At 44.0% G+C, this 71,471-nt stretch overlaps 4 protein-coding genes across 5 annotated transcripts; 1 reads left to right on the plus strand and 3 right to left on the minus strand.

The window, feature by feature from the left end:
- Window positions 1-9,795: 9,795 nt before the first annotated feature.
- zgc:112294 (transmembrane protein 17A) lies at window positions 9,796-13,717 on the minus strand. Its single transcript, XM_068566778.1, has 4 exons — window positions 13,591-13,717; window positions 12,242-12,348; window positions 10,452-10,565; window positions 9,796-10,135 (listed from the first exon to the last, which is right to left on the minus strand). The coding sequence occupies exons 1-4, from the start codon at window positions 13,715-13,717 to the stop codon at window positions 9,815-9,817; spliced, it is 669 nt and encodes a 222-aa protein (XP_068422879.1). The 3' UTR covers window positions 9,796-9,814.
- Window positions 13,718-14,668: 951 nt separating this feature from the next.
- On the minus strand, window positions 14,669-16,445 carry selenoe (selenoprotein e). Its single transcript, XM_068566729.1, has 4 exons — window positions 16,338-16,445; window positions 16,086-16,162; window positions 15,787-15,865; window positions 14,669-14,812 (listed from the first exon to the last, which is right to left on the minus strand). The coding sequence occupies exons 1-4, from the start codon at window positions 16,443-16,445 to the stop codon at window positions 14,669-14,671; spliced, it is 408 nt and encodes a 135-aa protein (XP_068422830.1).
- A 9,634-nt stretch (window positions 16,446-26,079) lies between these two features.
- Window positions 26,080-42,037, minus strand: scarf2 (scavenger receptor class F, member 2). Its single transcript, XM_068604961.1, has 11 exons — window positions 42,018-42,037; window positions 41,858-41,916; window positions 41,670-41,771; window positions 40,111-40,630; window positions 39,344-39,562; window positions 38,556-38,684; window positions 38,083-38,186; window positions 36,574-36,688; window positions 36,101-36,198; window positions 30,009-30,164; window positions 26,080-29,022 (listed from the first exon to the last, which is right to left on the minus strand). The coding sequence occupies exons 1-11, from the start codon at window positions 42,035-42,037 to the stop codon at window positions 27,785-27,787; spliced, it is 2,760 nt and encodes a 919-aa protein (XP_068461062.1). The 3' UTR covers window positions 26,080-27,784.
- A 4,218-nt stretch (window positions 42,038-46,255) lies between these two features.
- On the plus strand, window positions 46,256-59,677 carry prodhb (proline dehydrogenase (oxidase) 1b). Of its 2 annotated transcripts, none has more exons than XM_068566716.1 (14): window positions 46,256-46,755; window positions 47,678-47,886; window positions 50,317-50,351; window positions 50,433-50,582; window positions 51,679-51,743; window positions 51,839-51,955; window positions 52,080-52,153; window positions 52,405-52,486; window positions 53,104-53,196; window positions 54,353-54,499; window positions 56,085-56,260; window positions 57,147-57,245; window positions 57,364-57,452; window positions 58,448-59,677. In XM_068566716.1, the coding sequence occupies exons 1-14, from the start codon at window positions 46,363-46,365 to the stop codon at window positions 58,636-58,638; spliced, it is 1,920 nt and encodes a 639-aa protein (XP_068422817.1). In that variant the 5' UTR covers window positions 46,256-46,362; the 3' UTR covers window positions 58,639-59,677. The 2 variants fall into 2 exon arrangements, with proteins under 2 accessions (XP_068422817.1, XP_068422818.1); XM_068566717.1 differs by lacking the exon at window positions 58,448-59,677 and adding an exon at window positions 57,599-58,240 and having other exon boundaries at window positions 46,257-46,755.
- The last annotated feature ends 11,794 nt before the right edge of the window (window positions 59,678-71,471 follow it).

Genomic DNA, 71,471 nt, shown 5'->3' on the forward strand with positions numbered 1-71,471 from the left:
TTAAAATGTATGTTCATTGTAGGTCTGACCGACAAAAGGTCCACAAACAACTCTCTTCCTTTATTAAAATTACACGCCGCTTCACATGACTCTTTCGAGAAAAAGGATGCCTCATTTCTCTTAAAACACATTTTCTTGTTTCCGCTCTCCTCACACACCTTGCATATCTCTCCATGCATCCCTGGTGGGAGGGACGAAGACGCAAGTGAGGGAAATGGGGACGCAATAAAGAAAACTTGGGATGAACCCACTGCCTTTGCCGAGCGCCTGCCTGCAGCAGGACCTAGGATACATAAAGGCGATGAAAGAAAGATGATTCATATGCTCAGTCCTCGCAACAGAAGGTTACTGTATAGATCCATCCATTGTCAGGCGGCAGTGTCCTTGAGAGAGATGGTTAATCCCCACCTGCTCGCTCAATGACACACCCTTTGATCATCAGACAGATACTATAAATGGCTAAACCAGCTCACACCTGCTCATGTATGACGTTTCCGTCATCCGTTTGTTGAGAGGTTGAGTTATGCTCACCCAGGGTCAGACTCGCAAATTTTGAGCCCTTGACATGTTTACAAATGAATGACTAAATGGCAAAAGAAGCGATAAATTGCTTTAAAGCCACAACATATTCAACGTCAGAGTGGTGACTGACTCGAGATGGCCTACTTCAGACAGTCTTACAGTACAACATCCTCGTGTAAAGTAATGCGAGGGAATCCACCACAGCGTGTTTGAGTTTACCAAACTGCTGGCTTCTGACACTATTTCATGACTAAGACAATAAATGTGACAAATGACCAGGTTTCCATGGTTGAAATACTTAGTCCCCGATTTAAGTATTTTACTTTTCAATCATAAGTTGAGCTGTGACCATGACAGCAGTTTTTTTTTCTTCATAAAATTCCCTTCTGCTGCTTGTAAAACAATGTTTTAATTAGGTATAAATTAAATGCAGAGTCACAGACTTTACTGTAAACCGCCTATTCTGTTATTTTAGGCCTACTGGCTGTGGTGCAGATACTGTTTCCCACTCGCTCAGTAAATGGTAATAACACTTTCATGTTGAATTCACCAAGGAGAGAGGGTTTGACAGGGAGATGAATGGTTTTCACGGGGTCGTTATATTTGAAGTATAATAGTTTACATCTTCTTTCGTGCTGCATGGTGGGCCAGACTTTGAAAGACCTTATCAAAATTGTATCCCGGTCTCAAGCTCAGGTAGTCCTATACTAACTCTCGGGCAGTGGCCCTCAGCGTATTAAAACCGAAGCAAAAGGCATCCTTTAGTGTCTGTATGAGATGCACTGGGATTTCAATTAACTTTTAATTTAATCCCATTCGTGACATGTTCAGAGCAGCGGATGTAATGGAGTGGGAAAGTCCGATAAAGGCAGGAGGGCGAGGTTAACTTTTTGCAGCGTTTTGGTGATCTAAACGCTAATGTTTCTACAATGTGTCACAACCACATGCAATCACGTGGAACGAGGCAGACGCAAGATGGACAAAACCTCCAGGACGACACGGCTGCTTCTCCCGGCTTTGAGGAAGACGCTCAATCCCAAATTGCACTCGAAGGCTTAGCCGTTGCTGTATGTAAATGATTAATTTAGATCTTAAAAGGTCAGGTGGCACGTTGCATGGCAGCCTCCGCTATCGGCGTGTGAATGTGTGTGTGAATGGGTGAACGATGACGGTAGTGCGCAGCGCTTTCAGTGGTCGACTGACAAGAAAGGTGAAATATAAATGCAATTACATTCACGATGCCTTTATACGCTATTACAAACGTTAACAACGTTCTCCTTCTGTGAGCTTGTAACGCAACATCCTGTTGCATGAGAGGCAAAAGGCTGCTTCTGCCCAAGGGGAACATTTTAGGAATGGGGATGAGATAAAGTTACAAAATTGACACCACTGTGAAGACAATTGTACTGTGATAACACACTTTCCTCTTTGTATTGCAAGTGTACTATTGTTATGTTCGTCTGACATGGTATGTATTGTCTCTTTTATTCCTCTCATTAAAGACTTTTGTCTGTTTTCTTCCTTAGTTGTTCCTCATCCAAACTGTCTACGGTTCGACGATGTCATATTCTGTTCAGATTATAAAGTCCTTTGAGGCCAATTTGTTAGTTCCTGGATATATCATCAAAATGGACTTGACCAAACTAATAAAACAAGCTTTCAAATGTAAACTTGAATGCCCTCTGGGAATACAGAATGTGCAACAAAGGAAATGTTCCTTCAAGCTCAAATCAGAGGGTTGTTTTTTTTTCCCAATGCATATGTTTCAGTTCACTGTTGAAGTATTGCAATCCTATATTGTATCATGCAAGTTACAGATGAATGCAGAAATCAAGATCATTATCATTTGTGCTTTCAGGTCAACTTCTACATAGCGTCTCCAGTTTGCCAAACAGAACACAACAAACATAGTCCTCATGTCGAGAGCAAATTCAGGCTCTATTCAAAACCCTCTTAAATTATAGAAAAGAACCACAACAATAAACTGAATACAAAATCCTTATTGTTGTTTGCTCTGAAGCCAGCTCATTCTCCCACGTCACCGAGCTCTGCAAATTGACTGCAGTAGCTCCTTGATGCAATATTAATCTGAACTGTATGGCGAGTGGCCATTAAAACCACCGGGAGAAGGGAATTGCCCTGCCACCCTCCACCCTCCACCCTCCACCCAGGTAATCAGACCCAAATTGAAAACATCCAGCCACCAAATTTCTATATCCCCTGCCTGCCAGTATGATGTCACATTTTCTACAGAGCCTGCTGGCTGTGAAATGTGAAGAACATATAAGTGCTTTATGAATGAGATTTAAATTGCACTGCTCAATATCATTTTGAGGCAGTAATTTGACAATATGTATGTTGTGCCCCTAAAAAAAAAAATCGAATGCTGTCAAATAATGGAGCCATACATATGTTCCCATCAACTATCATACTGCCATTCACTTTCAGATGCCAGGTCATTTTCTATTAGCCATACATGAAATGAGCAAGAAAAATATAACAATGTCCCAGAGGATCAAAGCTGGACACGCTCTGCAGAACGGAGGCTCACAGGATGTTCTTGGATGTATTTTCCCGGCTAATGGAAACTGTTGTGGAGGTGGGTCACTTGTAAATGTGTGACTGGTTTAATGAGTTGCGTTACTGGTGGAGCAACCGTAGTTAAAAAAAGTACCGGTTCACCCACAAACACAATTTTCACCTCCAGTTTGTTTGCACAATTAAAAACATCACACAACATTAATTATACCCAACAATTAAAGGAAATTAAATAGTAGGTGAAGTAGTATTGAGTATAGCAACTCCTGCCAACGTTTTGATCATAGGAGTGGCCATAGAGATAAAATAGTACTCCGTTTAAAACCACGTCATGTCAACTCGTGCACACAAAATGTAATTTGTGGCTTCATTAAATCGCTCCCACGTTTTGGTTGATTTGTAAGCAATGAGCGCCTGAACAGAAAACCAGCACAACAGACCAGCATTTCGCCACGTGTGAAGTTCAGTGCGTGAGCTTCAAGTAGTCTACTTACATCCACGCCCACCGTGAGCTCTCCCAGAAGTCAAAATAAGAGGCTAGATCTACAGAACGTAATGCCAACAACGGTGTGCTGTAGTAAATGAAAGAAAATCCTCAACACATTGAGGCCCGAGAGGCAAGACTATGCCGTCCCCGTCCGTTCAGGAGTGTGTAACTGTTTCTGGTTCATTATAAAACTGTGGTGGACTTACCTCGTCTGCGGGGACCGGGGTTAAAGAAACCGTTCGAGAAGCCAAAAAGAAATAAGGACCAAAGCAGATCCTTTTACTTTCCCATGTTTTGAGATATTTATCTGATATTTCCACCTTAATACAATAGAGGAGGTGAGTAGGATGTTAATTGTGTCACAGAAATGAAAGAAAGAGAAGCATTTTCTGCAAAGAGTTTCCTTTAAGCTCATCCGAAGCTACTGAAGGGCAAATCTTCCCAAAAAGCAGCTCATGAATTGTTTCATTAAAGAAGAATAAATAGCAGTTGGACACTATTGCTTTTAACAAACATTACTCAAAGCGAACTAAATTAGGATACTTTTGGGGGTTATTTTTCAGCTACAATGTGCCTCTGTTGTGTTTTTAATCGTTTCGATAATAATGGTGGTCTTTGACACGGAGAAATAAGTCATGCAGAACTTAGTAGGATTAATTCATTTCATAGCATTTGCTGACAAGAAACAAAACAGCCTCATGACTTGAAGTTCATTGAATTCAATTTGTTGGTCATTTTCAGCAGCACCATCCAAATCCAACATTACATTCCATGAGGCAGATGAAATTAAATAAAAAGGGTGCGCTTCTGCCAACACGAAAAAGATGAATAAAAGCCACGAGGCATGAACAAAACAACCAGTACACTAAAGAAAATCAAAATGAACATTTGTCAGATGAAAACCATACCAGTGATTAGTTTTCTGTTCATAGTCTTTACATAAAGAATGTGAATTCTTCAGGTGAAAAAACATGCTTTTTGTGAAACAGATTTGAATTCAGCCTCTCCCTTCATACAACTCCTGGACAACAGAAGTATGGGTTGATTTTGAACACACACTTTCCTCGCAGATGATTGTGGATTTGAGCATTTGGTGGCAGCACACTTCTTCTTTTAAATGAGAAAAGGTTGTCGCGAGTGAACCAGTCCTCTCAACAACAACAACAACAACCTGTCATCCCACGTAATGAATGAAGCTGAAATAGTTGGTGAAGGTTAAACCTCTTCACCATATGGGAGGAAGGGGACGGGAACATTTCCAGCCCTCCACTATGACGGATTACCGAAATGAGCGCTGAGGACGTCGCTATGATGCCTTTGATATTTCCTCCTGCTGGTGCGAAGCACGGCCCTGTCAGTCACGTTCTATGATTACCTCCGAGCTAGCTGCACCCGATCATAATTAAGGCGATGAAGACCAGCTGACAACACACTGCGTTACTGCATGTGAAGACGTGAAGAAGAAGAAGAAGAAGAAGAAAAACACTTGATCAGAAGTTGCACATTTTCAACAAAAAAAAAAGGATGCTAAGAAAGCGTCGAGGGAAACAATATGTTTTTGCGAGATAGAGAACATTATGTCCCCCGACTATAGGAGGCTATTATTCGGCACACTCCCACCCAAGAAAGGCAATTTGATGTGGTGAAGAAATGTGCGAGGCGCTTCAGATGTGACCACTGTGCCTTCAGAGGGAGTTTTATTCCGTTTTCCGCCTCCAGCTGAAAACGGATCCAATCTTCTTCCACTGCAACGTCCAATAGGAGTCCATACTTATTGAAACCAGACACAGGAGAAGCTGAAGGGGTCGCAGCATGGGAAAGCAACGCTAAAGTACTGACTGGTGTTACCATACTTACTAGTATCACCATGTGATAGAAGCTCGACGTCTGGAGCATTATTTCCCTTTTGATATGTTCAACGTATTTCTGTTGACCATGTAGAACATTAGTTTGAGGGGGGAAGAGAAAGTAGCAATTAAAACTAGAACATTTCATAAGAAATACTGCGGGAAGACGTTGAAATTCAAGCGCCATTATCCCCAATAAGACATGACATTAAGGTACATTTCAGATATCACGTCTCTCATTTTTGGCCTTTAAGCTTCATGCCCTTGGAAATGACCGGAGCGATGGCGTTCTGTGATGGACAGTCTGGCGCTTGAAGAGCTATTGTGTCATGGAGATTCAAAGGCGACGCAACACAATACTGCTGTCATCTGAAGGAAAAGACTGTGCTGGTCGCGTTGCTGTCACTTTACAGCCTCGTTGCATCACAGCCACACTGAATAAATCAGTAGATGATAATAAGATTAATTAGGATTCCTTGGTATACTTACTGCCAACTAATGAGAAGAAAACCACCGCTCTCATGCCTGCAGCTTCCTCACAATTGTCTCTTTTTTTGTCGGTGTCTGTCCGTTGAGCTGCCTGCTTGTGTTTGTTTTCTCTTTGGCTTTACTGAAGAGGATAAACACGTTGAAAGTGACTTCTCCCTGAGCTCTTCTCTCCTCTCAATGTCTGACAAGATGAGAAAGCTCAGGCTTTGTTTGCACTGAAAGACACTTCAAAACAAACGGTCACTCGACACTCTTGTTGTGTGCCACGCAAACACATCTCACAGATGGAAAAGTCGTCTTTCAAAACTCTTCTGAATTAAAGACGCCAGCATGTTCTAGAGAAACCGCTGCGACGGTTGCATCACAGCCAGCAGCTTGCTTGCATCATCCTTTGATGACGGTCATTATTAGAGTCCACACATGGGGAGCCCTGAGCAGGCGTCACAGGTACCGACTGACGACAAACAAACTGCTGATGAGGGACGAGGTGCAGCGGAAAAATAACAGGGCCTAAAGCTAAATAATTATATCACAACTCCTGAACAAGATCCCTGAATACCATTGACGATATCTGCAAACACAGGTTGAAATAGAAAATTCTTGCTGCCATAATTCTGCAATTTCCCACCTGCGGGATTAACTAACTAGGTTTATCTTATTTTATGAAATAGAAATAGAAATAGGGGCACAATTTATATGTGTGAATATATATGTTTGGTGTGTATCTGCAAGATATTTTTAAGGTCTGCGGAGAGTAATGTCCTCCCGCATGGGACAACAAGACCTGCCTGACATTAATAAACACGGAGTAAACTGCTCATTCTGCTCTTTCATTTTTATGGGCTAAAACACCAAACCAATCTGCCTCTTCGTCTTCATCATCATCACCCTAGAAAAGTTTAACAGGTATAATTCAAGCCATGTGGAGTATTATTAACTGGGGTTAAAGGGTAATGTGTTCATCAAGACCACTCGTGTGCTTGGTGCCGCTATGTATTACGTCATGGTGCACTTGATTTAACCACAGACAAGACAATGACATCGTCACCGCGGCGTGATCCTTCTGGTTGGACCGTTTTGAAGCATGGAGTTCTGTATTTCGTCAGTCGCCTTCTTGCCAATTATCATGAACTGAAAACACTCTGTGAAAGGGTTAATGTTCCCAGATAAAAACAGAGACGACTCCCAGACCGTTGAGTCTGTCAGTCACAGAGTATATATGCCCTGAAACATACCGCGCTCTATCTTCCATTTTACTCTAAATGGGACTGTGAAGATGACTTCAATCTAGAGATTGAAACCATAAACTCATATTCACGATGTTTACGTAATAAATCAAGAGAGAAGTAGAGTCATAGATTTCTTTACACTCAAACTTCTTTCTGCAACCAGAGGAGTCGCCCCCTGATGGTCATGAGAGAGAATGCAAGTTTCAAGGCACTTCCGCAGCGGCTCCATTTTTCATTGATGAAGGTTTGCCGCCTGGTTTCAACCCTGTTCAATGTTCACGTTTTAACTGCCAGGACAACAACAGATAGCTCTAAGAAAAGTAAATAGGTTTTTCCACGTTTCCTCTGAGCAGCAATTAGTGACCTCACGTTTAAGGTTATCTTTGAAGCAACCACTTCCAAAAGATGTGTCCAGCATATTACATTCTCCACTCTGAGTGTTTTTTCTTTTCTGTTCTCAATGAAGAGTGCAGCAGCCACTGCGTCTGCTTGTATCCTGAATGTAAAGTAGAGAGGATATCTCTGGCTTTCCCATAACCAGCTTGTTGAAACTAACATAATGTCTCACCATCAAAGAAACAATGGCGCACCAGATAGTAGCTGTCAGCTTGCTGTGAACACAAGTGTGACATTAGCAGTGTTTCAATCCAAAACAGGGGAAAGAGAGGTGCAGACAACAGGATAAGAAATTGATTTCCATCTGGACCTGGATTTCCAGATTATCAAATGATACATCATCATATTCATGTGTGGACAGGCATAACCTTTATTCTACTGCCAGAGGGTTTCCACGGATCAGCACATGTGTGGCATGATAATCTATTCTTGTTGGACTTTGCAGCACTGCCAAACGCTCCCCATCCCTCCTCTGGTCGCTGACTGCCACTGTGTGGTCATAAATATTTAACACAATTCTGCTGCAGTCAGGTTTGAAACGCTTTCACTTTTGGAGAAATCTGATTCCTGCGGCCCACTCATGGGACTGTAATGGTAACTATATATATATATATATATAAATATATATATATATATATATATATATATATATATATATATATATATATATATATATATATATATATATATATATATATAACTGTAGGGATGCCTAAAACATAAGTAGGCTTCGTTTAAAGTTAAAGTCTCATATTGTTTCTTTCAGAATCAAAAGAACCGGTTGCTCTACGTACCTGCTAAGCTTTTCTCAGGGGTAAAATAAACTACCTTGGAAAAAACAATTCTGTATACAGACACTTCAGCATCCATCATCCATCACCATTAGAAGAGAGAAACATGACATTTTTTTTTTTTATAAAAGCAGCTATAGGCAATGTGCTGCCTTGTATTTCTGAAGCCCTTTTGTTGTTTGATGATATATTTTGCTGTGTTTGGCTGACACGGCGACAGGTTTTGACATTTAGAGTGGTGCTAAAATGATGTTTTTCATCTTCAGTAAATGTTGCGTTCTAATTGTACAGGGCTTCATTCCAGGGATGTCACCAGCGATCAGAAGTCAAACAGAAGATATGGCACAATTGTGCCCTCAAGGGACCAGACTGCAATGCTGTCACAATACATAGAGTATATACATTGACACAACCAAGTTTTGCAGGAAGGCATTCTGGGAAACTTACAGCACATATTGCAGAATGCATTTTTCCATCCACATGATCTTTGAGGTACGATAAGCAGTAGGAGGCGCCAATTCTCTGGGATGGTGTATTTTTTGAGGCCAAGCCGCATTGGCTCCCCATTGTCAAAGTGCAGATGGTTCGTCCATTGAAATTTAGTTTTTTGCAGAATCCTGTTTTCTTACATTTTGTTCACCTATTTTTTTTTTAGCCTGAATACAATTGGCAGCAATACAAAGCTTACATCAGGCTACAAGCCAACGACTGTCGCATAAGTGTGAGTACACAACGAGGCTGTGAAGGTGTGATGATGTAATCTCATGAAACCTCTTGTCAGTACACTCCTTTTTATGACTAAAAATTCGGTATTCACAGATGTACCATATTTTTTATTGTAGAAAGTGTAAAACCTCTTGAGCAGGAGTTCACCACAGACCTTTATTCAGGTATCTCACCAAAAAAACATGCCACAAAAACAACTGTCTTCAAGACGAGGGAACCGGGTTTGAGGGCTCATTCCTGCGGCACTCTATGCCAGAAGACCAAGGCGCAACAAGATTATGTAAGTAAAAGGACACGTCATATTAGATATTACACTTTTTTTTTATTATTTGACTTTTTTTTAATGTTCAATTTAAAAATCAAAACATGTACTGTAAAAGTCGGCTTACAAGCCACTCCTACCTTCAGTGGGTGTCCCTGTTGTTGCAAGCTAACACTGCTGCTAGCTCCCCGCTGCTGCTAGCTCCCCGCTGCTGCTAGCTCCTGCCCGCTGTCCGAGTCGGCCATCGAGTCGGGGCTGGTACTGCTAAATTCGATGGTTGTTGAGGAGCTAGCAGGGAGCTAGTGGAGGGCTAGAGCGTAGAGCTAGCAGCAGCGCTAGCTGGTTGCAGCGGGGAGCGGGGACACCCACCGAAGGTAGTAGCGGCTTATAGCCTGATTTTTACAGTAGATGGAAACGCATCCAGGGAGTAAACAGACTGTACTGTAAAGACTTCAGACATCCCAAACGCCATACAAAAATGAAAATACCCAAAGGTGTGTGTGGTTGATTGAAAACAGCTTTTCACTCTAATGGTCCATATCATGGGTGAGTGACATGGGCAGCACAGTGCGGCGGTAGGGCAACCCGTAGACGGGGCTCATCCCCGCGTGGTGGAAGCTCTCCACCTTGCCTAACTGGCGCAGATGGAAGAGCAAGGTGAGCTTTCGGGTCATGGTCCGAAGCGCCAGGAACGAGGCCAGGATCTGAGCGAGCAGGAAGAGGAGGTAGAGAGAGTGGACGGCTCTCTCTAGAGGCAGGATGATGATTCCCTCGTCGGTCAGGAAGAAGAGCAGCACTGGCAGCTGGAACATGAATGACAGGAGCCAGAAGGCTGCCAGCTCTGGCACCTGATGACAGGGTGCGAGGGGAGGGAGGGAGAATTTTGGATTGAGACGATGCAAAGATACAGTAGAGCGGTCAGGCATCAAGTGCTTATATCCACATAGATATCCACATAGAAGCACACACACACACACACACATAGACGTGTGCTTACCTGCACGCACACATACAAACTCAATAGGACAGTTGTGGCCAAGGGCTGATTGTTTACACACGCAGGCAGAATTGATAAGCAGCCTCTTCCTCCGCTGCGCTATCCCGGAGACAAGTCCACAAAAGAGCTCTGAGTGGTGGTTCACGGAGGATGTTGGTTTGAATTACCTTTTCTTTGAGGTTGCCAATGTAGCCCAGATAGAGTCGGACCACTTCAATGACCGTGAGGAGGATCATCCCCGTTACGAGCAGAGCCTGGTAGTACCCGGGAAGATAATGGAACTGAAAATAAAGCATAGCGGGGATGTCAGGTATGAGTATGACATCTTTTCTACTTGTGCAATGTGCAGACAGACACAGCTAGAGATACGGCACCCTGGCTCGATCCGAGGAGGGTTAAAAGAGGACTTGTCACGCCTCATGTCATGTAATGACTTGTATCATTGGGGTAGAACTCACGAGCAGCCAAAAAAGGCTCACTCGCTAGCGCCAGATCATAAGACATGAGGGTCCTCAGCAAGGAGGTGTCATAGTAGTCTACTTTAAGGGGGAGAGTTTTTAGTTTTTAAAAAGTTAGTTAATTAAAAAACCACAAACAAATGCTTTCTGTTGGGAAACAATCGCTACCATCAATTTGAGTTTTACCAAGAAAGTTCTGTTGGGGAAGTGCTGCATGAATTGCTCTCCAGCGGAATAAACCGTCTTCTGGTTTTAATATGTTTGACACTAATGATGCAACAACGTGACTGTCTTATAAATAAAATACCGATCAATCCATGTGATCAGATGTTTACACTTCCTATATTGAGTCAGTGGCTGAGTCCCATTGTCCCCCTAAACCCTCAAACCTTGAACCCTCAGGGACTTATGACGTCACCTGGTAAACAATTGAGAGGCTGTGAAAGCTTGAAATGATGTGAATACACATGGGACGACACTTTGCTGCAACATATCATGTGACCATGACAACATGAAACAAATATTGTCTAAATGTGGGTATTTATTTTATATTTTTAACTTCCTGATTTGAACATCTTCCAGATTCTTTCCTCACAAGATGAGACATCATTTCAAATAATCTATTTACTAAATTTTGTCAAAACAATATATATATATATATAATGTCTGCTTAAATTTCTCAGATTTCATGTGCTTTTATCTTCCTTCATGTTGTTGTGTAAATGTTATTTATCACCCACATGTCTCTTTTTTTTACGTCTCCATTCTTCCATTGGGAACCGCGTGTTTAAAGTCACATTGCTATGAATTGTGGGTACTTCCCTTGGGCAAAGTCGGCATCTAATGCCGACTTACGGAAAGGGTTCGTGAAGGGCTCAAAATGTCTGCCAGAGAGCCCTCAAGCGCTCGACGATGTGACAAAAATAAACCCTCACGGAGTTAGCGGGAGCGCGCCTCAAAGTCTGAGTCCGTGAGGGTGGAGGCTGGGATCGGGCCTTTGTGAACCCAGAACTAATGGGAAACCATTGTTTTCTTCTTCTATCCTTTGGACCAAGAAAAGTGAACTGAGAGCAACTCAAATAAGCACTCCTGTTAGGTCCCTGCAGCTCTACGCTGTTCCCACTGGCTGAGCATGCTGTACTGCACCGACAACCTGCACCTCCTGTTGGAGTCCTGCTTTCCCCTCGCTGGCAAAGCACACAGTATGTTGTTTTGCTCTATTTATTTATTCGTCTTTTCTTATCATTGCATCATTAATCCTACCTCCTTGTCTTGTGTGTATTACCTCTGGCAACGTCTATCTCATTCCACAGAGTGATTTCTTTTATCTCATCTGTTCACAAACACATGCAAAAGGGTGTTGTCGTTTTTGGTGTTCTAAAAGATCTAAAAGAAGAAAAAAAATATTTGCATTTTGCCAGCGAGTTGAATGACCCAACACTTTTAAAAGGATTTATCGCTGGTGTGTTTTATGATTGCTTGCCAGCCACCCAACTAACCTTTACTTCCAACATGAAAACAGCAGAGAACCACCAGCAGGGAAAATAAAACATGTTGAAGTACAGGAGCATCTGGAGGGGAAGGTGAGAAACCAGCTCGTTCACCACTGCAAGACAAATACCAACAGATATTGAAAGACGGCATGTGAATGTACCTGTAATTCACTATTAATGTTTTATTGAACTCATCATAGCAGACAGTTGGGTAACACTTTATAATAACTGCATGCTATGAAGCATTACCGTCGGGTTACAAGCCGCTCCTACCTTCGGTGGGTGTCCCCGCTGTAGCAAGCTAGCGCTCCTGCTAGCTCCCCGCCGCTGCTAGCTCCCCGCTGCTGCTGCTACTTCCTGCGTCCTCGCTGCGTCGAGCCAGGGCCGGTCCCGCAACCTTCCGTGGTTGTCGGGAAGCTCGCAGGGAGCTAGAGGAGAGCTAGCGGAAAGCTAGCAGCTGCTAGTGGGGACACCTACTGAAGGTAGTAGCGGCTTGTAACTCGACTTTTACGGTAGTTAAGTATGATTAAACCCCTAATTCATCATTTATAAAGAATTGTTCCACACTTTATACATGATGGGTTCACCATTTGCAAATTATATTATATGAATTATAAAGTGTTACCGTGTTTCCATATATTTTTCTCTGTAATATTTGGTCATGTTTGAGGCAGCAGGTGCCTTGAGAAGTCTCTCTCTGGTGCTATGGCTCGGTAACACTTTATAATAACGCGATATATGAAGCATCATGAATTACTCGATTTACAAATGGTGAATCCATCATTTATAAAGTGTGGAACAATGCTGAAACAATGCTTTATAAATGACCAATTAAGTGTTTACTCATACCTAACTATTGTCTCAAAGCGTGCAGTTATTATAAAGTCTTACTGTCAGTTGCTTGGAATGCAAGTTTCCACAATTTAGACTCCAGGGTCTGCTTTGCCCTTACTGCAGACATCGCATACAGAGGATAAGTACACATAACCTACATAACCTAGTACAGCCAAAAAACAGCATTTTTCAGCTATTGATGAGGTCAAGAAATTACTTCACATTACTTTTTTAAAGTGACATAAGGTCAGTTATACATATTTAAAAAGACCAAAACATGCAACAGGAATCAGACATCAGATAATGAACATTCAATTAACATCAATAGAAACTGTATTAATTATGATCATTACAGAGGAAAACCTCCAGAAGTCAATGTTGGATGATACAATACACATGTTACATGTATGTTCTCACTTTTCTATATTATAATGTATTCTACATTGATACTTAACATTGCACAGCAGTGGACTACACTATACTAATGTTGTAAAACAGTGTGTGTGGAAGCAGTGACCAACCAGAGGTGTCCTCCTGCTCCCTGGTGAAGTCGCTGTCTGCTGTCCTGTTGTTGGTGAACACAGAGCCTCCCATGTAGGCCAGACCCATCTGCAGGCTCTCGGGGACAGGTGAGTAAAACACAGGCATTGTGGGTAGAGCCGGTGACCATGACCGAGCAGACGGGGTACGGAGGCGATAACGGTCCAAAACTGTGTTTTGTGTTCCAGTGTTTGCTGCCAATCCCCCTCGTCTTAAGTCATACAAGTACACAAATGCAAGCAGGATACATATGGACACGCAGAGATGCGTGCTGGCAGACTGCACTGCTAATCAGATTATAGCGAGGGAGGCGGGATGAGGATTAGGGGGAGACAGCAGCATGGCGGTTTGTTAGGCAGTAAGTGGCCGTTTATGATGGTGGACAATAGATTTGTTTATCTCAATAATTTTTCGTATTTATTTGAAGGAACAGTTCAAGAATCTAAACATATATATATATACACACACACACACAACAAAATTGCAATAGTTTTGGTGTTAGCTGCATCATTTTTGTCTTTCGTATATCTTGAGTAGACGAGACAAGATTTCTGCAAAAAGACATTGCTGTTTTTTTCAAATGTATTTTTGTTATCCTGTTGAGCATCACAAGCCAAGTGCCATTGAGTCCATTTGGCTGTACTGTCCTTTTAAGTTTAGCAGAAATAGAATAGGGACCACCATAATAAAAATACAAATACATATATTCATGAAAAAGGAAAACTCTCATCTTAACCAAACCAGATTTCTTCTCAAAATACTCATATTTCTGTTTTTTAATGTGTTAATATTCTGTGCTGTTTTCATAAATACCATTCCAGGTCGATCATTTTGAAACATAAAGCAAAAAAAAAATCAACTCATTGAGGTCTTTTACAGCCTTTTTGATTTTATTTTAAAGCACATAAATAGAGTGACACAGCATTGACTAACACTGCACGCTGCACTCAGCCAGCGAGTCCTCGGAGTGGTGCCTGGCCTTTTAGTTTTGGCCTTGGGGCCCCACTCGTCATTAATGTGACCGCGGGTGCAGCGGCAGAGTTCGGCCACCAGGTGTCATCACAGCTCGTCCCTGGGGGGGCGCAGGGGGAAATGCTGGAACTCCTCTGGCACCTCTTCCCCTTTCTGGGACCTCTTGTAGAAACCCAGTGAGTCCAACAAGCTGCTGATCTCCTCTGCCTTCATTTTCTTCAGGGGAACAGTCTGACGTGTCGGGAGGGAACGCACACACACACACACACACACACACACACACACACACACACACACATGCATTTGGACACATGGTTTCAGGCGTAAAGGCATGCAGTGTACAATTACATTATTGCAGAGCAGTATGTGTTTACAAACGTGCAATAACTTTGGATTCACTTTAGTTTATTCTGATACATTCAATTGGTTATATTATTTTTTATTCCGTTTTGCTCAGTCTCGGCTGAAATTTTTATAGGTCCAATTCTGCACATTTATTTTCCTTCATTTGTTTTCAATAATTTAGTGTCTGGAATAAATCTTCATATAAAGTCATATTACAGTCTCAAAGGGCTGCCCACATTATGAAACAATAAATAAAAACAAGAAACATTAGCCTCTTAATGTGACTAAAGAAATACTCTTATTGTTGCCTTTATGGGGGAAAATAATAGGTGAAAACTTCATGAAAGCAGTAAAGTATGAGAACAGTTGACTATAAAACCACAGCAGTGGCTTTTTGTGCATGCAAGAGAGGCCGACCCCAAATAAATTTATCAGTATTAATTTCCATGGAGAGTTTTATTGTCCTATGCTGGCCTAAATGCAGATTCATGGGCTTTCTGACTGACGAAGAGTACAGCTCAGTGGGAAACACTGAACAATTGTAATTTCGGGGGGCATAAGAGTGTTCAAATTCATATCAGCACGCTACTATTTCAGCACAAAATATTGCTCATCTGTCAGAAACTCCATTTGATATACTGCCGTACTTTTCCCGTTTCTCGCCGTCTGTATTTATATTTTATTTTCGCTCTTTCAAACACACGCGCTCGGGTCTGTGTGACTTGGTATCTGACGGAGGATCTGAGATCAGATACAGCAGCCTTATTACTGAATGTGTGTCGACATCCTGGAGCTCCCCGAGATAAGCCCCGTCACACGGCGGATGTGCGAGAAAAAAAATCCCCGAACCCACATCTCACCTTCACAACCTCGTCCTTTTCGTTATAGAATATCAGACGGGGATTCTTCTCCTCCGACGAGTCGTATTCCAGATTGTGGCTACACGAGAAGGAGCGGATCAAGGGAAACAACAGGCATACGGCAGTGTGGCGGAGAATAAAGCACATCCATCTGTTTTTTCGCTGTACTTTTAAGGCTCACTCAACATGATTGCTACTTAGACGCGTTTCGGAAAACGCTCACAGAGACTTTGGCAACATGCTAGAAACAGTGTTCTTCTCATGAAAGAGGTCTGAGGAGCAGATAAGCACAAGGATACTATAAAGCCCAGCGCTCCATGAGAAAAAGATGGAGCTCAGGCATTTTCTTTATGCCTCATCCGACCACACTGGGAGCCTGCAGGGATGACAGGAAGACGGTCTTTAGAGCAAATAGTGTCGCGCATGCTTTACTGCTTCGTGGGATCCAAAGTGCCAGCAGCAGGTTCCTTACTCATGTCCCCTCTTTGTCCTCCTGTGTATATGTTAAGGACATGATCAGACAAGCAGTTCAGACGTCTATCTGTACTCACCAGCAGTTTACCTCTGGCGATGGCGAGCTTCTCTTCGACCGCCGTGTCATTGTTGAGATCTGATGCGCTAACACTGAGGGCCAAAGTGAGCACCAAGAAGGCCCACATCTTTCTTTTCTTTTTCTCACAAGTCTCCTGAAGGGCTTTCGGCTAAGTTATTACCAACAGTATCCAACCCTTGAGTCCACGTGGTCAGTTTCTCAGGGTGGACACGTCCATGGCACATCCCTGTAGGGGGTCAGTGCCCTCCTGTGTTAGATGTGTCTCACTTTTCCTGGTAGGTTTTCGACCACACGGTCTTTCTAAACGGAGAAGTATGTCACCGCTTAGCCGTATCGTTATTTTGTCAGTCGTCATAGAGTCAATAGGCTGTTTTTGAGCTCACAGGGGCCATGCAGAGGCCCCTGGCTTTGTGGTGTATAGTTTCTTCCACATCAGATGTCATCGGGGTCCAGAGCAACATCTGTGTTCTTATCACTTTTTCCCATACAGTTAAAGTTGCAGGTGGTTGTTGGCCACTAAGAGCCAGCCACGCTCTCATAGCTGCTGCATCACTCCATGCAACATGGAAGATATGGTATTCACAAATGTACAACGCAACTTTTCTCCACTTTTTCCAACAGCAAAACACCAGAAACTACCACTCATATGAAAGTCTTTAGACACACATTTGAACATCGTGGGTTGTTTTGTAATCTATACTTTGAACTTTTCGTCTTCATTCTGAACATCGGGTATGATTCCTCGCCGAATGAGACCAAATTGACGCCCGCGGGTTCAACAGGAACCCCAGCGGGGCCTCTGGCACCGATCGGTTTCACCTCGCCGCTTTGTCGGTCCCCGCTGGGAGCAAACACCGACACCACTTCACTTGGAGACCCTCAGGCCGTTTTTTCTGGTCTCACTGGAGAGAAGGGAGGCACCGGAGAACCAGAACCAGGACCTGGTAGCAGACTGTTCGACCCTGCCGCAGTAAAACAAGACGTTTTATAAAAAGCACCGCGGCGCTGCTCAGAGACACGACCACCTTCGTCCACGGGGGCCGCCGACATCCACGCAAAATGGATGTACCTCGGGAACAAGGGGGAAAGAACGAGCCAGGCTCAGTTCGAACAGCCAGCAACACCTCTAAATCTCAGTTATTAACACGTCTTATTTTTTAATTCATGCATTTTACGAGTTACATCTCGTAACTCTTATTTTTGCCAAACCGTCCGGCACAGGGACTTCCTCGCGACGCCACCCACAGATATGTAGCAAATAAACAAATTCTCCCACAATATGAAAGCATTCCTTTAACTCTAAATGATATCTGCAGATGAAATCAATGATATCATCGCGTCCCGGAGAGTTTAGGTGTCTGCCAAAACAAATCTTGAAATTCCAATGCATTCAGTTTCCTAAAGTAGTTTTACAGGCCAGAACATCAACAACGGAAACAATGAAATAACGCGACAGACCTCCAGTGCATTGTGTTTCTCTCGCTGTGTCGCTTGAGAGGGAATGTATAATTCCATTGTGTACTCGTGTATGAAATCAGACCTCATGACAGCGCAGCACATTTGCGCTGCGTTAACACCCCGAAGGAGGAAAACATCTCTGCCCTCCAAGTTTACACAACTTCTGGGCTCTGGGAGAAGAAGAAAAAAACAGCAAGTGCATCAGGTCACCACAAGAGAGCAGCAACACCCACATGTACGCTTTGATGCAGTTTGGCGGGTAAAGTGTACTTGTGAATCCGTAGCCACAGACAATTATGTTTCCAACAAAAATAAACCGTTCCTGCCCGGAATGCCGAAGCCAAACCATCTCTCTGTCTCTATCTTTTCCAGACACAAAGCTCTGCAGCTCAGAGTCCTGCGCTCTGCATGTCCTATTTGAGATTATGTGTCAAATGGCAGTAAAACAGTCCCCCTTTTTTAACAGGGTTTCCTCCCCTTGGCAGCCATCGTTAAATCCGTGGGCCTCTATACTTCTCCTCCTTTATTTCTATTTATTTATTTTGCGTTTGCAACATGGCGTTTAAAAGGTCCACCACTGCTTCTCACAATGCACGATCGGGCCTGCAGGAACCGATACAGTTGATTGAGAGAAACAAAGGAAGAGCCGACGAGAGAGGGGAGAAAGCACAATGAGCAGTGGGGGGTGGGGCTGACTCCTCGCTCTATATGTGTGGATGCATACCATATGTGCTCACATTCAGCATGTTTCAGCTTACATCATGTGGTGCACGCCAAAAAGAGGATGTTGTTACGATAAGTTTGCTGACAAAGGGGAAAATGCAGTCGTTTATAATTAGCGGGTTACGGAACAGAGACGTCGAGACGACCGTTTGCAAAATCAGAACTGTTAGTGACTTTTCGTCCTCCAGTAGGACTTCTGCAAATCGCAACACTTGCGGCAGGCAAAGAGATCAAACGCTGAAACACCTCACTGTAATCCTGCCTCCCTCGGAGAGCTTGTTACAAAGACGCACACGCTTCCTGTTTCTCCAAAGCACCGGATGCTGCCGACCAAGCCGGCGGGACAGTAGTTTGTGTGTCTGCTCGTCTTACGATGTGCGCGACCGTTTGTGAGAAATACTCGGCTCCGGTGTCTGCTTCTCTGTGCTTTAGGGGGAGACCGTGTATTTATATGTTTAAGGATGACCAAGGGAGATGAATAAAGAGATAACTTTGAGTATGAACAGTTATCTGTGTGTGTGTGTGTGTGTGTGTGTGTGTGTGTTTTTCTGTCTGGAGCCTCGGGGCAACATGGGGGGGTAAGGGGGAGAGAGCCTGTTGCCTGTCTGCCTGCTGCGCTCCAGTCTGCGTATGAAGAAGAGAGGCAGTGTTGAAAGAAGTAAAGGCCATGTGGAGGGCTTCATTCAATGAAGATACCATAAGAGTGGGCTGCGCCGTATACTGTACAGGGTTCAAAACAATATTTACTCGACTTGGAAACTCAGTTTGTGCAGCACAACACATAAAATAGTGTTACACCTGGTTTAGAAGAAAAAAAAAGAAATGACGGCGCGGCCATTGTTTTATTCCCTTCGGAGAGCGTGAACACATGGAGAGACAAACTTGTTTCATTCAGTACATTTTGAACCTGCGGCATTTTGCTTGTCATGATTGTGAAGTAAATGTTGACTTAAAACAACCCAAAGGGGGATTGAGAGAAGCGTCTATGCGTGACACCAACCGTTAGCATATTTACAGCTAACGGAGTAAACGCGGACGTCACCGAGTTGGATTTAGATTGCGGTGGGGTTTGAACCCACGACCTAAAATAGGTGTCTCCAATGCTCTACACACAGGGCGGTCGCAAGGCGCCGCTGGCCTTGGCCGGGAATCTGTGTTGCACGGGAACGGACGACAAGGACGCTTTGCTGCCAGTGACCTTGTTTGCAGGGCCTTTGTTATGCTGTTGGTGAAGGACAGAAAAGGCTGAAGTTGCAGCCTGCAAACAGTTGGAATAATCTCCTCCTCAACCAGACACAACAATAATATTGAGATACTTTCAACACACTTCTGTACTGAAGTCTTAAGAGACTTCTTAGACTGCGATATTACTTTGCTTGCAGGAATTGTCTGGCATTTTGGAAAATATCAGCTTTTTGCCAAGAGTTTTTTGTTCAGCGACAACAAACATGTCACTAAAATAGCCATTTGTAGAATTTGAAGCTCTTGAATGACATGTCCAAATGTCATGGTAGCTTTTTACTGCTTAGCGCCTCATTAAAACCGCTCTTCATTAATGTAGCTCATGTGAACTGTGTTGTCTCTGTCAGCACCGGTGCCGTCGTTTGCACTGTTTGCTCTGCTCGCACTGTTAGCTGCTAGCCGCCGACTCAGCCGACGCCATGTTGAGTGGCGCGTAGAGACAATCCTTCAATCTCTTGCGCTCTGAATTCTTAATGAAACACCTGAAAGGATTTGATGTATAATCACTTCTGATGTTTGGGATGTGATATTCTAAAAGTAGTTGTGTAAGTCAGGATCAGTAAGTGTCCCGTCAGTTTAACAGTGTGGGTCCTGGTGCTTTGCTGATATATAGTCCCCCATACCAAAGTGTCCTGCAACTCATTGATCCTCACACCCTGACCCTGACCTGCCTCCCCAGAAGGGGGTCAATCCCCCAAAAAGTTTCCCTGTGTAGGTCAAATGAGTGTCACGTTGCCGAAGCGACGAAAACGCCCGACCCATGTCTTCTGTGGTCACATGCGAGAGCTACAACGGTGTTTACGATTTCTTGGCGAGAGCTCATTTTTTTGAAAGAATACAGCAGTGACAGCGTGCTGCTCTTTGCGCCATATGTAGGTCAAGTGGAAATCATTTCAAATGTTGGCATGTTTCAATAGGGAACGGGATAAGGCGGTAGTTGGGCCTCGCGGTGACATCATAGCGGACGTGAAGGTTTGGCGTAGAGGTGGGAAGGGGCCGACGGCGGTGGAGAGATTTGCACCGACGGGTGTCCAGTTGCTGGCCACATCAGTGGAGCCGGCGGGCCCGGCAGACAGCAACCGCTGTTCCCCTCCCTCTAATCTGTGTCTGGGTAATCAGAAACACATGGCTCCCTATAATGGCTCCAGTGTTGTCCTGTGAAGTAGAACAGGGCTGCAAGGGTCGGGTACACACCAGCACACCGCCTGGGTGACGGAAAATATACAGCGCACACTCTCCTTCACACGCCGGTGCACTGCAACTGCAGACACAAACATATACCCTGCCATCCATATGAAAGCAAAGGCATGCCTCTGTTAGGCTGTTCTCCAACAGGGTCCAACCACACGGGCCGTGGATAAGAAGGGTGTGAATAAGCTTGACCTGCCTTGGCTTCTGAGTCACGAAGCAAATGTGAGGCGGCTTGAAAAACAGAGGAAATGTTCTCGCAGGAGTAAAACTCTGCGTCGACATGTGTTTCTCAGACTGGTTTTGGCAAAAAGGATATTTGGAGTGTAAGTTTGCGTCTCGAACAACAAAGCTGTTGTAAGCTACAGTTCGTCGGTCGCAGACAGGCCTGATTGTCGGGACAGTTGGGGTTCAGTGCATAAAAACACAAGACATCTGCTTATTTTGCTCGGGTTTGGGCAGACACATTTGGTCTTGTGATCATTTTCCGTCTCAATATCTGGAATAAGGCAGCAACATTCTCCCTCTCTCTCTCTCCCTCTCTCTCTCCCCCTCTGCCCCCTATCCCCCCCCCCCCCCCTCTCTCTCTCTCTCTCTCCACTGCTCTTGGTTGGAGTGAGTGAGAAGCAATGAGGGGAAAAAAGAAAAAACGTTGGATCAGCCTGTGGAATTATGTGAAAGCTGAAACCTCAAGCCACATTATGAAGTCTGAAGTCCCACTTTACTGCACAGATAGCGGATGGATGGGTGTGTGAGGGAATAAAGGATGGGGGGAGGAAGGGAGAGAGGGAGGGAGGGAGGGAGGGAAGAAGGACTGAATGAGGAATTTAGGCAAGTAGGCTGATGAAAAAGCATGAGAAAGAGAGTTGAAAAGAAAGAAAGGAAAAGCGAGAAAAGAAAAGAAAGAAAAAGCGTCTGACTGATCTGCTTTCTATTAGGCATCCAAATCTTCCCCACTAATACACTCATTCCATAGAAATATGCTGACAACAGGGGAAAAAATATCCAGGCCAATTTGAAGCCCAAGACAACGTTTTGCACACCCCTTCAGGAAGAAAAGAGAAAAAAAGGGTGAGAGAGAGAGAGAGAGAGAGAGAGAGAGAGAGAGAGAGAGAGAGAGAGAGAGAGCGAGAGACTGTGGCTTAATTACATTTCTAGCTAGTTCTATTCATTTTATATTTCCACATTTATAGAACTTGTCAAGATGAAAACTGTGTGTTTTTTTGGGTGTTTGTGTGCGTCTGTGTGTGTGTTCCAGAAGCTCCACGTCCCAACACTGAGGCAGACCCATGCATCATTCTCTTAGAAAAGTAGTTTGACATGTCACAGATGCCGTTCACGGTGTCATACGTTGAGCTGGAGTGGAGTCAATCCCAAACTCAGTTTCAACTCTTTTGACCTTGTTTAACAACTTCTCCAGTTTGTCTGAGCATCTTTTTGGGAGGTCGGCTCAATTGTGCGGTCGCTCTTAATTTGAACATTAAGAGCGCTTTTTTTTTTTTTTTCGCGCTCGCTGGCCCTTGCGAAGGAGTTTGGGGTTCTATTAAAATGGCGGTCCTGAATCGCAAAGTGAGCAGATGTCACTGGGACTCTATAAACACACATTCGATGCTGGTGCTGCTTCTCCTCCCCATTCTGGTTATGCGCTGACCTCAGTTCTCGGTGGTTTTGGCTGAAGAAAAGCGCCAGCTCCATTTCCAGTAAATGTCATTTCATAGTTACTGCATTTCCACAGTGCTGAGAAACAACATTTAACGTGTGAGGAGGGCTGCAATTAGGCCGTGTTTCTCGCAGACAGCGTGTCGACAGGGATAAGAGACCAAAAAAAAATAAGAACAAATCTCCTCTGGTCGTTACTGCTGCAGAGAAGCAGACAGATATGACTGCATTTGGGAGGGAAGTGCGCTGTAGTAGACACATCTATGTCAGATAGTGAGTCGGCGGTTTGAACACTAGAAACAAAAAGCTACTCTTCAATTGTAAGCGTCAAAACGTCAGACCGTTACATCGGGATTTGTTTAAAGCGTTTCAGCAATAGGTTTTCAAAACCAACAGGGGGATTTGCACAGAAACAAATGGCTTTCTTTGACCACATTAAAACCATGGCATTGTTTCTTGAGCATATCTATCCATGCCGGCTAATAGACGTTACTTTCCACTGAATGCCTCTCACGAGAGTTCAACTCAAACGGAGTAAAGCTCAACTCATTATCCGGAACTTACGCGGGCGCAGAGAAGCTGCTCTGGACCGAGTCTGCGGTAGAATTAATATTTTCAGCCCCTTTCAAGTGCAACCCGACTCCGCTTTCTTTCTGCTTTGCATTGCAGAAAATATTTGTCTTTTCCCCCCTCACTCATAAATTTCTTTCGTCCTCTTCTTGCAGGGACTGAAATGGCTACCAGATGTGGCTCCAATCTGTTCCCATTGCCATGGAAACACAGGGACTGGAATAGGTTTTCTGAGTCCAGGGCTTTTGGCTGACTCACGGGGCCCGAGTTTAAAGCCTCGCCGCTTCTATAGACCTGGCACACCGAGAGCGGCCCTGCTCCAAGTCATGTTTAGACTGGCAGCCCACATGTCATTGAACCCCCTGATCCCACTCTCCTCACACTGACTTTTTGACCACGCTTTGCAATATCCTATATAGTCGCTCCATCGTGTTCCTTGGTGCTGCGGCGTCGAAGCCGATTCATGTTCCACGAGTCACACGCGGGCTTCTCCCATTCAAGTCCATTGAAAAAGCAGCAGGCGCAGAAATCCATCACAAGTCAGACACACGCTAAATCCACACAGTTCGTCTTTGGAAACGACACGCAACGCACAATTCCAAGCTGTGACTTCCCCACAACACGTGAAGGATGAAAAGAGCGCATGTGTTGCTTTGCTCGGCTAAGTGTCTTCTCCATCTGCGAGTTGAGGACGGGCAGATGGAGGCAGTTGTGTTAACATTCCTTGTCGTTTCGGCTATGAATCAGACTTCAAGCCACGGTCACATGAAAGATGGAATGATTCGGGAAGGTTGTTGTCTATGAAATTAAACGGAAGATTGATTAGGAGACATCAAGTACTTGAGTCAGACTCAACACATGATCCAAAATGGAACAACTTATTAAAGACCATGCTGGGAATATTGCTAAATGAAGAATGTTACAATTGTACTTGTATAAGCATTAGCAGGTATTGTATTCATCATGTTCCCCATCTTACTTGCGGGTGTTTGCATGCTAACGTTTGCAGATTAGCACAACATATACAATGCAGGTGATGCTGATGCGAATGTCATTATAGCTTTATAAAAACAATATTAATGAGTAAAAAACAATTTATTCTGGGGACTGAGTGTCCAATGCGTCCAATAGTTGTTCAGATATTTTAATAAGAAAAAGTAATGGTCATGTTGATGCTATAGAGGATAAATTACTCAACATCATCAGGCTTCATACTCTGGCGACCATGAATGTCCAACATTTCTTTGCAATCCATCCAATAGCGGTTCAGACACATCGATTGAGTTCATTGATATACCGTTTGATCTGCTGGAGAAAAGGCAGAACTTTTTAATGGCTTTCATCTTCTTAGAATGGCCTATAAAAAAGGTCATATCCGCATCCATTAGCAGCTAACATCCAGCCAAGGCTTAATCAGAATAGGCAAGTCACTGACCAGTCCAAAAGTGGATGATGAATCCAACTCAAGGACTACAGCTCGAAAAGAATTTCATACAACTCAACATTATCGTATGATCCTCACCACATGGTAGTGCACATCAAGTCAAATCACTGTGTCAAAAGGAGTAAAACCTAAAACAAAGCTGCTTCGCCTTCTGCTCCCAATTACCCATCACATGACCTATCCGTCCATCCTTATATCCATCCACTCACGCTCCTTCCCTGCCTTGTGGCCCAGTCCGGCTATACCCCTCTTCCCCCTGCCAAAAGAGGACACATATGCAGCGCGTGATTACCTCCTCAGCACAGAGTTTCCACTGTTTTCCCACCCCTCATGAAAGGAGCCTTTTGTCACCCCTGTGCCGAAGGAGCCAAATGAGCAGTTCCCCGGTTCCCTCGGGCTCTTTGAAGAGCCGCTGTGACCGAATGACTCCTCGTCCCTGAGACTCTGCAGCCCGGTAGCCAAGAGTCACAGGAAAGGGTCCAATATCAATCAGCGTCCGTATGAATCTGTTTGAAGAACACCATGAGGCTTTTATGTGTATTAACCAAAGACCTGCCTTTTCAGCATGTTGTTGTTCTAGTCGCTTGTACGGTGGAATATGACGTTTGGCAAAGATGCCAAGAAGAGGTCCTGCTAAATGAATACGAATGGGCTGATTGTAAAGCCAGTAAAATAATGACGGATTTTTTATTTTTTGGTTTGACTAGAGCTACATGTATTGCTTTTTTTAAAATTCCAAAATAAGTAAATGAGGAAACACAAATCCAATGACCATACACAAAATGGAAATCAAAGTTGCCAAAAACAAACCACGAAAAACAAAACAAAATATACCTTACAGTTGGTAATGTTTTTGCAGCTTTTCAGGCCCTTCTTTACAAAAATGCACTGTACGCCTAAAAAAACAGGCACGGGCCAGTCAGATAAAAATTGCCACTTCATAATTACACCACAATGTTATGATTTGAGTATATGCAATTGTTTCAACAGTGGTATCATAGTAGTATTGTACAATCCTTTCTGTATGAGTTTATCTTTGCTTTATGGGAGGCAATAATAACAACTGGAGGGAACAAGAAGGTTACAGATTTCCGGTGCAGCTATTAATGCCATATAACTACACTCTGCGTCATGCAGTTAAGTGTTACACAAACAATAACATCAACAGAGAACAATTAAAAAGCCAATGTAAACTTTACAAGATGGAAAGTACTCATACTGTCGGTTTGCTTCAGAGCTCAAAACAAGCAACATATAAAAAAAAAGCAAAAAACAACATGAAAGCCAGTTCATTGACACCAAGAAAAACAGAAGAACTAAAAAAGTCATATAAGCACAGCTTACAAAGATAATAAAAAAAGTACACAATGTATACAAGTTGAAAAAATAACCAAAATGAGTTGTACCTTGATAAAAACAAATACAACCAAGACAATTTTTCAAATTAGCTGTGTTAATGTAATATATTCTTCAGCCCAAAACATACCAATGGCATGTTAACATGCTACCTATCATTCATTGTCTGTAGCTCATGTTTTGAATGCTACTTTCCAAATAGCTATCCACCAATAACTGGAATAAAAAAGCTTTTTTTCCTCCAGTTTAAGTAACCCAACCTGCTACCCTTTTTGGTTTACTTATTTTAAGATCAACAACATTTAATAAAACATGGCTTCTTTTGCTTTAACTGATCCACAGTTAAGGCACATTTTAACACTCGAGGCACGGTACCATTTAGCCTTTCAGTCTCACCCTAAAAAAATGAAATTAAGCACCCTGTCATTTCAGCACGAGTCTACTAGTTTAAGATAAAAATGATCCTTAAGGGACAAAACATCCTTGGAAAGATGTCTTTTTCCACACAAAACCCGATGGCATAAACAAATACATACAGTATGAAACGGGAGTAGCTCAGTTGGCGATATTGACCTAGTTTCTGAACAAAACTAAAAGAACAGATAAAGACAGATGGCAATCTCCTTCTGTGGTCATATTTGTAGAGAATACTACAGAGAGCCATTACTTCAACAAAACTATCTATTGCATCTAATTTGCTGGGTTTTTCTGAAATACGGCGTAGAGAAATTGCAGATGTTGCTCTATTACAGATGAAGTGAGTGAGTTTAAAGTGATTTACAAGCATGACATAAAGGGAGGAGATAGAATAGCTCGGGATTTCATTTTTGGTTTTGTGGTTTAGCTGACTAAATAAAACGTACAGTAAGAGAACATTCTGGTGATTTGGTGTTAGCCGAAGTATGAAAGAGGTTTAAAACAGCCCTTTTTTGCAGAAAGATGTTTGTATAAGTTCTAAAATAATCATGTCAGACAGAGTTGCGCAAAAGAGGGCTTGGAATATAAAAGTAACATTTCTGTAGGTAAGAGCCTTGAGACCAACGCTAAAGCTCAGTGAGGAATTCAAGGTGACTCACAAGCACAAAGGACGATTAAGTCCTAAATGTAGCATAACTTGCGTACTTTGGGGTGCCATAATGTGGCATGTCAACCTGACACTTGAAATAGCAGAAAAATAGAGGAGGAAAAAAAAAGGTGCTTTCTTGCAAAGTTGACCTTCATCTGCAAAGAATAGCCTTGACATAAAGAATGAGGTGGGTAGCTTAATGTATAGAACTGTATTGATGCATGTTGGTCCACAAACAAAACAAAAAACAAAACATAATAGCTTGAAATACCCAGAGGGTCGAATTGTCTTGTTATTTTTAGTACCCTTCGTACCTTGGGAACACGTACATAAAACATAGCTATGTTTCTGATACCTTAGCAAATTAGAGTAATCCGACCCCAAAAGCAATCCATATATAAATATAGTGGTGGAAATACTGCAGAGGGACAGAGATGAATGGATTATGTCCGTACACCACTGTTCTGTTGGGTCCGGCTGAGCCACAGGTTGCGGTGTGAGCTTGATACATAGTCGAAATGAAATACAATGGTGTATAGAGGTCATTATAATACAACTCACCAATAGGACTCAACTGCACCCTTGATTTAGAAGTATTTCTCACTCCTGACTGGTCCTGGAGTCCCAGCACACTCAGAAAATGTTTAAATTCCTTGAATGAAAAACTACGACGTTCACCTCCCAACAAATCCATTCGAGTGTCTTTGGTATCCATCACAACATTTGATTTTAAGAACATTTACTTCACTACCTGTGGTGGCATAATGGCAGTCTTTTGCTGGGGAGTTTTACTCTCTGATGTATCTAAAGTACCCTCCTTGCCTTTCTTCCTGGGTGGCTTTTTCATGGGAGTCTTCTTTGGTGTCGGATCAAACACCGGGTCCCCTGCCCTTGAGCCGTTCAAGTCCTGCTTCTCCGGGCTCTTGGCTTCAGGGGTCCCGAGGTCAGTGGTGACGGGTGTCACCATCTTCTGGAGGCTGCTCGAGGTGGGCAGCTGGGGCTTGGTGGAGCCCTGCGGGCTAAATCCACTGGAGGGGTTCCTCTTGGCTTTCTGTGGAGGTGTTGGCTTTTCCCGGTTTCCCTTGGGTGTGGAAAGCCCGTTGGTCTTCGTCAGACCCGTCCCCTCGTTCCTGTTGATGCTTTGGGTTTTCTCCTTGAGCTGAGCAGCCAGGAGTGTGGCAGCCTCAGAGTTCATATGCGGGTGGATGACCTTGGGGCTCCTTGGTGGCTCCTTGCGAGTCTCCTTTGGACTTTCAGCACCCTTCTTCTCAGATGAGGAGCTTTGGAAGCTGCTTATCTTCTTGAGGGCATTATGAACCACTCCATTGATGTGCTCCATGTGACTGGGACCGCTGTGGTCATCCCCAGACTTCTTACCTCGCAGAGGTTTGTGTTTACTGGCAGAGCCATTGACGTCGGCTTCCTTCCCCTCTTGTTTCTTCTGTTGCTCACGACTCCTCTCCTTCATTTTCTGCCGCTCCTCGCTCTTGGCCGAGCCGTCGCTGGAGCTCCTCTTTTTCTCCTTTGGCACAGCAAGTGCCTTCAATCCGCCATGCCCCTGATGCTCCGGCTGGGGAGACCCTGTCGTATTGCCGTGGATCCACGACACTTTGGGTTTAGTGGACGGGTCTGGTGGACGTGGTTTGGGCTTGCCAGGTGAAGGGGGTGGCTTTCCGTTGCGCTTTGCCTCCGGTGTTGGAGCGCCATCCCCGTCCTTGCCGTTGGCATCGTCCTCTTTGGGGTGCTTGGAGAGGCGAGCGATGCGAGCGTAGAGAGCTGCAGTGGTGGATTCAGAGCCACTGGTGGAGCCTTCGCTGTCAGAGGACTTGAGCAGCGGCTGCTCGCTGCTCTCTGGTTTTGTCCCACTGGTGTCTTTCAAGGAGGTGTACTCCCCTGCATCATCTTCATCAGGGACAGCGTCTGGCTTTTCTGTTGCTGGGCCGGGGCTGCCCTTCTCTTTGCTTTCGTTCAAAGATTCTGTGGATCATTGGAAGACCAAAAGGTATTAGTCAAAGATGAGATATTCTGATAATTTAAACATTCATACAAGTAATGAATTGAAACGAGATACTGTACAACTATTATTGGCCTGGTTAACTACTGGCTTATGGAGGCTAATGTTTGTTAATGTTAGCCAACTTCCAATATCGTAAATACTGACATTCCTCTACTTGTGCAACTATTAAACTGAATTTTCGATTTAGCATTACCCTGCAATTAGCACACTTTATAAGACATGTCAATAAAAAGATTGACGTTTAATTAAAACATTTTTTCTCAATTTAATAAAGGGTCTAGGGAAAGACGGTGGTGCATGAAACAAACTGTAATGCCTGATTCATGAGTTTAATCAAAGACCATGTAAGGAGGAGTACGGGGTGGATGGACGAGTCAAACACAGGACTACCGTGATCTTTACCGAAACCTCACCAAGTGTACTGAAACACAAAACCGAAAATGTCCCTTGAACCATTCATTAGAAGAATGAGAACTAAACGAAACTAGAAGGAAGGCACGAAACAAAAAACATCAATCCCTCAGCATGCACAAAAATCCCCCCAAAACAAAACCCAACTTGCACTGTCAGACATCCAGAATAGAAACTGACGAAACGGGTGTTTTCCATCAAACTTCAAGGAGTGAGTCATTGTTTGGATCTGTGCCATGTGCTGACTTGACCAATCCATTTCCTGTTTATACTCCAAGCAAAACCTGGGTCAAGATGGCATATGATAAAGAAACTATCTCCATAATGAGATTTACAGAAGTGGGTGAGTCACTAAACGGTCACATTGTGAGACTTGACTTCTTTTCTGCGTCTATCAGTGTGTGTGTGTGTGTGTGTGTGTGTGTGTGTGTGTGTGCATATGTGCATATGAAGACCCCATGCCAAAGACAAATTAGGGATTTATGTGCGTCATTCTAGATAACTGAAGTGTTTATTTGTTCTAGTGATGACTCACCTTCGTGGGGCAAACAGTAAACCGGCCCCTCGTCTCGGCTCTCAAAGGAAGAGAAAGACTCTTGGGACGACCAGGAGGAGGGGGACGGCTGCTCGGCCGCCGACGGGGGCTCGATGAAGCTGCAGTTGAAGGTGTTCTCCTGGTCGTGGTGCGCTACTGAGAACAGAAAACAAACGCAGAAGCCAAAAGGTCAGCCAGAGGGTATTGTACCATGTTACAAGAACAACAGTCTGCTCTCACTCTCCCTCACCACGGCTGCAGAGATGTAGAACGTGTTGGTTTAATTGAAAAACTCTGCATTTTTAATTGGTTTTGAATTTGAGTGAACAAAGACTTGAACGTTATGGGTTTTTGTAAGCGAATGTGGATACAAAAAAATTCTACAGTTGTCTTATTTTTTTTAAATTTTACAGTTTTTTTCTGAGTAGCTTAGAAGATGAGCAAGAAACGGCATTCTGACCATTGTACGAGACATATCAAGCCGCCCGTAGCTATGGGCATTGTTTTTGGAGAGTCTCCAGCTACTTGTTGACCCAAACAACTAAATTACCCATTAATTCATAAATGAATAGATTTAAAGGAAATTGTGAGGTATCATATTGTGTTATTTACTAAATCCCTGAGACGCAAAAAGCACACACTCTCTATCAAATTATGAAATGAAAGTGAAAATAAAACAAAAAGCACTTAAAAATACATTTTGTTTTCATATTGTTCAGTATTTTGTTAAATATGCATCAAAGTCTGAAAGTGGGATTACAAATCGATATCAATCTCATCTCATTAATTAGAAAAGCGAATCAGTACGTCTTCACCTAGCTTAGCATAAAGACGGATGAAACAAGGAGAAATACATACATCTGCTAGCCTGTACACAATAAGCATATTCAACAAAATGTGAACTATTCCTTTAATGATTGAGAATCTACGTCACAAAAGCAATGTATCGTATAACATCTGAAAAACTAATAAAGTATAGAGTAAAACTGCGGTAATGGTGATGTCATACCGTCTCTTATTTGATTATTTAGGTGTTGGGCAAATGGCTTCTTTCGTCATCTTCCAAAGAATCCTCCTCCTGAACAATATATAGGTCAAGTTATGTTTCTCTCTGACAGTCTGCCTCGCTCTCCCTCAGTCTTCCTGTTCCTTCCTCTCCTTCACAAACTGCAGCACTGTGCTGACCCTTCGGTCTCAGGACAGCTGGGGTTTCAGAGGAAAACTTGAAGCCGATCTTCCCATCTGGCGTGAGTTTTGGTTTAAATCTCACTGGGCGTTAACTTGAAATGACCGACCACATCAGATGCTCCTGTTTACATGGCCGATGACACATGGGTCGATCCAATTGTTTAGACCGCCATTGAAACCTAGGTGGAAGAAATCCCCTAAAACTGTGCCAGAACCCTGGCCAGGAACAAATCCTAGCTCCTCAGCCGTTGTTGTTCGATGATAACTAAAAAGATGAGCGATTAGGAAGTTCTCTACGGGCGGATCTTTGCAGACTTGGTGACTTAAGTTGTAGAAGCAATAAAACTGTAAGAACTGCATTTGTATTTCATATGTAATGTCAGAGTATGAGGAGGCCTTTTGCACAGCTTTTTGTTACATTCTCAATATAATAGTGTTTGCATTGGCTTTTAAAATACAAAAAAATACAATCTTGATCTTGATTACACTTAATGATGATGGTCAGTTGGAAAGTTCTTGTTGTGTCTTTCTTGTTACACATCGACCACCATGCCAAAAGACTTGTATATGCAGCGTACTTGACCATTCCGATTCAGATCATTACATGTAAACTCAAGATGTCTGCTGTATTTTTCATCATAAACCAGTCTGTTTGATAATGTGTGTCTGGGAACATAAGGCCGAGGGAACACAAGGCCGAGGGAAAGTAAGGCCGAGGGATCGTAAGGCCGAGGGATCGTACGGCCGAGGGAACATAAGAAGAACATAGGGCTAAGAAGAACATAGGGCTAAGAAGAACATAGACATACTCCCACTCTTTGTGCCTCTTTATTTCAACTGCTTTCAATATCTTTTTTTCTTCATGGTCAAATCAAAACTGGCTCTGAAGTATGTGGGTGTGTGTGTACTAAATATCTGTTGTGTACTGACATGATTGCACAAAGCAATTTTCAAGGACCCTGATGTGTTTATTTTTTTCCATGAGGCTCCTAGGTTTGATCTACTTTTCCAAATTATATATTTTAACTGTGCAAGTTACTATCACGGAAAGAAGATCGGTTTAAATGCCTTGTTGACATGAAATACAAGACACATGAGATCTATATTGCTCCAAGGATCTATGTTCTTAGATTCATCCAGAAGAAGTCAACAAAACCTCTAAACAACATGTTTCAGTTTGGCAGTCTGAAGTCTTTGTGTTGCTCATGGGGTGGATAATGTCAACACAGGTGCAACTTTTCTACAATAAGCAAATACAGATGTGTGTAAAAGGGGAGAAAACAAATAACAAGCATTTCAATATGAGTGTAAAGGGGACTTCCATCCCAGGGCACCCATTTATGTGATTATTTAAGGATATCCTGTTTACAACAATAATGGCACCCTGTTCTCCCTACATGTGTAGTTAATGTTGGACTTGTGTGGCTCTAATAATGACCCCAAAGTCTTCCATGGCACTACACTCTGATCGGATTATTTTTTTGATTATTTTTGGAAATCAGCTTTGTGTGGATGAGGTAGATTATTAATAATATACAGAACCCGGCAACATGTTTACCCAGAAGTGTGGACGACAACATCATATTTTGTATAATTTCAATGAGATAAATCAAATCAATAAAGGAGCAAGACAAGTGTACGTTCTCCGTCTATCACTCCTGCCCGTGTGCCGGGTCGGCAGCAGGCCGGTCCGAGGGACCGAGGAATGCGGAGCAGCTAACCTATGCAACAGGCTAACACATGGGCATTTTGAGACATGACTTGTATGTAGTCATGAACAACTGCTGCCCTTGAAAGCTGCTCCCTCCAGACTGAGGGTCTTGTGGGGCAGATTGTCCTGCCGACTGGACGCCACTGTGATCCCTGCCTACATGGAGGCCAACACACAACAGGGCTTTATTGACACGGCCCAGCTGCACAGCTCCGCCGCCACAGTTGCTCGGTGGGGGGATCCGCTAACAGGCAGAGGTAGACCAAAGGCTCGGGGGCTGGGCTGGGACATGGAGGTTGCGAGTTCAAATGCCTGGTCTAGTTGTGGAAATGTGGCCATAGCATGAGGACATTACTTGCCAATGAGAAGAAGGAACAATATGTTCCGGCCTGAAATAAACAAATGCAGGATACTAAGTGACATCCAACACGCCCAACTCATTAACAAATCAGTGACACAACCAATTGCATTACTTTTTAAATATACCCACAACTCAAGCTGACCTTTTGTTCTTTGTTTATTCCTAATTATGGAGAACGATTTCGTGAAGCAGCTCACATCTGCATGAGGGAGGAGTCGAGTGTTGCTGCAAACGCGCTCGCAACCCCGGACATCTTTGCTGGGATAAATAAAAGAGGGGAAAACACAGGTGGCGCTGTTCTCAGCCCAAACCCGTGGGTAAGCATTTGGACACAGAGGATGTGAGGAATGCAGGACAGACGTGAATCTCTTGGGCGTGTAGTAAATATGCGTAGAATGGAATGCCAAATTACAAGCAAATAGCCTTATTTATGCCAGAGGGCAAATAGGTGATGGTGTGTTGGAGCTATTTATTCCTCCGAGTGTGCTAACAGAGGTTGTTGTCTTCCTTCCCTCCTTCCCCCATGTCCCTTTCTTCATTTTGCCTTGCCGCATCTGTTGCGACTGACCCTGGTGTGGATAAATCACAGTTCTGACACGGGCTGGGGTAAATTTGACCACTTCCTGTTTCCAGCCCCATCGGGCCTCCTGTGGAATGCGTGTGTGCAGGACTGTGTAGCCCCTGTCAGGGTTTCTAAATGTTGGCAGACCACACGTCTGTGGGCAGCCCAACAGAAACCAGAGGGGCAAACATTTGTATAGGACAAACCAGGAAAACCCAGACAAGAGACACGCACACTTGTGGCGATAGATTTGACTTTGACTGGTATTGAGGCTTGTTCCCACATTTGAATAGACGGTGGTCTTATGTGTTTTCTTAAGATGCAGAAATCTGGAGTTTAAAAGCATTCAAATGTTTTTTTTATTATTATCTGTTTGCTTTCAGTGTAAACACATATTTTAGTATCTTTATGCAAAAGCATTTGGCTAAGGGCCACATTGCTTCACATGGCCAAACTCTCTAACACACAAACAAGCGTATTATTAAGCCACAGTGTGACGGCAAAAGGGAACCATGTGCCAGTGTATTTTGCCCGAGGCACAATAGAGACAGATTCTATCTTCAGCTGGATAACCGAGGAGTCACATGCTGCTCAGACATGAAAAAGAAACCAGGTCATCAACTCCTTTCCCAGCACACGACTTCAGTAGAGCCCTTTTTTAAAGAATCAAATTACAGCGCTTCATAATGAGGCTGGAGCTGAAGCTACGTTAGGAAACTGTAGCGCAAGACCGCTGTGAATATTACTCTTTTAATGTATGTTAGTGTATGTGAGAAAGACATACACTAACCCCCCCCCCCCCCCAGGAAGCACTCTTTGCAACGCTGTAGCCGCCACCGGCGTCGCCGCGCTGAGAGCTGTGTGGTTGCAATAGATATGCTCTGGATTGCGTGTTGAGAAGCTTTGACTAATCTATCATTTTCACAATCTCAGCAAATCGCGAGCCCTCTCCCAGTCCCTTGTTTAGTCTAACCAACAGTCCAAGGGTTTCTTTTACAATGACAAACGGGCAAAAGCAGCCACTTGGACCAGCTGGAGCCACGGGATCTTTTTTCCCCCTTGACAAATGACTTTTTACAATAAATTGATCGTGAAAATTGCTGTACATTAACTTTCTGTCGGTGGACTGATTCATTAGTTGACTAATTGCTTTACCACAACCGCAAATATCACTCCTATATTATGTCAATGTTAGCCTAACATTATTAATCTCCTGCTTCAAATAGTAAATAAAAGCCTTTGCATCGTTAATGTGGATGGGCTCCTGTATAGATCTGCACAGTTCGAAGAACATTTCCATGTCTTGAAAATATTGGAAATTCGAAATAGAAGTGCAGGCAAATGTTGGCTGTTCGGACAATACAATTACCCTGGCTCTGCAAACGTGTTACACTGAAGAACAATCATTTGTATAGTTGCATAACAAAGCTAACAGGAGCAAGACGACTTACTGCTTATGCAAACAGAGTTCTGAAAGAAATCCAGATAACTGTGTGTATTGAAACTGTTCAAATGGTTTTTGAACCCCGAACAAAAGCCGCCATGTTGAACTGCATCTGGTGGGGTTTAAAATACCATCATATCTCCTCCGTCTGTGATGAAAAAAGAAACGGGTCCACAGACAGATCCGTCACAGACCACGAGACCTCCGCGTGGAGCAGCAGTGCCACAGCGTTCACCCAAACAGTGCGGCCTTTGATAGCGCGTCACTCACCACCGCCACCCGGGGGCCCCCCCCCGACAACCACGGGCCTTCTTTTAATAACACAGCCTGCTCCTCGGCTCAAGAAACGTTTTCTTGGGGAAGAAGACGATGGAAACGAGTATTAAAAAAAAAAAAAAAATGTGTGTGGGGGGAAGAAAAAAAGCCCCAGTTTAGGGTTGTAATAACATGAACACATGGCATTTAAGGGTGCCAAGAATAATAAGGGGCTCCAAAACCAGTGCATTCCTTTCAAATGAAACCCCATCCTCGCCTGGCAGCCACCATACACTTTTCAACCATATTCATCATTTAAGGAGACAAAGGTAGCACTCTGACTGCCAGCCGTTGCTGTCATTGTCCGCGGCTGACACACAGGAGCGCTGATTACCAGTGAAAACACCATTTTCATATCGTCTGACACCCCCGCGTCGACGTGAATATCAATCGCCTAATAATCAAAGCCAAGAGCGATGCGGCTTTAGCAGACGTACGAGCTGGTTACACAAAACACAGCGGCTTCTGGCGGCACTGCGGCGGGATATGAGAAAGAGTTTTTGGGGCTTACCGACTACTTTGGGTAGTTTCTGTCGCCTCAGTGGAATACGGGGGAGTTTCGTGCTGATTCGGCTGAATCGTCCGCACAGGATCCGCTTGGCTTTTTTGCTGTCGGTAGAGAGTTGTCTCGGTTAGAACTGAAAAGGGATGACGCCATGGAAAGCCAAGTGAATCATTCAAAAGAGGCATATTAAACCTGGCCCCGTGCCTCTCTTTTTGAGGGCCCGGGGGTTCGGGGGGCTGCTCACATTGCTACTCGCACTGTAATGTCAATATATAAAAAGGGCTTTAAAATACAATCTAAATGCATTTATTCATTTTACAACCTGGTTCCTGCCGAGAGAGACAGAGAGAGGGAGAGAGAGGGAGGAGAGAGAGTGAGAGTAGAAAGAAAACATTTTCTACTTCTATATTTTTATAACCAGGGCAAGCTACTCGACCCCTCCCATCACGCAGAGGGGGAGACACCTATCCGTCACTCACTTGTGGTCGTCTTTGTGTCGACACAGGCAGCAGCAGCACAGCAGCGACAGGAGGACGATCAGTAAAAAGGAGACCAGGGTTCCAGCCGCGATCACACCCATCCGCTGGTTGGGCTCTGAAAGACGAGAGGCAGGGAATTCTTGGGTGTGCCCCGTTGGCGCGGCGAAACTCTCAATGCCAGTTTCAACAAATCTCCCTCTCCGTCATCACTAGCAGCCAGAGACCTTGGCACACGGCAAATGATTATGATTTACCGAACAAGTGAGTTCACGTGACTCGAGGAGAGAGTTGAGCTAACTGTATGATCTGTATTAATGTGCCCGTTAGTTTCTGATAATAAAGACGGAGCACCGTGTTGACATTAACAATTGATTTTCAATAGCTGCTCGGCACGCGGCGTCTCTGAGGAATGTTGCAACCGGCTGAAATTTACTGCAAAATAATTCACTATTAATCTCATCTCCCTGCAGACGCCGGACCATTTGCAACGCTTTCACTGCTGATCGCCCCTCTCTCTTTACTAGACACCCCTCACCATAACTCATCAATGATTTATTAGCGCCCCTCCCTCTCCAAGTGGGATACACCCTAAAGATAATAAGTGCTGTAATTGCGTGAGCATGGACGCTGGCAAGGACAGCTGACACCAGGAGAGAAGCAAACTGTCAGCTGAGGGATGAGCGGCGGCCCTCGGGTCTCTACACTGTCACATAGGCCTCAGATGGATTGTCGGGCAGTTTGGGCGTGGCCTGTTGTCACCGCTGTGCGCTCGCAGCCGGATGCAGAATGGAAAAAACGGTTTTGGCAAAAGATGAGGAGGTCGCATGATATCGCTGACCAGCCTGCCACTGCCCATCATGTACTGTATATGTACTCGCCAAGGTCTCCGCTACCTTCGTGTCCTAAACAACTATCGTCCCCTCGCCATGCTTTCAAAGATCTCCCCTTTCCAAACAGTGCACTCTTTTTTTTTCTCTGTCTCCCTTCCAAGTCCCCTTTTACTCCCATATTTTCACTCTTTTTATTTCTCCTTCCTTCCCCCCTCTCCCTCTCTCTCTCTCTCACTCTCTCTCTCTCTCTCTCTCTCTCTCTCTCTCTCTCTCTCTCTCTCTCTCTCTCTCTCTCTCTCTCTCGCTGGACAGGAACAGAGCCAATGAACACAGCCAAAAAAAGGACACCGGTCTGGGTCTGGAAACGCTATCAAGGCCTCGCTACGCTAACTCTCCCACTACACACGCTGACCTGAATAGATGTGTTTGTTGGTGCTCGGTGCGTACCGCCAACTATTAGACATTTTAAAACACAGGCAGCTCGCGGCATCTGGCTCTTTGGACAAGCAGTTCAGAGGGTTATAATTACTTTTGACAAATAGCCATTTGTCTCTGGAAAGGTAGATTATTTTGAAAATAAACACTACCGCCGATCACAGAGAGCTCCTTAAAAAACACCATAACTACAACGCATGTGGTTGCTCGTCAAAAAAAAGAAAAGAAAAGAAGATTGTCTTACGGAGATAGCAAGCACCAGACACAGGATCGCAGTTCTTGTCATTGCACGAGCAGGTTTGGTTGCAGTTCACTCCGTACTGGCCGGGTTGACAGGTCATATTGCAGCTTGAGTACAGACAAAAACAACATCGGTTTAATGTGCAATCCAAGTGACAGATGAATGAAATAGGACGCGGAAAGAGAGAAAAGGCATAAATGGGAGCAGAAATGTGCTAACTATGACTACATTCTGCTCTCTAGCGTTGCGTCTATTTCTTCCAGGCAACATGTGCCCGTCGGTTGAATTTAACTTCTGCATTTCAAGGTGGTTCTTTATCAGTATCTGTAAAAAATATGCCCCAAAACACATACATGCTTCATCAATTCAAGACCTACAAGTTATGTGACCAAAGGAATAGGAAAGCCGTCAACCATTTTCACCGTGCATTGTAATGCGTAAACATTTGTGTAGGTTTGAGGTGTCTCGTGACTTACTAGGTGCCGTAAAATCCCGGGTCACACAAGCACTCTCCGGTGACAACGTGACAGATGCCGTTGAAACAGTGACTGCAGTTGTTCTCACAGTTCTCGCCGTACGTGCCGTTGGGGCAGCGCACCTCGCACCTAACGCACCCGAGAGAAACGTGACGATTACAGTCATTTTCAAGCTCAGCAGTACGAGTCACAGACAGCGTCGCAGTGTGGATATTAGTATGACAGGCGGTATTTGACTGCCGTCATGTCTGAAAATGTTGAAAATGATAAGGAAAAAAGGTCGGACTGAACAAAAATGTGTTGTTTTGCACGTGTCTTTTGCGTCTCAGCCTCTGCAAGTCGTGAAGTAGTCTCGATATGCAATCTGCTGAGGCCACCAATGGTCCATTTTGTTTGTGTTGCTCGGCTTGTACTTGTTTTTTCGCTACAAAACACAATTTTGGTTCATGCAACAACAGCAGCCATTTAGCTTAAAATAACTACGTACAGTTAGGTTGAGTCAGCAAAACAGATGGCGTGTCAAAACACCTTACTCGTAGTTAAAAGTCATCCCCGTCCCGCCTAGTATTTTAGGATATTTAAACCTATGCCACTCGCTCAGAGCGTTGCATTGTCACGTTTCATTTGTTTGTCCACACCGTCCTCCCCCAAAACAGATCCTTTTTCGTCTCTATTTCTCCCACAAAACCAACAGACTGCATTTTGAGACTACTTGACGAACCACCTCAATACTGGGCTGTATCATTGACACGTTTCTGAAGTGTACTCTTGCCTTTGTGTTTCCTTACCTGTCCCCAATCCAGCCAGGGTTGCAGTGAGAGCACTTGCCACGAATGGGGTCGCAGTGGTGACCGTCTTTACAGGAGGGACACACTTCCTGGCAGCTTTCGCCAAAGAAGCCTTTGGAGCACAGCTGGTCACAGCGCGTCCCATTCCAGCCTCGGTCGCAGGTGATGCAGCGTCCCTCCGTCACCTTGCAGGGCTGCTGGCCTTTGCAGTGCCCACACCTGTGGTCAACCAGGGAGAACAGGAAAAAAACATATATATATGTAATTTATCTCGTTTTATATGTCTTCCTAATGTAGTGTAATTGTTAAAGGACGTGAAACCAGATGGAAATGATTTGTTTGTATGCTTTGACTTGTTGCTTTAATGATCATTTAAAGAGGGAGATAAACCACACAGAGCAGAGCAGAGCTCATTTTAGTTCACAGCAAAAGTTGTGTGTGAGAATGTCACAGACCATGGAAGGGAGAGCACTTAACCTGAATTGCTTCTCCATGTTTGCTGATGATGATGGAATAATGTGAAGACCAACTCCCAAATCTCACTATATTATTGCTCCATTAAGTAACGCAGTCAGGTCTTTTCAGGATTATCACCTGTTAGCATATATATCAAATCGTATTTCCTCCTAAAACCACAAAGCTACACCGTAATATGGATCGGACAAGGGAATTGAACATTAGGCATCTGTAAAACTGCATATTTCCTGTGCTTTTTTATATGGTACATTTGCTCTCTGCCAAGATTTTTTTTTTTTTTCCCCTCCCACCTGTTCCTGCAGTTTTGACCGTAGAACCCGGCAGGACACGGCTCCCTGCAAAACTTCCCACGGTACCCTGGCGTGCAGGTACACGAGCCGTCCCCTGGGTTGCACTTGCCCTGGATGCACTGGCAGTAACGCTCGCACCGCGGGCCCCACAGCCCCTCTCGGCACTGGCAGCGGCCCGTGAACTGGTCGCACGGTGAATTGTTGCAGTTGCACTGGATTGCACAGTTCCTCCCCGTCCAACCGGGATTGCACATGCACCGCCCCGTCTTGGCGTTGCAGATGGAGTTGATGCTGCAGTAGCAGTTGTTGTTGCACAGCGGACCCCAGATGCCGGGGTGGCACGTGCATTTGCCCGTCTCTTGGTCGCACTTGCCCTTTTGGCACATGCAAGGGTACTCGCAGTTATGTCCCCACCGGTTGTGGTTGCAGGTACACTCGCCGGTCAAGTCGTCGCACTGGCCGTTGGGGTAACAATTACACTTCCCCTTGCAGTCAGGGCCCCAGAACTGGGCCGGGCACTCTGTTGAAAGACACAAATGCACTTGTCAGGAAATGGGAAACAATATTCTGACTCAAATATCCTTGAGCAATAGCAACAGCCTGCAGCTGGGCTGGCCAAACTACGGCCTGTGGGCCAACTGCGGTCCACTGACTGTTTCTAAATGGCCGGTGGAGAATTGTTTTAATAAACTAGAACACGATTTGAGCATGTTTCTAAAACATTTTACTGTATGTGCATTGCATATCCTAGTTTAAACACCGGACTTGAAATGATCTTTGTCACTGTTTTTCAATTTCTGTCCATCCTGTTGTTTACATCTTAATATTAGACTTACAAATGTGCATCTTATGTTTACATCTGAAGTCTTTTAAGTGGCCATGAAGAGCCATTTCTGCCTGTTTAAACTTGACTTATGTTTGCACATGACTGCACTGCAAAGAGCTAAAACATATTACATGAATTCAAATAAAATTTAAATGCAGCAGATACAGTTATAATTGATTTAATAAACAATGTTGACACACCAATAAATTACTGCAATGCCAAATGTTAAACTGTTCCTTGTGTTGCTAGTGTTCCAAGTCATTTCGAGCGCAAATTATTTTGCCATGGCAAATGCGTTTGTCTGCTCTGGAAACACGTACTTTCTTGCAGTGTAACTAGTTGCAAAATAAACGTTTTCTAGTGTTTGCTCGAGGCTCCGTGAGACTCTTCTCAGGCAGATCGGTGCCTTGTGCTACTTGTGCTAAACGGCAGCGTGGCAAAACAATCCTAACTGCCATGCTAACGTGCCGCTCTTTTGCCACCGTCTTCGTTTAGCACGTTAGCAAACATATGCTCATTTGTTGGCATATTTCAGTGGTTTTACATGTAGAGACAGAACAAAACCTCTAACAAAACACCCAAAGTGTAATAATTTACTCGTGCTTACTTTTTATGAGACCTAAAACTTGTATATTTAACAAGTCTTTAACATGTACCATATTTGCTTGCCCTCCGAGCACCACAGACAAGAGGCAAAAGGTTGAAAAAAAAAGGTTTTCATCAAACCCCTTACTAGTGTCACAGCTGGCTCCAAAGTATCCATGACGACAGCGACATTCATTCGGCCTGACACACACCTCGTTTTCCTTGCAGGTGAAGTTGCCTTCGCAGAGAGCTTGGGGTGAAACAGAAGAGGCCGTGTTACTGGACCGGCTGGCACAATGAGCCGTACGGATAAACGCCGGTCTGCGCGGTACATACGTGTCAGGCACTCGTCCCCTAGCTGCCCCCATCCGCTGCAGCACACCAGCGCCGGCGACCTGGAAGAGAAGTTACGGCAAGAAGAATGAGAGCGGGGATGATGGAGAACCTGGTTCCAGTGAAACCAACACCACTTCACAGCGGCAGCGCGCGCGCGCACCCATCTCCAGCCTCTTTCATCTCACTGTTCCTCCTGATGTGGCCGACGGCGAATTCTGCAAACACGGTTGTATATAATTATCTGAATATGGGTCGCGTGTACACTTAGCGGCCCTTAACCCCCGTGCGTCTGTGTAGTTTATCAGTTTCTTTAGCCTCCCTCCCGCCTTTGAGCATGTGAATATTCAGAGACAATATTTTACAGGCGAAGTTTTTTAAGGCCCTGTCAGGAAAGAACGGATGCGACTCCTCTTCCTCCCACGCCTGCGACCTCTGTGGGGCCCCTGCAACACGTCAGCTTCCCCCGAGAGTGTTTAAAGATGGCAGTTCGCTTTCAATCAACGAGCATGGGAGCAACGCCGTTACTGAGGCTGCCAAAATCGGCTCGCGGTAGAGATCACAGGTCTACGCTCCGTGTGCTTTCACTCGCTGTGAATGAGAGAGTTGTTAAATAGGCCTCTTAGCATGTAACGTACATAACATGGCACTGGCTTGTTGCAACTGCGCTGCTCCGGATTTTTGACAAACTCCAGTCAACGTGTATGAAGCTGACTTTTGTTGACCTTTTAAAAACCACACAGCCAACCCGTGTCAGCACCGGATAGAGAGAGCGAAGGATTCATGAGGTGTTTGGAAGCGTGGCTGTGTTTCCCTTTCATTGTGACATCAAGAATGTTTCAACTCCCCTTTTGCCGAGAAATTCAATAGATGCTCTCTAACTGATTCAGAAATCCATTTTTCTGCATCAGTGATGAAAGCATCGGCTTCAAGTCAGGGGAAAAAAAAAAAAACATAATGGAAAAAAAGTGGAAAAGTGGAAAGTTCACCCGAATGAATGTTGAATACTGTGAGGAGGGCGAAATGAAAAACATGTAGAGCAGTGGAGGCCACGCTATTTACATTATACTGGAAACTTCCCAAAGCACTAAAGGCTATATGTTTCGGGTGAACGGTGATTTATTGCTCAGTGAAGCAACGGACAACCTATGAGATGACAGCACACCTATTGAAAAGCAGCTCATGATACATTTAATTGCAACCGCAGCGCGTGGCTTTCAGACGCAAAACACTTTGACGACGATGTTCCAAGAAGCAACAAAAGGCACAATACTAACATGGTTTCTCATCAAACAATATTTCACGGCATAAAATGAGGCCCTCTGGAACACATTTGCTCGATATATCCGCAGACATCATGTACAACAAGTTTGAATGCTGCAAGTCAGCAATTGTGGACCCTGGGTTTGTTTTTTCCTCCAGAGATGCTTTTTGGATCCCTTAACGTTTGAGAGAGAGAGAGAGAGAGAGAGAGAGAGAGAGAGAGAGAGAGAGAGAGAGAGAGAGAGAGAGAGAGAGAGAGAGATATGTCTGAATATGTGGATACCTAGAATATAATTCTCTGACTTTCTTTGGAAATAACTGTCCAACAACCTGTGCTCCTTTTTAAACATTTCATAAACTTCACACTCGTAACAGGCGTAACATCTAAAAGTGCATCCTCAAACCACACGTGTGTTATCAAACTGTGCCACGAATACTGTGGCGGTCAACGAGAGCGCCCCCTAGTATACGCACACTCCTGTTCCAGATGTGCACATCTGTAGAGCTCCTTTAAGCAATGGACTCCTCCTCCTGCTCCTGCTGCTGCTGTACGGCGGACTGGGAACACGTTATGTGTCGAAAAGAAAGAGTTATGTCCCCAATGTGGGAACAAGAATGCTTGATATTAAAGTTCAGAGAATCAAGCCAGAGGTTGAGTTCAAATGTTGACTGATTTATTCCACTTTAGTGAAAACCGCTATGTGCATTCGGCCAACACTGCAAAAAATGTCAATGTGTTTGTATCTTCTGTTTTTAGTGTGCTCAGTTTCAAAACATTCTTTTTAAAATAAACTTAAATATACGTTAGGAATTAGTCGATACGAGTTTTTAGTTTATAGTGCACTTTTAACCCCTCACTTTTGGGCTTTTTCTTTGAAAGAAAGTCGCACCCTGAAGTAAACAGAACGAGGCAAAAGATGTCACGAGAGAAACTTCCCAAACGAGCTGATTTGCGTGAACAGCCAGCGGTTCAAAAGCTAAACTTTCTTCTGCGCGGATGCTTACCCAGGTGCTTTGCAAACATTCCTTCCTTTGGGATTGAGCTCTTGGCTGAAAGTGGAGCAAACGAAGAGACAAGCCACCGCAACAACAGCAAAAGAGTTCTTCACTTCCATTGTACAGGCAGCAGCATCCTTCTAGACGCCGTTTCCACTCCGCATTCCGCTTCTCCGAAAGGCGACGATGATGTCTTTTCACTGCTTTTTAAACACTCCGGTTGGTTTTACGCACATAATCCAGATGTGTCTGCTCGGTAAATATCAAACCCTTGTCCCCAAACAAAAGGAAAGGTGATTGAACAAACTCTTGCAACCACCTACGCCATCGAGAAACTCAGAAGCTGAAGAAGAAAAAAAAAAAAGTGACCAGCGACAGCAATCCCAAGCCAAAAGTTGGAAATAAGTCAGAAAAATAAAACTTGAAAATCACAGTATTCTTGGTGAACGCAGTTCTCTTGCAGTGCGCAGTTTATTCCAAAGTTACTAAAAGCAAAGTCCGTTGGTCCAGACTCATAATGAAGTTTAAAAAAAAAAAAATCCAAAACAATGCTCTCAACGTGTCGATATGATGATATTCTGAAAAAAAAGTAACATTACGGCGAATCAGCTGCCTTTCCGTGTGTTCCTGTCTGAGGAGACGCGCTTAATCCCTAACTTGTGTCCTCTCTTGCGCTCTCAGGAGTGGCAGGAGGGAAATTCCTGATTTGTTACTCTATCTTTGGCTTTGTGCGCCATGCGTGCGCCACCAAATTTACATAGGCCTGTGTGTGCAACCGGGTCCGTTTCAGTGGCCTGGGTTCAAACTGTGTCTAGTGGCGGGATGAGATATTTTGATGAACAAAACAGTTTACGTGGGCGATAAGGAAAAGTAAAGCACTTTTTGATCCATACAATTACAAATACTGTCATTATCACCAGTTGCGTAATTTTAGCATCTGTGAATGGTCACATTTAAAATGGACTAATATGTATTATATTTGCAGTAAACTAATTGAACAAACCATTTCAGGACGTTTTTAATTGATGCACAAGGAGAGTGTGCCTTTGTGTGTGTGTGTGTGTGTGTGTGTGTGTGTGTGTGTGTGTGTGTGTGTGTGTGTGTGTGTGTGTGTTGGAGGGGGCAGCAGTGTAATAACTATGTTAGACAATAGCTCCCCCATCTGTTAACACCAACGAAGTTATTTTGGCATATGGCACCTCCTGCACAAAGTGCAAGGTTCTTTTGACCAGTTGAAGCTAATTAGCAGGGAGGGAGAATATATTTTTTAAATCTGATGCAGCACAACATCCAGTCCAATGCCTCTCTGGCACAGTGCATGTCCATGGAGTATCATTACAACTGAGGCCATTTTGAGGGGTTTTAGGACCAACATGAAGGTATGAATCACCTATTAGCTCATGGGCATAATACCCACTGCCACACACACACACACACACACACACACACACACACACACACACACACACAAATGTGTGTATGTGTGTATATATATATATATATATATATATATATATATATATATATATATATATATATATATATATATATATATATATATATATAGCAATGGCATAATGGATAAACACTCCACTTCAAGTAAAAGAATAGCACTTCACAAAGTAAAAGTGGTAAAAGTAAAAACATATTTTATTCAGCCAAATGTATTTTACAAGAGCATCTCTCAGAACATACTTCTGCACTAATGTACCCCGTGTGATGGTGGGAATAATACAGTATGTAGTGTAGTCTCTGTTGTGTTTTTCTAGTTTATTTAATGATGCATGCTCTCTTTGGTTTTAGTGGTGCATGTATCTTCACTGCTGTAACACATGATCCTTTTGTTAGCAGCGAGTCGAGGTAGAGCTACAGCCCTATATACAGTATTGTTTTTTAATGGTGGCTATATTTCGAATTTGCAAATTAACCGGTAACTACTTGCATATGGAGTATATCCTTAAGGAGTAAAGCAAATAACTAACTTGTGTTGTAGTGCAGTAGTACATATATAAAACACCCCTAATTGCACCGAGGACTAAAGGACATGTATGATGTCACACCCGTACAACACGTTTGGGGAGTGAAAAAAACAACTCCTGCGTCACAGGCCATCGCCACCAACCGAAACGAGTGACGCGCGCGTGCTTCTGCTCCCTGATCTGTTGACATTGTCGCGTGCGCCGCTCGCTCCGGCAGCTGGTCCGCTGCGTACCTCCGCCGCATCGCCGACGTCGACCTCCTCCAGGCTGATGTTCACCGCCCAAGCCGGGGCGGCTCTCGCGCGGGCCGCGGCGGACCGTCCCTTCAAGCGGCTTCACCTCAGCCGAAGACTCCTGTCCTCGACCTCCTCGACCCAGCCGCGGCCGCGCGAGGACGTGAGCGGCGGCGGCGGCGGCGGCGGCGGCGGCGCTGAACGTGACTCGGCGACGTTTCCCGGACCGCCGGGGAGAGGAGGGAGAGACGGGACCGACGCCGCCGCCTCCTTCTCCTCCTCTTCCTCCTCCACCGCCGCTAATGAGCTCTCCGTAGACTTTGACCAGACACAGAGGGCATATAAGAGCAAAGACTCGTTAGAGCTGCTCAGAAGTTTGGTGGTTTTCAAACTCTGCTCCTATGACTTCCTGGTTGACAAGAACACAGAGGTAACTCGGCCATTCAACCACTTTATGCGAGTCGTTTAATGTGACTAACTACATGTCCACAGCATCTTTAAATATGGAAGTGTTTACCCGGTGCACCCGGTTCCCTTTCATGTGACATGTTTATATATGAAGGTACGAGTCTCCAAAAACAGAGGCACGAGACGCCAGAACAATGTGTCCGTTCAGCTATACATCACTGTGATGTAGAGCAGTGGGCACAGATGTGTTGTTCGCCTTTTCTATACATATTTGAGAGAGTTTTTTTTGTTGACAGCGAGCGGGAAGGCCACACAAGACAAAACAAAACTTCAGTTGCTAACATGTATGCAACTTTTGACACGATAAACCTTTCATGTGTGCGCCTCAGGTGAGCTCCATGGTAACGCCCACTTCTCAAGTTACAACCTGTTCTTTTCCCAAGCATGCAACCTCTCTGCAGTCCCTGTTACATCATGTGAATGTCCATCTGGTGTTGTTAAGACACAGTATGTAAACTAATTTGCCATAAGACAATTATAAATATTTATATGCGTGTATGTTTATGGACAGGAAAAGACTTGCATCGTTGCATGTTCATTCCTTCCACACTCGTCACGTCTACATGTGATCAATGGAGAGCTTTGCTGTGGTTTCTGAAAGCAAGTAGCGACGCAGCATGTTAAGTAGTCGTAATGTATTCTGGCGAAACTGATTTACAGCTGTTTCATTTTAATATGTTGTCCCTGTTTTAGTGTCGTGTGCAGTTGTCTTCCCCTTAGAAGGGTTAGGACGTGATTGAAAGTCCTCTGCTTAGTCGCTCAGTAGAACCTGTTGCTTTCAACACCGGCCCGATACACACATACATCATTAGCATCTTATATACAAATATATGATGTATAAAAATCACGACCCTGTTACAAACGTTCTCTCCCTTTCTGCTCAGATAATGAACCTAGGTAAGAAGATCCTGGGCCAGCGAGCCTTCGACCAACTCATGAAGATGACATTTTACGGCCAGTTTGTCGCCGGTGAGGACCACGTGGCCATCCGGCCGCTGATCCAGAAGAATCAGGCCTTTGGCGTCGGCTCCGTCCTGGACTACAGCGTGGAGGAAGACATCAGCCAGGAGGAGGCCGAACAGAAAGAGATGGAGTATGAAAGCCACACATTTTAGGAGATGTTGCATGCAACTACATATGTTTTTGAGTCTAATCTAGTCTTATCGGTGATCAAATGTGTGTTTTTCAGAATTTGATTAGATGTCAACAGTTGGTATCAAAAGAGGAATCATTTGGGTACAAAAGTACAATCAGTACAGTTATATCAACATTCAAATTGGCCATGGATCTTGTCCCATTTGAATTCTCGAAAGTAAACTGACCTCCACTCAGAGGGCTTAACAGTATTTTCCACTTGCTTGATGTCAAATATAGATTCATGTTAATACGCCTCACAACCAGGAAGTAAACAAGACGCTCGTCACAGCATGATTTGCTGGCTCAGTCGCGGCCCCTCCTTCTGGATTGGCCGGCTGGAGAGTGTTTCTCGCTCGGCAGGAATCCCGTCACATGGGTAGCAGCACAAGGCGGTGGCCATTTGTGAGCTGATGTTGACTTGGATGACAGTTCCGACCTTATGCAAAGCCGTGTCTCTGGTTAGAGGCATGCGGCGACGTTACTTGATAAGTTGTAGCTCTGGGCGCTCATGCATTATGAGTAATTAGGACATCTCATAGTCCAAAATAAATTATGGACTCTTTTGGCCCATTTAGGATTCGCTTCAACGTCAAATTAGTAAATGGAAACCAAAAATATTTGGAGCCTTTTTTTTATTAAATTGAAGCGAAGAAGACAAATGCACCCGTCAGTTTTACTCAGCATGAAGGTGATAATCAGCCTAAAAGGGCAAATCTCTTTTATTTTAATTTTAAGACTGACCTTTTTTTTTTATCTCACACAACATATGTAGATTCTTGAAGGTCAGACATAGTGAATAAACAAGCGGTATGTTTATGCTTGAATCTGTTGACGTAAAGTGACTGCTGACTGCAACGTCAGCTTGTGTAAAGACAATGTCTTCTTGTTTTATCGCTTCTTATCACATTCTGACAGGAGACGAAGCTACCAGGCACATGGCTTTTCACACCTCTCTTGTGTTTCAAGCCAGTGTATGTTTTTTCTTTTAATACCATAGCACTAGTTAGAAGATATCACTACACACAGCTTTGATTTACTTTGTCTTGGGGATGTCTGCTTGAAAAACATCAAAAGAAGTATCAAATCTCAGCCTCGAAAGCTTTTGTTAGGTGAACATACACCTTCAAACGGAGAAGCAGGAGGACAAGATACTTTAAGCCAGCTTGATCTCAGACAGCCGGGTTTGACAGGCACTCCCAATGATCTGTCAAGATAGCAGCAACAACAACATTACTTCCTTCCAACAGAAAGAAGGAACCGGGAACAGAGGCCTGGCGCGATGTTGATACTGAGAATGCCAGGCTTCAGCTTTGTCGGCCATTTAGACTTAAAATACATTTTACAGTTTATATTTCATTAATACAGGCTTTTTGAAGGGCGGTACTGACTTTATTGTAATGAAGCTACCATAAAACAATAAATCATATTAAAATATCCCTTTTCATGACAACATTTTACCACTAATCAGTGCTTCGAGCTCAGTTTTATTTTTTTGGCACTGTAACAGAATTTAAATCCTGGCACAGTTAAAGCCTCAACTGGAACCAGTACTGACAACAGGGTTTTATTATCCAGCTACTCGCTGCTGCGTAAAACTCTGAGATTGTTTTCTATCTGGAAGGCTGCATTAAAATGAATCTTGTGATTATTATATTTTTTTTAACCGAGTAACTGGTCATTTACGTCGGACACCAATGAAGAAATGTCCATCAGAAGTGCCAAGAGCCTAAGTGGATATTTTATGGTAATTAGTTTTATCCGGCCAAAACATTTGATTTACAATTATATAAAACAAAGAAAATTATCAGAAAATCATCACTTTTTCAGAGGCGTTTTCCTTAATAAATGAAATGAATTATTTTTTTAAATGAACATAAAGAAAACAAGTGCCTTTAGCTAAATGTGTGTAAGACATTGTCTGCCAATGGATTCCACTGAAGTTAAATCCAGATTTTTTTTTGTCAGCCAAATGGCAAGTCATGTCAAAAGATAACACCCCTCCGTTTCCTGGCTTTGAATCCCATCGACGTCTTTAATGTCGAGCATGCCGAGTGTTCAGTCATCCATTTGGTTACATGAGCTCCCCAGTTCCCTGTGATGGAGAGGGGATGGGGGAGGGAGGGATAGGTCAAGTGGGGTGTGATGCTACAAACTGCCCTCTCTGGAGGGTCAGCATGCTGACAGCAGGACAGTTCAGCATATATAGGGTCACTAAACACAATGTCACCCTCTGGCATGCCGTTGCCACAGGGACAAAATGTTCCCAATTTAAACCACCTCAAAAATAAGACATTTGCTGTATTTCTGCTCTAACTTATTAAAAAATAACTGCCCAAAAACATGGCAAATTAACTAAGTTCATCCTTTTGTATTCCTTCTAATTTAGCTCATGTGTATCCGCTGCAGAGAAAGAGAGCATAGGTAAGACGCCTTGTTTTTGTGCTCATTTGCGTATGATGTAATTAGCTGTAAGACGCATGCAGATTTGTTGTCGTCCCCCAGGGGAGGACCACAGAGAGAAGAAATACAAAGCACACAAACAGTTCAGCGATCGTCGCGGCGGTGTGACTGGAGCCCGCACGTATTTCTACGCCGACGAGGCCAAATGTGACCAGCATATGGAGACTTTCATCAAATGTATCAAAGCATCTGGTACGTCAATACAATCAAAACAGCAACATGTATGTCGACTTCACAAGATGCTGGGTTTCTGTTAAAGCTGTAAACTCTATTCTGGCTCATGTATATTTACTATACAGTTTATATAATACATTCATTCATTTACATTACTCACATGCAGCGTCTTTAAAGAGTCTTTAAAGCCGAGATGACATAACAAAAAGCACTTTTAAGCCTTTTCCATTGCAGCACTGGTCGTTTGGTCGACCTATTTAAAAATATCTGCAACAAATAAATATGATCATATCAAAAAGATCAAAATACAATAATGTTTTCTTCCTGTAAAACAACATATAAATGTTTCTTACCTAAACTAACATCTAAACAAGTTCAACTCATTATATCACAACATCCATCTATATGTCAATCTGCAACCTTTAGTGAAGGGAGGTGTGTTTGTGTGTGTGTGTGTGTGTGTGTGTGTGTGTGTGTGTGTGTGTGTATGTGTCTGTACATATAGAAGTGGACGTAGTCATCGTTGGTTTGTGGACTGCTGTTATAAAGTCTCCGTTTTGCCGTCACTATCTTGGCTTTTTGCATTTGATGAACATAAATTAACATGTTTGTAATGTGGAGGAACGACGAAGTGACACCCGGATACAGTAGAGACCTGTCAATCACACGTAGCCTGCCTAAAAAGACCCACCTCTTAAAACTCCATCAAAAGCAAAGAAGTTAATTCAAATACCTCTTAAGTGTACAGAGCTCAAATATTCAGTTTCACTGAACACGTCACAGTACAGCTAAAGACGCTCTGGCTTCGTTTCATTTGAAATTGAAGCATTCATTTACATTCATTTCATTTAGATGACGCTTTTATCCAAAGCGATTTACATGTTCCTCTATACACCGTAGTGGACACAGCAACGGGGAGCAATTCTGGGTTAAGTGTCTTGCTCAAGGACACATCGACATGGATTAGCAGGGCCAGCGCTTGGACTAGCGACCCTCTGATTGAAAGACTGGAATGATAACCACTGAGCCGCAGTCGACCCTATCATAATGTTCATCATTTTTACCTTTACACCATTTGATGTCTTTAAAAAATTCACGCATTTTCAACTTCTAGGTGGGAGTTCAATGGACGGGTTTTCTGCCATCAAAATGACTGCTTTAGGACGGCCTCAGTTTCTGGTAGGTACTACAGGAGGATGAAAAGGTCAGCACACTAGTTTAGCTAATACCCATGTGGTAGTGGAATGACATTTATTTTCCTTTTTTTATTATAGCTCCAGTTCTCAGAGGTCCTGGTGAAATGGCGGCAATTTTTCACCTTCCTGGCATCACAGCAGGGGGAAGAGGACGCTGAGGCCTTAGAGCAGAGGCTGGAGCTGAAACCACTGCAGGTGGAGTGGTTTTTCTCATCTTTTAAATCCACTGTTGTAGATCATCTTCAGGTTCCCAGTTCACACGATAGGAAGAAATTGCAACACAATGTGCTTTGCAGTTAAGATCTTTATGTTCATCCAGGAGTTCTTGACTAAACTGGGTGCAAAGGGTGACCTGTATGGCTGGTTCACTGGAAATAAAGAGGAATGTACAGGGTAAGCATGAACAAAAATGAATAGGAAATATCCGTGGAACAAAGTCACGCACAGACAATATACTTTATTATTTTCAAGGCCATTTACAAGACAAATACTTCTGTGAAAAAGACTATTGTGTTGCTTTTTGGAGTATATATAATTTACCACCTCATTTAAAAAAAAGGAGAAACGTTTATAACTTATAATATAATCACTAATACACTGTCACCATAACATACATGACACCTTTCTACTTTCTGCCTCGACAGAACCATAGACGTGCTCGACTGGAACAGCCTGATAGACGACAGGAAGAAGATATCGGACCTGCTGGTTGTCCCAAATGTAGAAGTCAGTACCATGAAACACTGATAGAGATACTGACTATGAATGTGTGCAGTTAAAACCCATCCATCCATTATCCGAACCGCTTATCCTGTTTAGGGTCGCGGGCCGCTGGAGCCGATCCCAGCTGTCATTGGGCGAAGGCAGGGTTCACCCTGGACAAGTCACCAGTCTATCGCAGAGAAAAACACAATACATTTTAAAATATTTAACTTTTTTTATTCCTTGCTGTCAAGTTGCACTGAAAATACATGTTTGTGTATTCAGTTGACATTTTCCAGTATTTAAATAGTTAGTTGTGCTCCTTTTTCCATAACTACACCTTGAACCTAACACAATCAGATGTACCAATTACAGCTATTAATCAGCCCACAAACTTACCATTGCAGATTAATTTAGGGTTACACCGTATTTGGACTAAATGTATCCTCAACAGTCTCCGTTTTTTAAAAACTGGGATAAATCAGAGTGTGGATCACTTGGTTTCGAGCTGCCTCGTTTTAATTGCGTGTCTTCAAAATTCTCGCAAGTTTATGACTTAGTGGGAAGCACCAATCGGGGGTCACGCTGTGTGATACTTGGTTCATTCGCGTCTCACTGACTCTCCTGGGCCGTTTCATCAGCTAGGTGAGCTGGAGCCGCTGCTGAAGGCGTTCACTTCGGAGGAGGAGAAGCAAATGAAGAGGATGTTACAGCGCATGGACATCCTGGTCAAGGTGAACCTCACAATAACCACAAAGAGCAGCAGCTGATCAAGCTGTGCCTTCTCATTTTGTGTGGGTGTAGCATCCGACGGTACATAATTTGTTTTTCATGCTTCTACAGTACACAAGGTTACTAATGTGAATATATTTTTTCAGTGTGTACATACGTGTCGGTAGATAGTGGGTAAAAGCCGTACAGTATTAAGGGTGGTGTTTTAATATAATGACCGAGGCCACTGCCGTTCTGCGAGCCAAGGGGTCTGCAACCCGCGGCTCCTTCGCACCTCTGCTACGGCTCCCTGAGGCTTAGAGAAAAAATAATAATAACGTTTTTTTTTTAAAGGGAACTGATATGCTCTTTTGTTTGAATTACAACAAAACATTTAATGTTGAAAGACTCTTCTAGAACAAGCACCACAGCATCTGATCAACAGTATCAAGCAGCAGATGAGTGAAGAAGAGCAATTCCTCAATTGCTGCAGCAAACTGAGTAAAGTAAATATAGTTACAGGAAGTGGATCAAGTCTCCAAACTCAACTACTGCTGCTAGTTCTGTGGCAGCTCACGAGAAGGAGACGCGTCCGCTAGTAGAAACGGGCCCGTCCGGCGAATTGTCTCTTTGGATAGGAAAGGTTGCTAAAGCACAATTGCAAATATTCTGCATTATTTGTATTCAATGAGTCACAATGCGTTCGCAACTGGAGGAGAACCCACCAGCAGGGACACAACGGGGGAAGTTTTAGAAACTGTTGTTGTAACTTTAAGTAGAAGGGGAAGGCCGGTGCTGTGGTTGCGTTGAGGCAGCAGGGCGGGGAATACGCCGAGGTGAAGGACGACGATGAGTGTGGCAGGAGGGAACGATGGAGAGCAGTTGCATGCGTGATAATGTGAGCGACAGGCTCGAGATGCAGAGAGAGTCGTTATGTGAGGCGTATAAACTCAGACCGAAATTCAAAACCATCAACGCATGAGGATTTTGACTCTGGGACGACCAGTAAGGGCAAAGCCACGCCCACACACACACGCCCAGGAAACAAAGAACACCGGGGGACAGTTCAAACACCACGTATCTGTAGACAGAAAGTTAGCAATCAGTCATTTCATAAAAGATGCTTTCGTTAATACAACTAATATATATATATACTAAATACATTTCCTTTTTTCCCAGCATGCCATTGAGAATGGTGTTCGCCTGATGGTGGATGCAGAGCAAACCTACTTCCAGCCGGCTATCAGCAGACTGACATTAGAGATGCAAAGGCTCTACAACAAAGAAAAGCCTGTCATCTTCAACACCTACCAATGTTATCTGCAGGTCAGGAACTGACAAAAAACACACACACGCACCGGCGATTGAAATGTGTAAATGATGTCGGCACAGTTATAAATCTCCTGATGGAGCGTGCCGCTGTGACGAATCGTGTAACTCCAAATGTCAACATGTAAAGAGATTACCGTGAGTCAGCTGTGTTGGGGATGAAGCGGAGACGTGGCCAAGAAGAGGATCATATTGAAGGGAATTTCGGGGCTTTAATTTTGATTCTTCAGCAAATACACCATTTTAAATGAGAAGACGCTTTTTTTTTCATGAGATTACCTTTTTTTTCACCCTATTATTCTATCAAACGATTGTACCGTAGGCTTACTTTATTGTCAACTACAACGTACGGTGTCGTGAGGTAACGAGAACAACTTGTCGGATAAAATATATCTATCTAGATTATTGTTGCTTTACGTAAAAATACACCACTACTTTGTTACCAATGTTTCCATAACTCCATAATTTGAGCAAGGTCTCAAATATGTGTTTTTTGCCACGAGTCATTAATACGGGAACACGTTCATGAACAGAAGCGAGCGTAACGCTGTTTTGGACTGGTAGGGAAAGTGACGTAGAGCCATACTGATGTTTTTTAGGAGATATTTCTGGCTCGGTTGCTCATATTTTCCCGAGCTTTGCTTGCAGGCAGCCATGGTGTCTGGTTGCTTGACAACATGACTATCACAAATAGTTCACTGATGCTTTACAAACAGGAAGACTTAAGAATCTACATGAGTCAATATTTGCCGCAAGTCAAACAAAGGTTGAACATCCTGTAAGCAATTAACCTTTGTTTCAAAATAGTACATTCAATAGTGTATTTCTCTCTTATCAGGGATTGTATGAAGGTGATAAAGTAGTCCATGAATAGAAGATATTAGTTAACAGTTAATTACAATCCCCCTCGGCATTGAGGAGCTCCGTATATACATTATGGTGTTTTGCTGCTAACACTTATTGAAATTTTTCTTCCTGTATATTTTGTTTGTATGCCCTTTGGCATTTCGGATACTGCAACAAGCAGCTGTTTATTTATATAGCGCCTTTTAAAAACTGAGTTTTCAAAGCAATAAAACGAGAGAGAGTTCGACAGTGAGGCCCCACAGAGCAAGACAAGCTGAGGTAAGACTATGAGGACCTGCGTCTCGTACGGTTCGCTCCCTCTCACAACACCACTGTGCTGCAGCCGGCCCGTCTCTGTGCTCGTCTCTGACCTCTGTCTCGGCGACAGTGCTGCTGTTTGCATAATGTTGACGGTTATATTTTTGTGGATTGGACAGTGGGGATTGTTTGGGTGCGTGCTGATAATACAAATGCAGTGCATCAGTATGAGGTCAACTAGGATAGCTTAGGTAGAATAGGTAGACCCACATAGGATGTAAGAAAACTGATCGAGCTGTATTGTGCTGTCCCACATCATGTGGCTCTGTAACAGTTGACGAGTTAGGTCTGCAGTAGTTGGCAAAAGTGGTGTTTTCTCTGCTCAGCTCAATATTGAAAATACATTTTCTATCTAAACTTGAAGGACTTGATTTTGATTGATCTTTACTGAAGGTGGGAATCTCCTTTTGTTTTGCAGGAGGCCTATGACAACGTCACCATGGACGTGGAATTGTCTCGCCGTGAGGGTTGGCACTTTGCTGCAAAGCTGGTGCGTGGGGCCTACATGTACCAGGAGCGGGAAAGGGCCCAAAACATTGGTTACGAGGACCCTATAAACCCAGATTACGAGTCCACCAATATAATGTACCACAGGTAAGAGCCAAGGCCCGATTCTTTGTTCATCAACCGCGGAAATTGAAAACCCAAATCTGCACCAGCAAAGATGATATCACTGTTTCAGCCGAGCCCAGCTGTGTCTGTCTGCTGCCTTTGCAAAGCAGGTTGGAGTTAAATGTGTTTTACACACTTTCCCATGAGGTTCAAAGATTAAAACCGGTCACCTTCGAGGCACAAACCTTCTGCAATGGACAGCACAGTTTATTTAAGAAGAAGTGGTCCTTCAATCAAGAGTATATGGGTTGAACCACTTGCGTCAGCAATCTTCCTCCCTGTTGAGTAATCCCAGTGCATGTTACAGAGTACCATCCAGCTGCAGGGCTGCCGTGTTGGAACAACTTTTCTGACACCCCCCACAGAAGATTAAGGCAATCTCAAAGAAATAACCCTGTGGAGATCAATATGTTTTTCACAAAAAGAGCTAAATTCACCCCAAGCGCTCAGTTTGAAGTAAACATCAACATGGGAGAGACACAAAATGTAGCTGATTCGCTACAGCACAGCGGGAGGTTGGATTTAAAAATATGCAGATGATTGTAAAGCACATGCAAAAAAAAAAAGAAAAGAAAAATACATTTATATTTATATATATTTCCACAGACACGCAGTCCACGAGCAGGAACCCAAAGTTGTCATGTAACACGCATCAAATCCTACTGTTGATGCCAATGAGAAATTCATTTGGACGAGCTAATAAACACGGTACACCACAACATGCTAACGATAAACCACAGAGACATTTAGTGGGAAAAACAATCAGTAGTAATCCCCACTTCACAGGTAACGGTTTACAATTCTGTCAAGGACAAAGCCGCCGTTGAATTGGCATCCTTTTGTGTTTCTACGTCTGTGTTTGTGTCAGGTGTCTGGACTATGTGCTGGATGAGATTGCCCTCACCAGAAACGCCAACGTTATGGTGGCTTCCCATAACGAGGACACAGTGAAACACACCTTGAAGAGGTACGCTTTTATACGTACACCACTGATTTACAATCTGTGCAAATTTGTTTCATTTGTAAGTCTCTCTCTCTCTCTCTCTCTCTCTCTCTCTCTCTCTCTCTCTCTCTCTCTCTCTCAGAATGAATGAGGTCGGTCTCTTAGCCAGAGAGAACAAGGTGTACTTCGGTCAACTCCTGGGCATGTGCGATCAGATCAGCTTCCCTCTGGGTGAGAAAAATCCCAGGCACACACAATCAACAATGACCTTACATAGGGAACCCAGTGGCTGCTATTTTGAGGTCAGCCGTGGCGGGATCTGTTTCCGCTGCCTTCCTCTGTAACTCTCAGCCGTGTCTCTTAAAAAACCCCTTCAGCTGCACATCTATACACCCGACAGGCCGCTCAGACCGAGCACACGCAGAAGTCTGTCTGCAGCCCCGCGAGGTGACACATGAACTGAGCGGCTGCAGTATTGACGATCTGTCTTAAGGAAGCGCCGCTGCCGGCTCGCACCACTTTGTTTGTCAGTCAAAGACAGACACGGAGGCGGCGGGCAGCTGTCTTTCAATGTGAGGCCCGAGTTGAAACGGCCTTGACCGGTATTGATGCAAACAGGCACACGTGTTTTCTCTGCGGGTTTTCTCAAAGGCCAAGGCAGCCAGCGCTCCAGACATAAAGCAGTTAAGTTGGAGTTGAGATCTTTATTATTTCCTTAAAAAGGTGCTTAATTCAGTTTTCCATCACATTGTTTCTGGATATTCTGTGGCACATGACGTTGTTTCCATGACTTTGGTTTTTATCTCGTCGTGTTTTGCAAGTAATTGCGGATTAGTTGAAAGGACATTTATTTCAATGAGTCAGCCCCGGCAAAACAGTCACAGTATGGGAGAAGCCTGACTGGCAGGCGGCAGAGGCTCCCCTAATTCAAATGCAGCAAACTGAGGGTGCCTGTGCAAACGCGGCAAACCTGCCTGATTAGAAGGTTTGCGGGCAATCGGTCGACGAGGGGAAGCCTGTTGAGACGGCGCCCACTGGTGACTGTGTCAGAAGATACAGTTTTCCGACTGAAAGCGTCGTCAGTCAATCCAAAAATCACAACAGCAAAAATCCCTCTGACGATGTTTGTACAGAAACAGAGGCACGTCCTAAATATCCCACCATCTTCATTCACGTCATGCCTTTTTTTTTCTTCCTTTCTTCTCTCGGTCCACCTCGACCGGCAGGCCAGGCCGGCTTCCCCGTCTATAAGTACGTCCCCTACGGGCCGGTGAACGAGGTGATGCCGTACCTGTCTCGGAGGGCCCAGGAGAACCGAGGCTTCATGAAGGGGGCCTTGAAGGAGAGGGAGCTGCTGTGGAAGGAGCTGAAACGCAGACTCGCCTCCGGGGAGCTTCTCCACAGACCGGCGTTCTGAAAACAGAAGAAGAAGAGACAAGAGAGTGTGTGTCAATGTGTCGAGTTCTTATTTTTATTTATTTTCTATCTCCTCCGGTTGACGGCTGCTGCTGCCGCGGCTGTCTGCTCTGTCTCTCGCTCTGTGCAGCTCTACCCTGTCCTGGACCTTTCATGCTGATGGACTCTCGTATTCTGTCTCTGCACGGTGGGGTTTTTCTCCTTTTCTGTTCCTCGCTGTTACACCTTCACCACCACCCCACCCCCCTCCATCCCTACCACCATCTTTTCTATTGTGTACTACACATGTCTTCTGTTTTTCTTTCCCTTATCCGCCTCTGCGTCCGTAAGCATTCCTCATTTTGTCTTCCCCGTTGTCTATAGAGCTCTGGTATCCATCAAGTGGGCATCTTTACTGCTCCAAAAGGACTCCCTAAAATGTCAACGAGACCGGGGCGGGCGTCTCGGTTTATCACCCTATTCATCTTGTAGAGGGACAACAATAATAAAAATAACGGTCTTGATTTAAACGGCAGTAAAGGAAACATAAATATTCCCCTCTTATATTACGTTTTTTTTCTTCTTTTTTCGGACTCTTGGACACGCGGCCCCCCGGAGAGGCTTCTCCTCTCTGCGTTCGTGTGTTTGAGGTGGCTCGTTTGAAAACGATGCCCGTTTTTATGAATCGCTGAGAGAAAGTACAGACGGCTCATCCCTCTTCTTCTCACAGCGCGATGCTTTTGTTATTGTGTGTTTACCGGAGGAAGCCGCATTCTCGGGCGTCACGGGAGAATGCGCGGCGGCGCTCAGTATTCAGCGGCTGAATCTCCTTTTAATACAGACGCCTGCAAGTCTGGCAGGTTGTTTCGCACCAGGGAATAATAAGTGAGAGGGCTGCCTTTTGGTCTCATTGCATGTTGATGGATTAATACTGCCGTTTGTATCTTTGGCAATGTAAATACATCTGAAGCAGGTAATTACATCTGTTGGTTTTACGCGTCTCACTTTACGAACCTGTGATATTTTCCTATGAATAAATATGCCTTGTGTGAATAGCAAAAGACTCCTATTCTTTTTTTGTCAAGAAGGGAACTGGGCGGTATCGACTGCAGCGCTGAAGCTGTTGTTTTGGGCGTACATTTTGTGACATCTTCTGCTTGGTTATTGATACACAATTAGTATTTGAGTCAGAGGGTAACCAAGCTTCATGATAATTATGGCCTTGTCATTTTATGGGAGCAGTCAGTGCTCTGTAGACCATCATTTAATTACCCATGATGCTCGGCTCAATACAGATCACAGAAATTGGATGCATTAATCGTTGCTCTGAAGAAACTTTAGTGGCTGTTAAGTTTTACTGAAGCGAAGCGCCACGGAGCTGTCACCGCTGCTGTATTCTATCGGTTTAATTAAGAATCAAGTCTACTTTTGATGTAAGATGTGCCTTTGGGTATACGTTCGCCAGCAAATCCCTTATTAAAGGGCATTGGAGTTTTCCTCGTTAGCTGCAGTCGCAGAGCTGATTTAGAGAACATTAGAAAGTGTTCAAGTTCCAAGTCAATCAAAACAAGCAGGGGCTCAGCTCAGCATCTTCTTTGGTATTTATCAAACACGTACCTCCGCTTCAAAGCACACAGGCATGTAATGAAGCCAGCAGGGGGGTTAATTTATTTTAATTTAAGGCAACGTAATGGATGTTGACATTGTATGAGGCGAAGACGTGAAGGATGGCGTTACACGTGACCGGTTTCTTTTTTTCTCGGCTCAACCGGTTTCACGCGGTTTGATGTCTTTTTTTTTTGTTTGGGCCGTGTCCTTGGGTTTGTGGTCAGCACAGCTGCATTGTGACGTGACCCTGATTTAAAAAACATTGTTCTCCAGGTCTAGAAATTTGATAAGATTTGGCTTTTGTGCTGCACAATGGATTGAGGGGCCCGCTGCCGCCGCCACCGCATTCCAGCAGACGCGTAATCTCTCATCAGCGCTTGTGTGCCAATAGATGAACTGATAGGAAGGAGTACGACGGCTTTGTGCCGCCCAGGAGTATTGTGTATTTTTTTTTTATCGTTTGACAGCAAACGAAGAGATTACCGGCACACAGTGCACAAAACGGAAAGCTGGGCCCGCGCTCTCTTAATTCAACAGCTCTAATCATCACCCTCAGTAGTTATAATACTACAACTATATGTTGTAGGATAATGTTACAACTTTATTCACTCCAGCAGAAGGACTGAGAAAGGTTAAAACATGTCGACATTTCAGTGGGGACCGCTGCCAGAATCCATCAGTGTCCTCCTACATATGGTATATGTGACTGTATGGCAGTATACGACTCTATAACTGCCTACTTTTTAAGTTATCCTTACTTGCAAGGAGTGTTCTGCACTACTGGTTACTGGATGTTGGAATCATCTGGTTCTTCTGTACAAATCTGACTTCAACGCAGTGGAGACGGACGGACAATTCAGAATGACCAGCAAACAACATTGCAGAATAATCGCAACATCATTTCCACATGTTAGCATAACTGAGGATCAGTAAAGATGCTTCAACACACGTCGATATTTTAGGCAAACTTGGAGGAAATGTCTTGAGGAACAAGGAGATAGGCGGTACGTAACTTTCTGCAAGCCACTGTAAAGTGTCGATGATTCTGCCTTTTACTGGAGGAAAAGAAACATCAGTAACTTACACAGAAGATCTTGAGTACTAACCAACAGAGTAACCAAAAACAACCCTAAATTTATTAATGAATATATCACGAATGGTTTCTGCATCGTCTATCTAAAGATAGGAGTAGTTTGGCATTTGTGCTTTCTTGTTAACATTAGATTAGATGATTGACACTATGAATATAAAGCTACAGCCAGCAGCCGGTTAGCTTACGAGACTCCAGGAAGTCACCGCTCTGGCCCTAAAAATATCGTCTAACACGCAACACCTGGTAAACAGAATAAATACATAAAGCTATAAAATTAAACAAAATGAGGTCAAACTTGTTAAAGAGTGTACTTTAGAATATAGTGGTCGTGTATTTTGTTTTCCACGGACAGCGCTAAGCTAGCGGTTTCCTAGCTAGCTACCTGCTAGCGGAAGCCTCATATTCCGAGAATCAAATTTTCTCTTTCATAAAATGTTACATAAGTACAGACCGATGGAGACCAAGCTAGTAATTTAAAAAAAGACAAAAATAAAATTGTCATTAAAAAAAATAAATGTTATTAGATAGATAGATATATACTTTATTAATTAATAAAGGGGACATTTGTTTTATTAAAAATATTGCAGGAATGCATGACTTACATCCTTCTTCGCAGACTAAGCGAGAACGTTCAGTCACTCCTTGGACAGGTTGTTCATGCATTTATATAAATCTTCAAAGGGGACTTATCATAAAAAACAACAACATCTTATTGTTGCAATGCTTGTGCACATACATTAGGAAATGCATCATCTACGAGCACGGCTTGAGGACTATACCTTGAAAAGGTGCGTGATTTTCTCTTGAACCAATCAGAGCAGGTTATAAGCTTCTTCAGGAGACGGGCGCTAAACTTAAGCGTAGACACAAGGGGAATACAGGTGTATTGTCAGGTGGACAGAGAAAACAAATGTGTTTATTCAACATGTGTAATTACGTGTTGACATATTACAAGCATGAACCAAAATGAGCATAATGCGTCCCATTAAGCATGATTTGTTCCTGTGGGCTTGTTTGTCTTGACTCTTTGTGTGTGTGTACGAGGAGTGTGAGACACCGTTGCCTGAAGCTGCAGAAGCTGTGACTGTTGTGCACATGAAGAATGTGATTTCGGACCAAAGAAATTTAAATCCCATTAAAACTATTGATATTTCACGGGTAAAAAAAATAATTAAAATGCAATTAATGAGTGAAGGTGATCTACAACAAAACGAACGAATATCATGAGCTTCCTGTGTTCCAGAATTAGTTCAAGGAATAAAAAATAGATGCAGGGACGGAGGGAAAAATCAAGACCACGTGCAAAAGCAGCTTGCACGAGAAGACAATTTCCCTTCTGGCATACATTAAAACCATCATGGTGGGCAACTTTGGGTTTTTGGCTTGTTTTATTTGATGGCGAATGGCTCCAGCTGTGTCCGTTATGCTCATCTCTATAATGTGAAACTGTAATGCTGGCCTGCTTCACATCACCACCTGTAAACTGTCAAGTTCATCTTCACAGCTGTTTAACTGGAGACAGTAACCACAAGAAAGCGGTTCTAATTTTTCAAATATGGTCTGGTAAATTAGTACTGTGCGTGTCAATACCAGCCCTGTCAAAAACGTGCATTCATGTCATCAATTCTCCTTTTTTGCTCTGTCACGTGACACTTTTTCCGATGCTTTGCCCTTCATTATTTTCCGAAATTAAAGGAATCTGCGCTGTTCATTACAGCTACTTAGTGAGAAATGTGACGAATCATTGAGCTAAGTTGACCTCGGAGCCCGGACCCCGTCCTGCACCGAAGGAATCCCCCTGGCCGCAGCTCGCTCTGATGTGAACCAGCGAGTAAACAAATGAGTCGTAAACACAACAGATGGGACGGGCGATGACTAATCTCATCGGCCCCAAATAGAGCAGCAGAATGTGGCACAAATGATCAAAAGCCGAGGGAGAGAGGAGAGAGACGGAAAGTTTGTGTTTTCCGTCCTGCACGCTGTCAAGTGTGCATGACGAGAAACACTTTTATTTCACACGCCGAAGTGGCACATTGTGCCGCCCTTCATCCGTGTCATCGCTGTGATTTCAAAAACAAATAACAGAAAATAATCTGTCAAATCTCCGGAGTGGATGTGTGTGGCAGAGCGTTTTATCACAGGTTTTGTGAGAGGGAGGATAAAAAAGAAAAAAATGCAAATCACATAACACACACAATCCTGGAATGTATTTTTAAGTAATGACATTTGGAAGAATTAACCACACAATGGCCGTGACAGCGGCTTTTCAACCCTCTCCCTTGAAGTCATCGGTAAAGGTGGGGGAATTTATCTTGTCTCGACTTCTTACAGTCGCTGAATCCTCCCCCAACACCTAAACCTTTTGTTCTGTGCCTATAAATGGCCTCCATGTATAATAGATCATTAAAGCGCTTTCATCTCTCCTCTTTGAGATGAACGCTGGTATCCCTTTGAAAGTGATAAGCACGGTGCAGCACGAATGAGCCACGACTGAACGAGAAGAAAAAAGAAGAAGACGAGAGGTTGTCTCTCTCTGTGTGTGTGTGTGTGTGTGTGTGTGTGTGTGTGTGTGTGTGTGTTCAAGAGGAGAGTTCTTAGAGAATGCCACCAATGAAGAAAAAAGGAGCAGAGCAAGCGATTCGCCACAGCAGCTGACCAAGCAGCATTGTTCCCATTCTTGATTATGACCCTGAAGATTTACAGCGTTTGTCCCAACACACAAAAAGACATGACGAGCAGCCATGCATGAACCTAGCCAAGTCGCCAGGACAACATGTTGGCATTGTATGTTCCTACAAAACCACGGATACATTAAATGTTGCTGTTTTTTTCATTTAGGCAGAGCAAATCATGTCGTATATCAAAAAACTGCTATTGCATGTCAAGTGGCATAAAAACAAGTATACGTGCAAGTGAGGAAGTCCACTGAGGGGGGATGGTTAGGGCTGGTGGATGAGACAAACATAGGACTTTCACCCAGGAGACTGCTGTTCATGGCTCACGTGAACTCAAAAGTCTATTATGTCTTTAAGTATGTCATGAAACGCTGCGCTTTTATATTTGTTGTTAAGTAATTCATTTTTTGTTTCCGCGAGCGTCAGACAAGGCTGATGCAAAACATATTCATGCAACTTATTACTTTGAATCCAAAACATTGACAAACGGGTTACAAGCCGTTCCTAAATTCGGTGGGTGTCCTCGCTGTAGCAAGCTAGCGCTGCTGCTAGCACCCCGCTGCTGCTGCTGCTGCTGCTGCTGCTGCTGCTGCTGCCCGCGTCCCCGCTGCCTGAGTCGGGCGTCGAGCCGGAGCTGGTTCTGATACCTTCGGTGGTTGTCGGGGAGCTAGCAGAGACAGAGAGCTAGAAGCGAGCTAGCAGGGAGCTAGCGCAGAGCCAGCTAGGACCCCTACTGAAGGTAGTGGCGGCTTGTAACCCGACTTTTACGGTAATGCCACCAATGTGTTTCTCTTGCAACTGGAAGGCATGCGCACATGTGCCCACGCAAACAAAAGGAGAACATATAGATGTGAAAGAACAGTCAGACATTCACACACTGTCAGTATGAGCTCACACACAAAAAAAACACCCCCCTACCGCACCCACACAGGCGTCCTCCCATCAGTTCCCATATCTATCAGTCTGGGGTGAGAGATGATTTGGAGCGGCTCAATGTTTTGATCATTAGTTTGGACTCATGGAGTGCAGCAGCGGTGAAAAATGAGACCGCTATCTCATGGCCACCTGTTCTTTTAATAAGAAAAAGAACAATTACCCGTCACAGGATGGATTGGCTACCTGATGCGTGGGGGAAGAAGACCACGTTGCTTGTGCGCGGTTGAATGTTTATTTACCTGCATGCGCGTACACCTGAATTCAATTCTGTCCATATATGTCTGCGGTTATGTTGTGTGGACACAATAGCGACGGGATAAAGGTAACACATACATCTTGTTGGGGTGCGAAGATCACAGATATGTGCAAATATATATCAGGCAGTAGAGTGCAGCCTATTTCTTTGCCACTTACCCTGCAGGTAACCATTTGCTTTCACAGTTGCAGCTGAGAAGACACTTTTCCTCCTCTTTGTGAGAAATACTTGATAATTGAAATAGCTTTCTGACACAATGCTCCAACCTAATAATAATTTAGTGGCACTTTGACGCCGCAAGTATAAGTCAGACATGTATCAGTTTATCGTTTTTGCTTAGAAAATATTATAGTTAGCGCAGGAACAAAAGCAGCAGTGCGGCTGGTTGTTTGTCGGTTTATGATAAGAAAAAGGTCACATTGGGAAGTTTGTTTGTTTATTCAAAACAGGATATAAATAAATAAAGTGTATGCATAAAATACCAGCCCAGTAGATTTTCACTGATATCGGACAAATTAGCATTTTAAGACTCACGTCCAGTGCTGATGGTTGTTGTGTGCTTTATTGTGACCAAAGCAAAAAACAAGGATGTGGAAGTTCGAGATGGTGATGGAGATGTTGCATCTCTAACTTACATGCAGGAGACTGAAGTTAGCATCTTTCCACAGAAAATAAATTACAAATACAAGTTTCAATTGTGGGCCCATGTTAGCTGATCAACTGTGTTTTATTACATAATCAGGAAGTGGCAAGAGCTTCCCTATACAACATGATTGTAACGTCAACTTTATTTGGTAGAAAACTAATTTGTTGAGATTTTGTCCCCACCATCATAAATAAAGAAAGCGCTAAATGCTTAGTGACCCGTGTGGGTCATTTTAATCACAACCTTGCTCTGAAGCAAAGACAGAAGCGGCATTATGGTAATTAATTGCCTCAATTATATGCAGGTCAGAAAACTCTCACATGAACCGCTGTTTTGTTATTCAGTTATGTTGTTTGTATCCCGTGAGTGAAAAATGTTATTTTCCTAATGTTTATCAACGCAAACACCCACGTGCCGCTTTGCATAGACACGTGTGAGCTTTTGCTTTCCGCCCGTTTCATTGAATGTGTGTAATTGGATATGTGTACGCCTATAGAAAGCAGCATGGTGCTACTTGGGTTTGGGTTCCAACAGTCGTGCCAGAACAGTAGGAGGAACATTTACCAGACCAGTGATGCTGAGATGAAAGCAGAGGGAGTGGAAGGAGGCAGGCTGGCTTTTCTTGCTGCAAACTAACCGACCAGATTGGTGTTTGGGTTTGCTGGGCAATATTTCTGAGGTGCATTTGTGAAGGCAGCGGAGCTTAAACTAAAGCAAATCATGTTACATTTTGCCCATTGGTCTGAACCACCTCTAAAATATCTCTCTCTCCCTCTCTCAAGTAACGTTCTCTTGAGTTATCAGGATGTTTTTAAGTGTCTATAAAAACGTCAATAACTGATTTCCTCGCTGACATAGAGAAACATTTGCGAAATTTTGAGATTTTGTGTCCCTCCACTTGCCTGGACGATTGTGGAAGTGGACTTTTCTCTCTTCAGCTGCTAAATGCTGATTCTATAGTCTGTTAAGGTGTCAGAGATAACACGGAGCCCACACCGTCACTAGCTGCACCTTCTCACTCCCAACTTCTAAAACTGACACTCGGTCAGCTTCAAACTGCTTCAGGTACGCCTCGAGCATCATGGGTCTACACACACATTTGAAGGATTAATCCAGGATGCCGAAGGGACTTAGCAGCAATAACAGGTTATCAAGATAAAGATTGATGCTGAAGCCAGCAGATCACAGTGTGAACGTGAGTCACCAGAGGTCTTATTCACTGTGACGATCGTGAAAAAAAAAAGCAACAGCATATGTTCAGTATCTTCAGTCGCTAACACTTGTCAATAATGTGCAAACTGTGCAAACACACTCTGTGGGTTCATTAGAAAGCGACAAATATACATATAATAATATAAGCCATTGCTATTACTTATCTATTGTGTATATTGTACAAAAGAAATCTGATTAGCGTCAATGTATTTCTTGCATTTTTCACCTCCTCAAGTGAAATATGAACGCTTAACTGAACAGACCCTTTCAATCAAATAGCTTGAATAAAAATCCAACTGTGCCCACCCAGTCTTTCAAGAACACAATGAATAGCTCGATGAATAAAATGGGAGTCGCGAAAGAATCGAAATGATTTGACCCTTCAATCACAGGTCTGGTTTCCCATTGTGACGAGACTTTAGACTGAAGAACCATGCCATACAACGAAAATACGTTGAATAGAGTTAAAAGGAAGAACAATTAGGCGAGCCGGGAGTCGTGTCAGCAGCTTTAACTTATTTGAGTCTTCTCCAAACAGGATATGAATAATTGTTTTATTTCAGGATGATGAGTCAGAGAGCGCCTCCCTATTCTTACACAACCTCAGGCAGAACGTGACGCGGCAGCCCATAAGAGCACTGATTTTTCTTCTTCTTCTTTTTCCCCGGATAAGAGAGCCAGGTCTGGCACATCCTCATTGATTTCTCCCTCTCTCCCTCGTGTTTGTGTAGGCTCCGATTCTGGGAGCTGCAGAAAAGAGGGCGTGTGAAGGGGAAACAAAATGGACATCTCATCCGCTCTCGCTCAGCGCCTTGGACACCCACAACTTCATTGTGGCCGTGCTCACGCTGCCCATATGAGGATGCTGAACCCACACGCTGGGTTCTTTTTTTGTCTTTCCTCGCAAAATGCTCAGCAGAGGTGAGCCTCTGGATGAAAGCCCAAGCGTGGAAAAGGAAAGTTATCCCGGTGGCAAACACTAGGGGGCAGAAGCAGTCTTCACGGCCTTCCCACACGCCCTCGACCCGGCTGCGTGCATTCGGCTGAGAGACAGAGATGCTCAGCAGCATCTTCTCCTCCACCATCCTCGGTCCTAAAAGGCCCTTTTAAAAGGATGTACGGAAAACTCATCGTGCTTTCAAACTGACCTATTTTGGGAGATTGGTTGCTTGGCTTCTCTGAATCTTTCCTGCCTCGCAGTCTCTCTTGGCCTGATGAGGATTTTGAGAAGACAAGAGGAAATATTGGCAAGTTGCTCGGGCACATTCGAAAACATGGAGCCACCAGCGATAGTTTGAGACCGGGGGTGCTAAAAATAGAGCCGTAATACCCCGTCTCTTACTTTTCATGAATTAAAGAACATATGGCACCTACACACAGATGCACACAGACACACACACACACACACACACACAGCCAGGAATGCATGCAGAGAGAAACACTTTCTCTCTCGTGTCTTCTCTGGCGTTTCATAAAGCTCCTTGGAAGTCCAAACATGCCACCATCACTGGGTGAGAGCTCCGTTTCCACAGACATGCATCGTAGTAAACACGGTAATCCCCTCCTCCGTGTTTTAAGGATTAATATCATCTTTATTCATAGGCATAACGGGGAGACTGCTGGCGCGCTTGGGAAAGGTTCACACACACACACACACACACACACACAAACACATGCAATGCACTCCAACACACAAACACACACACACACACACGGACGGACTGGCAATGGCACATAACCGTGAAGTGTCATGTGGGCCGGCTGGAACACACGTGTCCGTGATGATGAGATGACCTGTGGGTGGCAGATTGATTCGGTCGAGTGAGGAGAGAGAGAAACAATCAGATCAAAGCGGAAGAGGAAGTGAGAGAGAGAGAGAGAGAGAGAGAGAGAGAGAGAGAGAGAGAGAGAGAGAGAGAGAGAGAGAGAGAGAGAGAGAGAGAGAGAGAGAGCTCTTTCATTTTCATTTGATGGATTTAAGTCTCATTCAAAGGGACAGACTTATGACACATGGGAGAGAGGTTTGCGTTTCCTTGCTTTTATCTGCGGGAGTACTACAGTGTCTCTTCTATACATGCACAACACACACAAACAAACAGACACACACAGACACACACACACGCACCCCTCCAGCACTCGTCTTTCCTCTCTCTCTCTCTCTCTCCCCTGCTCCTCTTCCATCTCCCCTTCCTTCTCCTCAGATGTGGCTCCGGCTAACAAGCCCGGGCTCGGGGGCTGCATTAGCGAGGTCCTCGGTCTGTGGTCTCCATCACTGAGCTGGAGGAGGAAGGGTTTCAGAGCACCGCTATCTGACTGATTGCCTGTGTGATAAAAGAATGAAGCTGTTAGGAGTGGAAGAGGAGGAGGAGTATCATCATAACAGCCTTTTGGGAACCAGGAGGGGTGGGGGGGAAGAGGGAGGGGGGGCGCAAGTTTGGCTCCTGGGGACGAGATTGTGCGACTCTGATTTCCCTGCATGCTCTGTAGCTGGACTGATAAGACACAGGCAAACTGCGGGGGGCTGGATGTGTGTTTGTGAGGGATCTTGGTGGCATTTTGTGCGCACGGATCTGTGTGTGTGTGTGTGTGTGTGTTAGTCCCAGGCGAGGATTACCTTTCGCACTCATTATCACTCATGGTGAAGATCATCATTATAGCCTCGCCTGCCCCGAGTGGCTCCCCGACCTCCCTCCAGTTACTCACTGCTAATACCCACACCGGTGTGAGCGGCACCGCGGGCTGCGGCGCGCGCAAAGGGCAGACGCTGCACATGAAGTGAGAGAGGAGGCGGAGGGGTGGTGGTGGTGGTGGTGGTGGTGGTGGGTGGGGGGGGGGGGGGGGATTCAAGATAACACAAAGTATTTAGCTGTTCATCCGCAGAGAGCACACACACTCGTCTCGGAAAAGCAGGCCGCCGTTGCTATTGTTTCGTCTGAGTGAAAGCTGCTTACAAGCTGCACCAGCGGTTTACAAATCTTTCTCTGGAAAACAATTTCACTCTCGTAGACCTCCGCACACACACACACGCACACACACACACGCACACACACGCTCATTGTTCGCAGTCTCCTGCGTCTCAGGTGGCCGTTTCAGCCAGCTCGCCCCTTGATCTCACTGCTTTTCTACACGCAGCGCGTTCTTCCGCCACACCGTTGAAGATCTGTCGCTCTTTGTGATGTAAATGCTGAGAGATGCACCGCGCGCGTGCGCGCTGACATGCTAATGTGAAATTCCAGCGACCGTTATTGTTGTTTACTCCCATTTTGCTGGCAAGGTGAAGATGAAAACATTCCAGCAGTGAGACGCGAGAGGCTGGAAGGCAGAAATGTCAGATGGAGATAGACTTCGACTTTGCGGCAGCACAAATGCATTAAACCGTGAACTCGCGAGGCTCCAGTGCACATGTCATCATCCAATTCTCACCGTGACTAATGTGATTGTCGTGATCTGGTTTCCTGTTTTTATTTGGACCACTCGGGAAGGCTCAGTTTTTCGAGTAAAAAAAATAAATAAATAATAGCCCCACTATTTAATTTGAGCTTGGCAAGTCAGAAGCATGGAAGAGAGGGAAACACTATGAAATCATGAAATATAAGCCTCACAGTAGCACCGTCAGGCTTTTGTCACAGCAACAAAGTGACCCCCCCCCCCCCCCCCCTTTTCACTATTTGTCAAAAAGTAATCTTGAAACGCGAAAAGCTGTCATCCATATCGCACTGCAAGTTGAAATATAGTCTTTAAAAGTACAACCGCGTTATTATTCATGAGTGCCATCAAATCGCATTTCACCTCCATTTTAATGTTGACTGAGGAAAAATGCTTGGGTAGTGAATAGATGTCATCTCCGACAGTTAAGTTCTGATTATCTTGCCGCGCGCCCAAAAAATAATAAGACGAACCAGCCCACACAAAGCAAGACGGAGCGGCACGACTAATGTTTCATGTGCTTTCAACGCCGTTTAATGAGAACCTGAGATGTTGAGCGTGTTTTTACAGCCTGGCCCAAAGCCAAAGGAACTTGTAGCCTTTTAAGCCTCATGTATTATTTGAGTTGTGTTTAGAGGTTGTAGATGGTGATTATATATTATTATAGCTCTGATTTCCTTTCCTTTTTTTTTTTTACATTTATAACATGTTTTCTTCTTGATTTGTACCGTGTGACTCGATATACAAGGGCCCTCAATAGTTAGGGGACGCTAGGGCTCAACAAGTACAGGAATCGCTGAGTGAACTTCAATCACTCATTCAATAACGCCAGCATAGAAACACACGCTTCAGGGGATGCTTTCTTTCCCCCCCCCCCTGTTATTAAATGCAAAGAAAGAAGAAAAAAAAGCAAAGAAAGGCCTTCTTGGTTCTGTGGCACATACAAATAGAAACGAAGCCAAAGGGCACAAAGAAGGCAGCAACAATGGTTATTATCTCAGCT

This window comes from Clinocottus analis, unplaced genomic scaffold (genome assembly GCF_023055335.1).
Source record: "Clinocottus analis isolate CAN_PGR_092001 unplaced genomic scaffold, fCliAna1.0.p SCAF_7, whole genome shotgun sequence".
In the NCBI taxonomy this organism is placed as follows: Eukaryota; Metazoa; Chordata; class Actinopteri; order Perciformes; family Cottidae; genus Clinocottus; species Clinocottus analis.

Coding starts and splice junctions, on each gene's coding strand:
- zgc:112294 (XM_068566778.1), bottom strand. CDS start 13,717: ATGCCTGTGTTTTACTCACCTGTCCCCGAGAGCCTGCAGATGGGTCTG. Junction 10,566..12,241: donor TTTTCATGTTGGAAGTAAAG/GTTAGTTGGGTG, acceptor CTTTATTTTCAG/TTCCATTATCTTCCCGGGTA. Junction 10,136..10,451: donor TTGGCAACCTCAAAGAAAAG/GTAATTCAAACC, acceptor CCCTGTCATCAG/GTGCCAGAGCTGGCAGCCTT.
- scarf2 (XM_068604961.1), bottom strand. CDS start 42,037: ATGAAAGAGGCTGGAGATGG. Junction 38,685..39,343: donor CCTGGCTGGATTGGGGACAG/GTAAGGAAACAC, acceptor CGGGTGCGTTAG/GTGCGAGGTGCGCTGCCCCA. Junction 29,023..30,008: donor TTACTGTTTGCCCCACGAAG/GTGAGTCATCAC, acceptor AATGATCCACAG/AATCTTTGAACGAAAGCAAA.
- prodhb (XM_068566716.1), top strand. CDS start 46,363: ATGTTCACCGCCCAAGCCGGGGCGGCTCTCGCGCGGGCCGCGGCGGAC. Junction 50,583..51,678: donor CAAATGTATCAAAGCATCTG/GTACGTCAATAC, acceptor TTCAACTTCTAG/GTGGGAGTTCAATGGACGGG. Junction 57,246..57,363: donor GTGAAACACACCTTGAAGAG/GTACGCTTTTAT, acceptor TCTCTCTCTCAG/AATGAATGAGGTCGGTCTCT.